Genomic DNA, 72,089 nt, shown 5'->3' with positions numbered 1-72,089 from the left:
AAATAAGAAATGCTGTTGGGTGCCTGCCAGTCCTGATGGGCATGCTCATGTGGCCAGCGCATGGGCGGAGGCCCTTCCCTTAGCTCCCCAGGACCTGTCTTTGTGGGTGTCCAGGGGAAGGTTGACTCAGGGCTCCCCTAGAGGTGGATAAAGGCTCAGCTGCAAGACTGAGGTCCGCTTGGGACTCTGGTAAGGGTAACCCCTTCAGAGACAGCCAGGTCTTCTCTCTCTGTGACCTAGGTTCTCAGTCTAGGTCTTAAGCTGTGGGGGAACAGTTTTCTTCCTCTATGTGTGGTCTGTCTCCTGATTCACTTGGTTGTGGTTCCATAGCACCAGGCAGAAATGTCTATGGTGTCCAAAATTTGGCATTTCGGGTCACAGACAGGAAGCATGGTGATCTGGTGGAAGGCACCCAGGGCATGGATCGTAACAGAGCTGAGTAACTCAACTGCTTTGGGTCTGTTCCCTCCTGTATAAAATGAGGGGGTTGAAGTAGATCATCTGAGTTTACTTCACTTGATTGTGTCTTCTGGAAGCTTTTTGCACAGTTTGATCTTCAGAAAAGGAATAATTTGTTAAGATGGTTCTTTCTATGCTGACATTAGGTCAGGAAATTTTTCTGGAATCAAGGAGATGTGATGGAGATGGAGAATCAAGAGAACTATGTCTCAGAATTGCCTTCTTTTTGGCTGAGGATCCACACTTCAACTAACCTGAGTGTCTGTTTCCCCATCCTAAAATACGGGGGGCTAAAGAGATGGACTCCTGAGGCCCACACTCTGGTTTCAGAGCCTTAAAATTTTTTTTTTTTTTCCAAATTATAACGTATATTTTATACATTAAGGTGGAAAAGGAATAGAGGATCTGGGGGACTCACTTGACAGAGTAGATATCAAAATCCATATGTCTGCAAGGGGGAGTTCTGATGAGAATTAACAGCAGCAGCAGCAAAAATTAATTATAACAATAATAAGGATCTAACCCTTATGAGCATTTACTATTGTTAGGTTCTGTTGAGTTTAGGCACTGGGGCCATGGGTACCAAGGAAGGCTGAGGTAGGGCAGGGGCTGCAAATGGGGATGTATTAAAAGTGTCCATGAGGGACTGTCAGATCCCAAAGTGTGACTATAGGGTCTTTATAGTGTGATTAAACTGCACGCTCACCTTTTCACTGGTACGGACCTTCAGATAGTGTGCAGAAGTCTCTTTTCTAGGCACCCTTCAGTGACACTGATAACATTTTTTGAATTGTACAGCCATTTACACTCTCCTTTTCTGAGTTGTTCCTCCCTCATTAACATAAACTCACTGCCCCCTAAAGTTCCTATCAAATCTTTTGAGTTGCTGTTGTCACTTGATCCCATATAGATAGTTCTTAAAAAATATATAATGCTCAAGGCAGATTTAGTAGTTAAGCAAAAGTAAAGAAGAGTGAAGGGGATATTTTTGGTTTAAGGTTTAAGGGTTATCTCAGGGCAGTAGTTTCAGGGGTTCATCCACCCCTCCATGGCTCCAGAAAGTCTGCAGTTCATGAAAATTTGAAATTCTATTCTGCATTTTCCCTCTTTTGATCAGGATCTTCTATAGAATCTTTGATCAAAATGTTCAGTAATGGTAGTAGGGCACCATCCAGTTCTTCTGGTGTCATGGCAAAGGAGGTAGTTGTTCATGGAGGCAAATAGTCTCAAATTCCATATCTTCTTCCTATTCCTGACTCTTCTTCTTCCCTTTTTGTTCAGGAGAATGGGGACCAAATGTTGTGCCTTGGATGGCCGATTGCAAGATTTTAAGACCCCAGGTGACATGTTATGAACTAGGAAGTAGAACACATACACTAAACATGTTATTAGGCCAATTAACTGGGATGTTCCATGAAACCATGACCTTAAATCTCCAAATCTCTGTTCTTGTTGAGAATATACACAGCAAAGCATACACCAATTCAACCATTTCTACATGTACAATTCAGTGACATTGATTACAGTTTGAGGAGAACATTATGATTTTAGAACACCTCTTTCAAAATAAAATCCCAGTGATTCTCTGCCTACATTATCATACTCATTGCATCACTTTTAAAAGTGAGGTGTTTGGTTGTACATAAGCAGCCTCAGCAGCTGATACTCTTTTTTTTTTTGTCATTGTTGTACATATCTATCACACAACTTTTGCCAATTAACTTTATATAGGTGTACAACTTATTGAAAACAATTGCAATAATCAGCTGTGCAACCCTACCCTTAATCAATGCAATTTTTCCATTATCATTAACCCCTCCTATCCCTTCCCTCCTGTCCCTAGTAAGCACTAATAGTAAATTTTACGTTTGCTTTTTCTTGTCTTTTTATGTAAGTGAAGTCACACAGTATTTGTCCTTTTGTGATAGACTTATTTCACTCAGCATAATGACTTCAAGCTCCATCCATATTGTAGCATGTATCAAGACTTCATTTTTTCTACTGACTGAGTAGTATTCCATTGTATGTATGTACCACATTTTGTTTATCCATTCATCTGTCGATGGGCATTTAGAATGTTTCCACTTTTTGGCTATTGTGAATAGTGCTGCAATGAACATTGGTGCACAAGTCTCTGTTTGAGTCTCTGCTTTCAAGTTTTGTGGGTATATACCTAGGAGAGGAATTGCTGGGTCATATGGTAGTTCTAAGTTTTTTGAGGAACTGCCTCCTTAATTCAATTTTTAAAATCACTTTTAACAAGTTACAGTTTATTTGCAATATATCTATCTACCAATTTGATGAGTTTTGATAAATGTATATAGTCATGCAATGACCACCATAATCAGGATAAAAAATATTTTCATTACTCCCCAAAGGTTTCCTCATGCCCCTTTGTGGTCAACTCCTTGCCCCAACCTCTGGCCCCGGCAAACACTAATCTAATTCCCATCACTGTAGTTTTTCTTTTCCTTGATTCATTTTTGATTTTATTATCAAGTATCTTCTATATTTTGAATTAAAACTAAATAAGAAGTGTACCCATTGTGAACAGGGTAGAAAAGTCTACATATAAAGTAGGTCACCAATTTGCTTCACATTTAAGGTGTGGTGTGGTTTCTTCAGAGCTAATAACAGTGGGGCCTGGTGATGGTCTTGATCCCTTTGGGGAGGACATATCTGTCTTTCTTCATGACCAAAAGCAAGCTTCACTGTCTTCTCCTTGCATTTCAAAGCCTGTTCATTCCAGCAGTGCATGTGTACAACGGTAAGAACTGGAGAACTTCCATCACAGACATGGAGCTGGCCCTTCTTGACTTCTTCAAAGCGTTTTATGAGTGGCTTGCAGCCTTTGAAGGTTCCAGGGAGATCAAGGATGTCAAGGATTTGTATCTCTACATAGCAAGTTGGTGGTGGGTTATGTTCTAGAGGTAAACAGAATAGCTGGAATCTGTCTTTCTTTAATATCTGCTATCTCTCTACGTGCCTTCTAGGTAACTTAGTGGCCTCTGAAGAAGTTTGTTTTTGTTTGTTTTCACCATTTTAAATGTTTTAAAAAATTTTTGTTGTGCTTTAAGTGAAAGTTTTCAAACCAAGCCAGTCTCTCATACAAAAATTTATATATACTTGCTATGTACTCCTAGTTACTCTCCCCCTAATGAGACAGCACACTCTTTCTCTCCACCCTGTATTCCCATGTCCATTCATCCAGCTCCTGTCCCCCTCTGTCTTCTCATCTCCCCTCCAGACAGGAGCTGCTCAGATAGTCTCATGTGTCTACTTGAGCCAAGAAGCTCACTCCTTAACAGTATCATTTTCTATCTTATAGTCCAGTCCAATCTCTGTCTGAAGAGTTGGCTTTGGGAATGGTTCCCGTCTTGGGCTAACAGAAGGCCTGGGGACCATGACCTCCAAGGTCCTTCTAGTCTCAGTGAGGCCATCAAGTCTGATCTTTTTACTAGAATTTGAAGTCTGCATCCCACTGAATTCCTGCTCCCTCAGGGATTCTCTGTAGTTTTTTTTCCAATTAATTTTGTTCTTGTTGAGAATATACACAGCAAAGCATACACCAATTCAACCATTTCTACATGTACAATTCAGTGACATTGATTACAGCCTTTGAGGAGAACATTATGATTTTAGAACACCTCTTTCAAAATAAAATCCCAATGATTCTCTGCCTACATTATCATACTCATTGCATCACTTTTAAAAGAATGGTAGTTCATTCTGTAAATTCCATCCCTAGGAGTTTAAAGGTCTTTCCGCTGCTTAATATACCAATTGGTCAGAACATTCAAAGTGATAGGAGATTAGAGGAAGGGTGCAAGTGCTGAAACAAACTGAGCGGTAGCTTGAACCCAGGGTCGATAGAGCCTCCATGAAAAGTTTTAGGACTGGCCCTCTGGCAAACTGTGAAGGAAGCGATGATGCCTCTGCGGCTTTTGTCCCCCCTTTCATCCCATTTCCCATTAACTTCTACCTATTTGATACACTGGCCTTGCAATAAACTTGTCTTCCTAGGAAGTTATTCTATGAATTCCTTCACACTAAGTTGTAAATTAATTTGACCATTTCCATCTTATGTAGTTAAAGGCATAAAAGCTTTCCAACTTCATTTTCAGTTAATTATATCCCTATTGGTTACATTTTTTCCTTCAGGGCTAGCTAGGTATTGGGTGCTACAGAAATGGGTAAGACTTCAGTATTCTGTTGTTTTGCTTTGCTCCACTGATATTGCTAAAACTGCATGATATTATTGCAGACATATGCATAACATCTCCATGATACATGTAGGGTATGGCCTGCATTTTCATGCTGCAGAGCATTCAAATAAGTCATACTTTCTGGGAGGATATTCTCAGTACATTTGATTTTCAAAGATACTACTAACTTGTCTGCAAGTTTATCATAAGTTTTGGTACATTGTGTTTTCATTTTCATTCATCTTTTAGTATTTTTTAATTTCCCTTGTGATTTCTTCTTTGACCCCCTGTTTCTGAGTGTGTTGTTAGATTTCCATGTATTTGGAATTTCTTGATTTTCTTTCTGTTATTGATTTCTCCTCATCTCCTGGTAACTTCTAATCTGCTATCTGTCTCTATGCATTTACCTATTCTGGATACAGGTAATCCCTGATTTGCAATGGAGTTCTGTTTTAACATAAGTTGGTTCTGACATAAGTCAAATATCTTTTTTTTTAAGTTTTCATTATTATTGCCTTTTATTACCAGTATCTTTATAAATACGATCTTTATTTGTTTTTGGAGGTTGGAAACATTACATATAAACTTACAGATATATTTTACTACATACATACATAAAAAATACACAAATCATAAATAATTTACTCTGATGATAAAGAAGAGTTGAATAACATTGGCACTTTGTCAGCTGCGGTAATAACCCCACTTAACGGAAGGTTCTGGGTCATCTGGATAATCCCTGGGAGTGTGGATGGAGTTTCTAGTCCGAAAATCGGTGACAGTTGTCTGTATGGTTCTTTTCTTTTTTTCTTCATATATTTTGCTGTAACATCTCACTGTTTACCAAACCTGTCTACTGACGTCAGCAAAGCAATCAGTGTTTTTAAGCAACTGAAGTCCCTGATTAAGTTTTGAAAAAACTCCAGTTAATTCTTTCCCTGTAAAGTTTTTTTGACAACTTCTCCGCTTCCTCTTCTCATTATTTCTTCTTCATCATTTTTTTCCTCTTCAAAATCCGTCAAATCCAGATCTGTCTATTTCCCTTCTTCATGATCTATGAGCTGTTCCACACTGGCGATTGCTGCTGTTGCAACTCATAGTGACCCTATTTACAACATAAAGAAACACTGCCCAGTCCTGTGCCATCTTCACAATGGCTGCTATGTTTGAACCCACTGTTGCAGCCATTGTGTCAGTCCATCTTGTTGAGGGCCTTCCTCTTTTTCACTGACACTCTACCTTACCAAGCATGATATTCATCTCCAGGGACTTGTCCCTCCTGCAAGTAAAGGTCCAAAATACGTGATATGAAGTCTCTCCATCCTCGGTTCCAAGGAGCACTCTGGCTGTACTTTTTCCAAGACAAACTTGTTCATTCTTCTGGCAGTTCATGGTATATTTATGATATCAAGTTCTACATTCAGTGTTCTTGCCATAAGGATGATTTTCCCACAGATCTCTTCCATAATATTGTCTTGATCAAATGCTTGGAACTTTCTATCCATTACAACTCCCTACACCAGCTTCATTGTAGACCACACCATAGTGTGCTATACGGCAGTGCTTTGAACAGTAAATCATAAAATTGAGCATCTGTAGGTGAACATATGAGAATGATAACACCAGTACATTATGCACTGCAACATTGTATGTAATACATGTTGCTAATGATAAGGTGTACAAAAAAAAGGACGGTCAAAATGCAGTTCATCATAACTCAGATATGTCATAAGTTGGGGACTACCATAAAAAAGGGATCATTTAATATGTGACCTTTTGTGTCTGGCTTCTTTCATTTTCATAACGTTTTCAAAGTTCATCCGAGTTGTAGCATGCACCAGTACTTCTTCGTTCTTTTGATGGGTGATTAATATTTTGTCACATGTATACATCAATTTGTTTATCCATGCATCTGTTGATGGACATTGTGTTGTTTCTACCTTTTGGCTAGTATGAGTAATGCTGCTATAAACACCTGTGTACTAGTTTCTGTGTGGACATATGTTTTTATTTCTCTTATATACCTTTTTATATACCTAGGAGTGGAATTGCTGGGTCATATGGCAGTTCTATGTTTAACTTTTTGAGAAACTGCCAAACTTATCCACAATGACTGCACCGTTTTATATTCCCATCAGCAATGTGTGAGCGTTTCTCTACATCCTTGCCAACACTTGTTCTTTTCCATTTTTTGAAGTTAAAGTCAACCTGTTTTTGTTGTTGTTGTTAGCTGCTGTAGAGTTGACCCTGACTCGTAGTGACCCCATACGTTAGAGTAGAATTGCTCCATAGGGTTTTCTTGAGTGTTCACCTGGCCTTTCTTCTGTGGAGCCACTGGATAGGTTCAAACAGCCAATGTTTAGGTTAGCATCTGATAGCAAACCACTTGAGCCATCCAGGCTCCTAAAGCCAGCCTAATGGGTATGAAATGGTATCTCATTGTGGTTTTGATTTGCATTTCCTTAATGACCAATAATATTGAGTATCTTTTCATGTGCTTGTCAGACATTTGCATATTTTCTTTGGAGAAATGTCTGTTCAAGTCTTTTGCCCATTTTTAAATTGAGTTGTTTGTCTTTTTTGTAGAATTCTTTATGTATTCTGGATACTAGACCTTTATAAGTTATGTGATTACAAATATTTTCTCCCTTTCTGAAGGTTGTCTTTTCATATTCTTCATAATGTTTGTTGATACACAAAAGGTTTTAATTTTGTTGAAGTCAAATTAATTTTTCCTTTTGTTGCTCATGCTTTTGTTGCCATAGCTCAGAATCCACGGCCAAATCCAAGGTCATGAAGATTTACCCCTATGTTTTCTTCTAAGGGTCTTACAGTTTTAGCTCTTGTATTTAGGTTGTTGATCCATTATGAGTTAATTTTTGTAAATGCAGTGAGGCGGGGTCCAACTTCATTCTTTTGCATTTGGTTTACCAGTTGTTCCAATACCATTTGTTGAAGACTATTCTTTCCCCACTGAATGGTTTTAGCATCCCTGTAGAAAATCAATTAGCCATAGATGTTTGGGTTCATTTATGGGCTCTAAATTAAATTCTATTGGTTTATATGTCTATTCTTATACTAGAACCACATTGTTCTGATTAGTGCAGCTTTGTAGTAACTTTTGAAAACGGGAAAGGTTATTTGTCCTACTTGGTTTATCATGTTCAATATTGTTTTGGTAATTCAGGGCACCTTGTGGTTCTATAAGATTTTGAGGGTTAGCTTTTGCATTTCTACAAAAACAGCTTTTGGAATTTTGATAGGGATTGCATTGAATCTGTAGATCACTTTGACAGTGTTGCCACCATAACAATATTAAGTGTTCCAATCCATGAACACAGGATGTCTTTCAATTTATTTTTGTCTTCTTTAATTTATTTAAGCAGTGTTTTGTATTTTTCAGTGTACAAGCATCATACTTCATTGGTTAAATTTTTTCCTTTTGGATACTATTATAAATGGAATTGTTTTTATCTTATTTTTGGTGAAGATATACACAGCAAAACACACATCAATTCAACAATTTCTACATGTAAAATTCAGTGACATTGGTTACATTCTTCAAGTTGTGTCACCTTTCTTTACATCCTTTCCCAAATTGTTTCACCATCATCAACACAAACTCACTTGCCCTAAAGCTTCTTTTCTAACCTTTCAATTTGCTGTTGTCAGTTTGATCTCACAAAGATGATTCTTTGAAAGATCATAAGGCTCAGGGGGATATTCTTTTCTAATTAAGATAAACTATTGTTTGGTTAAAAAACTTCAGGGGATAATTTCACTTAAAAGTTTAAGGTTTAAAGAATTCCTGAGGGCAATAGTTTTGGGGGTCACCAGCCTCAATGGCTCCAGAAAGTGTGGATTCCATAAAAATTTGAAGTTCTGCTCCATATTTCACCCATTTTTTATCAGGATTCACCTGTAGAATCTTTGATCAAATCATTCAGTAATGGTAGCTGGGCACCATCCAGTTCTTCTGGTTTCATAAAAAAGGAGGCAGTTATTCACAGAGGCTGTTGGAGACGTATTACTGTTCCTCCTCCAATTCCCGACCCTCCATCTTCCTCTGCTACTCTAGGCAAATAGAGACCAATTGTTGTATATTTGATGGCCACTCACAAGCTTTTAAGATGCCAGGCACTATACAGTGAACTAGGAGGTAGAACAGAAGCACTAAAATCAATATTGTGCCAATTGTTTGGAATGCCCCATGGAACCGTGACCTTGAACCTCTGAATCAAGAAAACAAATCCCATGAGACTTTTAGTTGTACATAAGCAGTATCGATAGCTGCCTTTTTTCTTTTTGTATAAATATATGTAACTCAACATTTGCCTATTCAACATTTTTCAGATGTGTAGCTCAGTGATATCAACTACATTAATCATGTTGTGTAGCCATTTCCCTTAATCAGTGCTAAATATGCTTTCATCATAAACAGAAACTCACTACTTTCCAAATAATGGCTCCCTCTTCCCCTTCCCTCCCACCCCTGGTAACCACTAATAAAGTTTGGTTTCTATACTTGCCTGATTCTGTCATTTTGCATACACTATGTGTCCTTTTGTCATTGACTTATTTCAATCAGCATAATGTCATTAAGGTTCATCCATGTTGTAGCATGTATCAGGACTTCATTTTTCTGTATGGCTGAGTAGTATCCTATTGTATGTATGCAAGCTCTTCTGTTTATCCATTTATCCATCTATGGGCTTTTGGGTTGTTTCTCCCTTTTGGCTATTGTGAGTAATGCTGCAGCGAACTTTGGTGTACACCTGTCTGTCCACATGGCTGTTTTTAAGTCCATTGGGTATATACCTGGAAGCAGAATTTTTGGGTCATATGGTATTTCTATTTTTTTAATTTTCTGAGTAACGGCTACACTGTTTTCCACAATGGCTGTATCATTTTGCATTCCCACCAGTAGTGGATAAGGGTACCAATTTTGCCACAATCTTGACATTTATTATTTTCAGGTTTTTTTAAACCTTAAACATCCTAGTAGGAGTTAGATGGTACCTCACTATGGTTGTGATTTGCATTTTCTGATGGCTAAAGATGTTGAGCAAATTTTCATGTGTTTGTTGGCCATTTGAATATCCTACTTGGTGAGCTGTCTACCCAAGTCCTTTGCCCATTTTTGACTGGGTTATTTGTCTTTTTTATTGTTAAGTCATAGAAGTCTTATACGCCTATTCCTCACTTATTGACATGGTTAGGTTCCAAAGACTAAGTCATTATGAGAAAATTGACGTTACGTGAAAATGGAGGATGACAATATCAGATGACAAAATGGAGGATGACTACATCACTGCATATTGCCAAATAACATCGTTATATAACTCCCAAATCACTGAGAATCATGGCCCAGCCAAGGTGACAGATAATCTTAACCATTACTGCCAGCGTTACTCTCTCCTTGCACCTTGGTGTTCATTACTGCCAGACGTAATTTTTATGAGATCCCAATTAGCTATTTTGTCTTTTGTTGTGTGTTCATCCCATTTTTGTATTTGATAATTAATTTATCATTAACAAAATTAGGTCCCATATCTTCACCCTTATATTTTCTTCCAAGAAATTTTTGGTTTCAGATTTAACATTTAGGTCCTTGTTCCACTTTGATTTTGATTTTGTATATGGTGTGAGGTATGGATCTTTTTTCATTTTTCTGCATGTGGAAATCCAATTTTACCAGCACCATTTGTTGAAGACATAGTTCCTTCCCCATTGAATGGACTTATCACACTTCTTAAATGGCAGTTGACCATAGCCATATGGATTTATTTCTGTGTTCTTAATTCAATTTCATTGGTCTATGTGTCTATCATTAAACCAGTACCAGGCTGTTTTGATTACTGTAGCTGTGTAATAATGTTTTGAAGTGTGAAGTGTAATGCCTCCAATTTTGTTCTTCTTCTTCAATATTATTTTGGCCATTAGGCGTCTCTTGTCTTTCCATATAAAGATGAGGATTAGTTTTTCCATTTTTGTAAAAAATGCTGTTGGAATTTTGATTGGAATCATGTTTATAGATCACTTTGGGTAATACTGACATCTTGACTATATTGTCTTCCTATCTATGAACATGGAATATCTTTCCATCTATTTATTTCTTCTTTAATCTCTTTCAGCAGTGTTTTATAATTTGCATTGTATAAGTCTTTAACATCCCTGTATAAATTTATTCCTAGGTGTTTTATTCTCTTAGATGCTATTGTAAATAGAATTGCTTTCTTAACCCCCTTTTCAGATTTCTTCTCACTGTTGTATAGAAGAAACCCAACTGATTTTTGTGCATTGACATTGTGTCCGGCAACTTTGCTCAATTCCTTTATTAGCTCTAGAAGTTTTTTAGTGGATTCCTTGGGATTTTCTATATACAGGATCATGTCATCTGTGAAAAGAGATAGTTTTACCTCTTTCTTTTCTATTTGGATACTATCTTTTATTTATTTTTCTTGCCTTAATTCTCTGGCTAGGACTTCCAATAAACAATGAATAGGAGTGGTGAGAGCAGGCTTCCTTATCTTTTCCTGTTTTATTTTATTTTCCTTTTTTTTTTTTATTTTGAACATCTTGCTGTGGTTTGGGTGAAAGTTTACAGAGTAAGTTAGTTTTCCATTCAACAATTTATACACATTTTGTTTTTCATCATTGGCTGTGATCTCCTCAATGTGACAGCACTCTGCCCTCTTTCTTCCCTGGTTCCCTGTTTTCATTCACCAGTCTTTATTGCCCCTTCCTGCCTTCTGAACTTTGTTTTGGGTAAATGCCGCCCTTTTGGTGTCATATGGTTGATTGTTCTGAGAAGCACCCTCCTCACAGGTGTTATTGTTCACTTTATAGGCCTGTCTATTATTTGGCTAAAAGATGATCTCCAGGAGTGGGTTCAGTTCCAGTTTTGAAGAATGTCTCAGGGGTTCCACCAGTCTCTATCAGACCGGTAATCCTGGTCTTTTTCATGAATTTGAATTTTATTCTACATTTTCTCCCACTCTGTCCAGGACCTTCTATTGTGATCCTGACCAGAGCAGTTGGAGGTGGTAGCTAGGCACCATCTAGTTCTTCTGGTTTCAGGCTAGTGGAGGCTGTGATTTATGTGGTCCATTAGTCTTTTGGACTAATTGTTTCCTTGAATCTTTATCTTCTTCACTTTTCTTTCTTCTTTGCTCTGGATGGGAAGTTATATCTTATATGGACGCCCTCAAGCTTTTAAGACCCCAGTCACTACTCACCAAAGTAGGATGTAGAACATTTCTTGTTCCTGTTTTTAAGGGAAAAGCTTTCAATCTTTCACCAATTACATAATTATATATCCTGTCTATTAGGTTAAATTTGCACTAATTTCTCATGCACTTGATGTTACAATGCTTGTAGAATTTAACTACTAAATTTATCCTTTGGAAATACTATACAACTAGCCCTTTCATTTGTCCATGCCTTTACCTTTATTGGAGATCTTTCTTTTTAATTTTTATTGTACTTTAAGTGAAAATTTACAAGTCAAGTCAGTCTCTCATACAAAAATTTACCTTTATTGGAGATCTTTCTTTTTAATTTTTATTGTACTTTAAGTGAAAATTTACAAGTCAAGTCAGTCTCTCATACAAAAATTTATATACACCTTGCTATATACTCCTAATTGCTCTCCCCCTGATGAGACAGCACACTCCTTCCCTCCACTCTCTATTTTTGTGTCTATTCGGCCAGCTTCTGACCCCCTCTTCTCACTCATCTCCCCTCCAGACAGGAGGTCCCAACATAGTCTTGTGTGTCTACTTGATCCAAGGAGCTCATTCTTCACCAATATCATTTTCTGTCCCATAGCCCAGTCCAATCCTGTCTGAAGAGTTGGCTTTTGGAACGGCTTCTGTCTTGGGCTAACAGAAGGTCTGGGGACCATGACCTCCGGGGTCCTTCTAGTCTCAGACCATTAAGTCTGGTCTCTTTATGAGAATTTGAGGTCTGCATCCCACTGCTCTCCTGCTCTCATAGGGGCTTTCTGTTGCCCTCCCTGTCAGAGCAGTCATCGGTTGTAGCCGGGCACCATCTAGCTCTGGTCTCAGGCTGATGCAGTCTCTGGTTTATGTGGTCTTTTCTGTCTCTTGGGCTTGTAATTACCTTGGGTATTTGGTGTCCTTCATTCTCCTTTGCTCCAGGTGGGTCGAGACCAATTGATGCATCTTAGATGGCTGCTTGCTAGTGTTTAAGACCCCAGACGCCACTCTTCAAAGTGGGATGCAGAATGTTTTCTTAATAGATTTTATTATGCCAATTGACTTAGATGTCCCCTGAAACCATCATCCCTAGACCCCTGCCCCTGCTACACTGGCCTTCGAAGCGTTCAGTTTATTCAGGAAACTGCTTTGAGTTTAGTCAAGTTGTGCTGACCTCACTTGTATTGTCTGTTGTCTTTCCCTTCACCTAAAATAATTCTTATCTAATATCTAATTAGTGAAAATCCCTCTCCCTCCCTTCCCACTCTCGTAACCATCAAAGAATATTTTCTTCTCCATTTAAACTATTTCTCTAGTTATTATAATAGTGGTCTTATACAATGTTTGTCCTTTTGCAACTGACTAATTTCACTCAGCATAATGCTTTCCAGATTCCTCCATGTTATGAAATGTTTCACAGATTCATCATTGTTCTACATCGATGTGTGGTATTCCATTGTGTGAATATACCATAATTTATTTATCCATTTATCCATCGATGGTCACCTTGGTTGCTTCCATCTTTTTGCTATTGTAAACAGTGCTGCAGTCAATATGGGTGTGCAAATATCTGTTTGTATAAAGGCTCTTAATTCTCTAGGATATATTCCAAGCAGTAGGATTGCTGGATCCTACGGTATTTCTAGTTTTTTAAGGAAGCGCCAAATTGATTTCCAAAGTGTTTGTACCATTTTACATTCCCACCAGCAGTGTATAAGTGTTCCAGCCTCTCCTCAACCCCCTCCAATATTTATTATTTTGTGTTTTTTGGATTAAGGCTAGCCTTGTTGGAGTGAGATGGAATCTCATTGTAGTTTTGATTTGCATTTCTCTAATGGCTAATGATTGTGAGCATTTCCTCACGTATCTGTTAGCTACCTGAATGTCTTCTTTAGTGAAATGCCTGTTCATATCCTTTGCCCATTTTTTAATTGGGTTATTTGTCTTTTTATAGTTGAGTTTTTGCAGTATCATGTAGATTTTAGAGATCTGACACTGATCAGAAATATCATAGCTAAAAACATTTTCCCATTCTGTAGGTAATCCTTTTACTCTTTTGGCGAAGTCTTCGGATGAGCATAGGTGTTTGATTTTTAGGAGCTCCCAGGTATCTAGCTTCTCTTCTGCATTGTTAGTAATGTTTTGTATACTGTTTGTGCCATGTATTAGTGCTCCTAATGTTGTCCCTATTTTTTCTTCCGTGGCCTTTATCGTTTTAGATTTTGTATTTAGGTCTTTGATCTGTTTTGAGTTAGTCATTGTGCATGGTGTGAGGCATGGGCCTTGTTTCATTTTTTTTTGCAGATGGATATCCAGTTATACCAGTACCATTTGTTAAAGAGACTGTCTTTTCCCCATTTAAGTGACTTTGGGCCTTTGTCGAATATCAGCGGCTCATATGTGGATAGATTTATGTCTGGATTCTCAATTCTTTTCCATTGGTCTATGTATCTGTTGTAAGTACCAGGCTCTTTTGACTACTGTGGTGGTATAATGGGTTCTAAAATCATGTAGAGTAAGGCCTCCTACTTTGTTCTTCTTTTTCAGTGATGCTTTACGTATCCAGGGCCTCTTTCCCTTCCATATGAAGTTGATGATTTGTTTCTCCATCTCACTAAAAAATGTCGTTGGAATTTGAATTGTAATTGCATTGTATCTCTATATGGCTGTTGGTAGAATAGACGTTTTTACAATGTTAAGCCTTCCTATCCATGAGCAAAGTATGGTTTTCCACTTATGGAGGTCTCTTTTGGTTTCTTGCAGTAGCGTCTTGTAGTTTCCTTGGTATAGGTCTTTTACATCTCTGGTAAGATTTATTCCTAAGTATTTTATCTTCTTGGGGGCTACTGTAAATAGTATTGATTTGGTGATTTCCTCCTCGATGTTCTTTTTGTTGGTGTAGAGGAATCCAACTGATTCTTGTACGTTTATCTTGTATCCTGATACTCTGCTGAAATGTTCTATTGGCTTCAGTAGTTTTCTTGAGGATTTTTTAGGGTTTTCTGTGTATAAGATCCTGTCGTCTTCAAATAGAGATACTTTTACTTCTTCCTTACCAATCTGGAGGTCCTTTATTTCTTTATGTAGAATAATTGCTCTGGCAAGGATCTCCAGAACAATGTTGAATAAGAGTGGTGATACAGAGCATCATTTTCCTGGTTCCCGTTCTCACGGGGAATGCTTTCAGGCTCTCTCCATTTATGATGATGTTGGCTCTTGGCTTTGTATAGTGTCCTTTATTAAGTTGAGGAATTTTCCTTCTATTCTTATTTTGCTGAGAGTTTTTATCATGAATGGGTGTTGAACTTTGTCAAATGCCTTTTCTGCATCAATTGATAAAATCATGTGATTCTTGTCTTTTGTTTTATTTATATGACGGATTACATCAATTGTTTTTCTAATGTTGAAGCATCCCTGCATATCTGGTATGAATCCCACTTGGTCATGGTGAATTATTTTTTTGATATGTTGTTGAATTCTATTGGCTAGAATTTTGTTGAGGATTTTTGCATCTATGTTCATGAGGGATATAGGTCTATAATATTCTTTTTTTGTGGTGTCTTTACCTGGTTTTGGCATCAGGGATATGCTGGCTTCATAGAATGAGTTTGGGAGTATTCCGTCCTTTTCTATGCTCTGAAATACCTTTAGTAGTAGTGGTGTTAACTCTTCTCTGAAAGTTTGGTAGACCTCTGCAGTGAAGCCGTCTGGGGCAGGGCTTTTTTTTGTTGGAATTTTTTGATTACCTTTTCAATCTCTTCTTTTGTTGTCGGTTTACTTAGTTGTTCTGTCTCTGTTTGTGTTAGTTTAAGTAGGTAGTGTGTCTAGGAATTCATCCATTTCTTCTAGGTTTTCACATTTGTTAGAGTACAATTTTTCATAGTAACCTGATATGATTCTTTTGATTTCTGTTGGGTCTGTTGTAATATTGCCCATCTCATTTCTTATCCAGTTTATTTGCTTCCTCTCCTGTTTTTCTTTTGTCATTCTGGCCAATGGTTTATCAATTTTCTTAATTTTATCAAAGAACCACCTTTTGTTCTTGTTAACACTTTGAATTGTTTTTCTGTTATTTCATTTAATTCTGCTCCAATTTTTATTATTTACTTTCTTTTGGTGACTGAGGGTTTCTTTTGTTGCTATCTTTCTATTTTTTTCAACTTGTAGGGATAATTCTTTGATTTTGGCCCTTTTTTCTTTTTGTATATGTGCATTTATTGATGTAAATTGACTGCTGAGCGCTGATTTCACTGTGTCCCAAAGGTTCTGATAGGAAGTGTTTTCATTCTCATTGCATTCTATGAATTTCTTTATTTCATCCTTAATGTCTTCTATAACCCAGTCTTTTTTGAGCAAGGTATTGTCCAGTTTCCAAGTGTTTGATATCCTTTCACCTGCTATTTTCTGTTATTCATTTCTGCTTTTACAGCCTTATGGTCAGAGAAGATTATTTGCAATATTTTGGATTCTGCTAAGGCTTGCTTTGTGACTTAATATGTGGTCTGTTCTAGAGAATGTTCCATGTGCACTAGAAAAGAAAGTATACTCGGCAGCTGTTGGGTGGAGTGTTCTGTATGTGTCTATATGGTCAAGTTGGTTGATTGTGGCATTTACATCTTTTGTGTCTTTAATGAGCTTCTTTCTGTATGTCCTGTCCATAACCAAAGTGGTGTGTTGAAGTCTCCTACTATAATTGTGGAGCTGTCTATCTCAGTTTTCAATGCTGTTAGAGTTTATGTATCTTGCAGCCCTGTCATTGGGTGCATGAATATTTAATATGGTTATATCCTCCTGGTATATTGTCCCTTTAATCATTATATAGTGTCCTTCCTTATCCTTTGTGGTGGATTTAACTTTAAAGTCTATTTTGTCAGAAATTAATACTGCCACTCCTGCTGTTTCTGATTGTTGTTTGCTTGATATATTTTTTCCATCCTTTGAGTTTTAGTTTGTTTGTGTCTCTAAGTCTAAGGTGTGTCTCTTGTAGGCAGCATATAGACAGATTGTGTTTTTTTTTTATCCATTCTGCCACTCTCTGTCTCTTTATTGGTACTGTTAGTCCATTTACATTCAGCATAATTAAAGGTAGGTATGAGTTTAGTGCTGTCATTTTGATGTCTTTTTTCGTGTGTTGTTGACAGTTTCTTTTTCCCACTTAATTTTTTGTGCCGAGTAGTTTAGCTTTATATATTGCCTTTTCTTCTTATATGTTGATATTGATTTTGTTTCTGCTGGATCTCTATTTTTTTCTCGTATTTTATTTCGATGTGTGGGATAGTTAGTCTCCTTTGTGGTTACCTTAATATTTACCCCTATTTATCTAAGTTTAAACATAACTTTTATTTCTTTATATTGCCTTGTCTTCCTCTCCATGTGAAAGATCTTTGACTACATTTCTTAGTCCCTCTTTATTGTTTTAATATCGTTTTCTTTTACCTAATGACATCGCTGTTTCCCTCTTTTGAGCTTTTTTTAATCTTGATTTATTTTTGTGATTTCCCTGTCTGGGTTGACCTCTGATTGCTCTGTCCATTGTTCTAGTCCTGGGTTGATACCTGATAGTATTGAGCTTCTAACCAAAGAACTCCCTTTAGTATTTCTTGTAGTTTGGTTTGGTTTTTACGAATTCCTTAAACTTCTGTTTATCTGGAAATGTCCTAATTTCACCTTCATGTTTAGAGACATTTTTGCTGGACATATGACAGTGTTTTTCCTTAAATGCTTTATATAAGTCATCCCATTGCCTTCTTGCCTTCATGGTTTCTGCCCTGTAGTCCGAGTTTATTCTTATTGACTGTCTTTTGTAGGTGACTTTTCATTTATCCCTAGCCCTAGCTCCTCTTAAGATGCTCTCTTTATCTTTGGTTTTGGTCAATTTGATTATAATATGTCTTGGTGACTTTCTTTTAGAATCTACCTTATGTGGAGTTTGGTGAGCATCTAGGATAGATATCTTCTCATCTTTCACGATATCAGGGAAGTTTTCTGCCTACAAATCTTCAAGAATTCTCTGTATTTTCTGTTGTCCCTCCCTGTTCTGATACTGCAATCACTCGTATGTTTTTTCTCTTGATATGGTCCCACATGATTCTTAAGGTTTTTTCATTTTTTTAAATTCTTTTATCTGATTTTTCTTCAAATATATCGATGCCAAGGGCTTTATCTTCAAGTTCACCAATCCTGCCTTCCGCTTGCTCAATTCTGCTTCTCTGACTTTCTTTTGAGTTATCTACTTCTGTAATTTTATTGTTAATCTTCTGAACTTCTGCTTGCTGTCTCTCTATGGATTCTTGCAGCTTATGAAATTTTTCTTTATGTTCTTGAATAACCTTTTAAATTTCTTCAACTACTTATCTGTGTGTTCCTTGGCTTGTTCTGTGTATTGCCTGATCTCCTTACTAATCTCATTCCTGGTGTCTTGAAGAGTTCTGTATAATAATCTTTTGAATTCTGCATCTGGTAATTCCAGGAAGGCACCTTCAACCAGAAGATCCATTGATTCTTTGTTTTGAGAGCTTGTTGAGGAAATCATAGTCTGTTTCTTTATGCAACTTGATATTGACTGCTGTTTCCAAGCCATCTATAAGTTATTGTATTAGTTCGTTTTATGTTTGCTTAGTGTATCCTGGCTTATTGTTTTGTTTTGTTTTGATATACCCAAATGGGTTGCTTGAGTGAGCTAGCTTGATTATTTTCACCTTCAAAGGTCTGATGTCCTGTCACTAGATGGCTAGAGCTGTTATCAGGTATATCAGTCTAGGAGTCCACTCACTTTTCTTGTATGAATTCTGGTCAGGTGTCCTGGTAGCTGATCATCAAGTGTGTGGTATGAGCTCTGTCCTACAGTCTTAGAGGGCAGGGGTGATTGGTGTAGGTACTGGTATCTGGTTGCAGCAGAGGGCCACACCCTGAACAAGCCAGGGGGCTAACAACTGTCCCTCGATTGTCTATGAGGAAAGCGTGTCCCTGTTACGTAGAGCATACAAGTGGGTGGGTTCTGCAGACAGGCCTTGGGCACCCAATGCTTTTGGTTGTAAGGACTGGAAGGCACCAGTTATCCTTGGGCCCCTGTTGTGGGTGGCTGGGTGACTTGAGTGGTGGAGCCACCAGTATTTATGCCCCTGATGTGGGTAGGTGAGGACCCTGTTTAATAGGCAAAGCATTATCAAATATCAAACACCCACCTCTTCACTGCACAACTGAAACAGATGCAGTCTGACAACAAGGGTCGATTCTGCTGTAATAGGCCCACACAGGATCATGCAGGGGGGAAACATATTCAAAGTCCACAGACTTTTTATGCCTGGACAGGAGCTGCATTTGTCCTGAGCTCCCCTGGTTAGTGGATCTAGCAAATTATCTTTTCCCCCAGTTGTGAATTTATTCCTACTCTAAGGCCGGGAGGATGGCTCAGGGGGCTTAACAGGTCCTATCTCAGGCCCAGGGAAATCCACAGCCACTGAAGCCGGCTTGCGGGCTGGGGGCGTGTTAAAATATTCGCATGTATTTCGCTTTTGCTGAAAGCACTGTTCTTCTCTGGTTCTGGAGGTGTGAGTAGTCTGTGTGGCTGGCTGCTTCTCCCTGAGGAAACTGCGGCCAAGCGCTGGTACCAACCCATCGCAGCTGCTCTTGAGAATGGTGCCTGAGGGATCATGGTGAATCAGGTCTGGCGACTCTGCTCTGCTTCTGAACCTTTTCTCCCTCCCGCTTCTGCTCAGTCTGTGTTCTAACTTTGCCTTTGTTGGTCAGGGCTCCTATCTTGTCATATATATATAATCATTTCATCTATTTTTTTGGGTCTTTGTTGTAAGAGGGATCACAGGAAGGGTCTGGCTATTCCACCATCTTGGCCGTGCCTTGGAGATCTTTCTTTTATTTTTAAATTTTCTTTCACATGTGTAGCTTTGAGTATCTGTCTAGTGTCCTCTCCTTTCCATCTCAAGGACTCCTTTTATTAATTTTTGCAAAGCAGGTCTGGTGGTAACAGATTCTCACAACTTTTTAAAAATTATTTGAGAATGTTTTGAATTCACTCTCCTTTTTGAAGGACAGCTCCTTTGGGTAAAGAATTCTTGGTTGACACATTTTTTCTTTCAGTGCTTTTTATATGTTGTTCCATTAACTCCTGGCCTCCAGGGTTTCTGAGGAGAAATAAGCACTTATTCGTATTGAGGACTTCTTATATGTTAATCTGGGAACCCTGGTAGAGATGTGGTTAAGTGCTACAGCTGCTAACCAAGAGGCTGGCAGTTTGAATCCACCAGGTGCTCCTTGGAAACTCTATCAGGCAGCTCTACTCTGTCCTACAGGGTCGCTATAAGTCAGAATCGACTTGACAGCAGTGGGTTTTATATGTTAATCTATTTTTTTTCTCTTGTTGCTTTCAGAACTCTCTCCTCGTTTTTGGTTTTCAGAAACTTCATTACTATGTGTATTGGTGGTGACTTCTTTGGATTTATTCTGCTTGGAGTTCACCTAGTATCCTAGTTTTGCAGGTTCAACTCCTTATTCAGGTTTGGAAAAATTTCTTCATTATGTCTTGGAATATTCTTTCTATCCGCATGATCTTTGTGTTGGGTTTCTTGATTGAGTCCCACAATTCCATTTGACTTTGTTTGATTTTCATTATTCCTTTCTCTTGTTTCTTTGAGACTTGATAAGTTCATTTACAATGTCCTATAGTTCTTTTTTATAGTTCGCTTAATTTATCTTCTGTCTGCTCAGATCTATTGTTGAATCCATCTCTTGCGTTTTCCCATTTCATTCCTTAGTTCCAGTGTTTCTACTTGGTTCTTTATATTTTCTATCTCCTTACTGATTTTCTCATTTTGTTTGCTGATCTCCATTAGTTTGTTGTCTCTGTGTTCTTTGAACATATTTAAGATTGTTGTTTGAAAGCCCTCTCTTTTTCCTATTATCCTGGCTTTCACAGGACTAATTTTAACTTCTTCGTCATGTCCTTTTAATTGGGCCACCTCTCCTGTGTTCTTGTATGTCCTGTAATTTTTTGTTGAACCTGAGGAATTTGGGTATTTTACTGTGGTAATTCTGGAACTCAGAATTTTCTCTTTCCCCAGTGATTACATATATTTTTCCCTTCATTTCCTCCCTCTTCCCCTAAGTTTTCTGAAATTCCACTAGAGTGCACTCTGACCCTCTAGTTCTTTCAGCACTGACTCAATGGCTCTGGGGGACTTGTACCCCTCCTTTTCTTTGGTGGGCATCAGGTACTTTCTTAGTTTATGTAAGGTTCTGATCTAGTTCCACAGGTTTTAGAAAGTTTTAAGTCTCTGGGGGCTAGCTCAGAGAATCACCCTATTGTTTATATCCATTAAGTTCCTATGGATGTCTTTTATTATGGAGCCTGGAAGCAATGCAATTTTTTTTTCCCCTCTTTTTAGTTTTCTTGGATTGGGAGGGGACTGGTTTCTCCCTGTGGATCCATTTTCCTGGCTGCCTACAGGAAGATATTAAGACTTTGAAGTAGCCAACTGGCAGCAAAAGTTCAGTTTCTTTACTGCTGTCTTAGCCTTGGGGAGCTAGTTCACTGTATTTTGCATGCAACTCCACCCATCTCTCACTGTGTTTGCAGCTCAGGGTTTATATGGGGGCTTGGCAGGAGAGGCTCTCATAAGTGATGGAGAGAAAGATTTTCTTGCTTTGTAATCTTGCTCTTCCTTCTGCCTTCAGCCAGGTGCTTTATTTCTTGGACGTGGTCACTAAAGCTCAGAGCCCATAATTTCTGCCACATTGTTTGTGTTATTTTGTTTGTTTTTTCTTAAATTGTTGTATGATAATGGAAATGCTCAACTACCTATGTTGCCATCTTGGGGTGGAGCCTATATCAATCAGAATTTTTTTGTTAATTTACTTTTTGCATTGTTCATTGCTGGTGTATAGAATACAACTGATTTTTTGCGTGTTGATCTTGTAATTTGAAAATGCACTGAATTTATTACCTCTTTTTAGTAGTTTTTTTGTGGATTCTATGGGATTTTCTATTTATAGAGTCATGTCATCTGTGAACAGAAATAATCTTACATTTTCCTTTTCAATTTGGGTGACTTTTCTCTCTCCTTTTTTCTTTTGATCTAATTACTCTGGCTGGCGCTTCCAGTACAATGCTGAATAACAGTGATTAAAGCAAGCATCCTTGTTTTGTTTCTGATCTTAGGGATAAAGATTTCAGTCTTTCACCATTTAGTATGATATTAGCTGTGGATTTTTCATAAATGCTCCTTATGTTGATATATCCCTTTTATTCCTAGTTTGCAGAGTGTTTCTTTGATGAAAGGGTGTTGAATTTTGTCAAATGCATTTCTGCATCTGTTGAGATGATCATGTAGTTCTTTTCCTTTGTTCTATTAATGTGCTGTATTACATTTATTAATTTTATTATGTTGAACCACCCTTGCCTTCCTGGGATAAATCCCACTTAGTCATGGTATATGATCCTTTTAATATGCTGTTGGATTTAATTTCCTAGCATATTGTTGAAGGTTGGTACATATATATTTATAAGGGATATTGATCTATAATTATCTTTTCTTGTGGCACCTTTATCTGGCTTTGGTATCAGGGTAATGCTCACCTTATAGAATGGGTTAGGAAGTGTTTCCTCCTTTTCTAATTTTGGAAGAGTTTGAGAAATATTGGTGTTAATTCATTTAAAATTATTTTATTTTATTTTATTTTTGTTGTTGAGAATATACACGCAAAGCATACATCAATTCCATGGTTTCTACATGTACATCTCAGTGACATTGATTACATTCTTCATGTTGTGCTACCATTCTCACCTTCCTCTTCTGAGTTGTTCCTCCCTGTTAACATAAACTCACTGCTCCCTAAGGTCCCTATCTAATCTTTTGAGTTGCTGTTGTCAGTTCGATCGCATATAGGTAGATCTTGAAAGAATACAGAGCTCAAGGTCACATTCTTTACTAATTAAGCTAAACTATTGTTTGATTTTAAGAAGACTTTGGGGGTATTTTTGGTTTAGGATTTAAAGATTATCTCAGGGCAGTGGTTTCAGCGGTTGTTAATTCTTTTCTAAACGTTTGGTAGACTTCACCAGTGAAGTCATCTGATCCTGGGCTATTCTTTGTTCTGAGGTTTTACATTTCTTGTTGTAATTCTTTAATCAATTTAGGCAGTTCGTGTGTTTCTAGTAATTTGTCCAATTCACTGATATTATCTAATCTTTTCGTGCACAATTATTCGTAGTATTTGATTATAATTCTTTTTATTTCTGTGTGATCAGTAATAGTCCTCATTTTTATTTCTATTTTTGTTATTTGCGTCTTCTCTTTTTGTTAGTCTAGCTAAAAAGGTTTTTCAATTTTATAGATCTTCTCTTTTTTTTTTTCTCAAAGAACCAACTTTTGATTTTGTTGGTTATACCTATTACTTTTCTATTCTCTATTTCATTTTACTCTACTCCAATCTTTAATATTTCCTCCCTTCCTTTAGCTTTTGGCCTAGTTTTCTCTTATTTTTTTTCCTAGTTCCTTAGGTGTAAAATTTGTTTGTTGATTTGAGGTCTTTTCTTCTTTTTTTGCTGAATTGCACAAGTTTTGGTGGTTGTGTGTGTTTTTTTTTTCATTCATCTCTTAGTACATAGTCTAATTTACCTACTGATTTCTTCTTTGACCCCCTGGTTTTCTGATTGTGTTCTGTGATTTCCATGTTTTTGTGAATTTCTTGACTTTCTTTCTATTTTGACTTCCAGCTTTTTTCCGTTGGGTTCAGAGGAGATACTTTGTATGATTTCAATCTTTTTCAAACTTGTTGAGTATTGTTTTATGGCTTAACATGTGGTCTATGCTGGAAAATATTTCTGTGCACTGGATAAAAAAGTGCATTTTGCTGACATTGAGTAGAGTGTTCTGTATATGTCTGTTCAGTCTAGTTGGTTTATACTGGTGTTTAAGTTTTCTATTTCCTTTAGGTTGTCTGTCTAGATGTCGTATCCATTATTGAGATTAGTGTACTGAAGTCTCCAATTATTATCACAGAACTGTCTATTTTTATCTTAAATTTTGTCAATATTTGCTTCATATATTTTAGATCTGTGTTGCTTGCTGCATATATATATAACATATATATTTTATGTTGTATAATATATGTTATATATAATAATATGTTCACAATTATTATATATTCTGATGAATTGATCCTTTGTCAATATAAAATGTCGTCTTTTGTCTCCCGTAAAATATTTTGACTTAGTATCTATTTTGTCTGATATTGGTATAGCTACTTCAGTCCTCTTTTCATTATTTGCATGTAATATCTTTTTCCATTCTTTTACTGTCAATCTATTTGTGTCTTTGGGTCTAAAGTGAGTTTCTTGTAGACAGCATACAGTTGGTTGGTTCACTAAAAAAATCCATTCTACTAACCTCTGTCTTTTCATTGTTGAGTTTAATCCATTTGCACGTTAGAAGTGATTACTGATAACGAAGGGCTTACTTCTGCCGTGTACTTTCTACATGTTTTATATCTTTTAAGTATCTCAGACTCTCCAACGCTGCCTTCTTTTGTGTTTGATTGAATTTTCTCTAGTTGAACAGTATTGATTCCCTCTTCATTTTCTTTTCTGAATTTTTTTTTGTTACTTTACTTGTGGTTACCATAGGGAATACGCAAACCCTGGTGGTGTAGTGGTTAAGTGCTATAGCTGCTAACCAAAAGGTTGGCAGTTTGAATCCACCAAGTGCTCTTTGGAAACTCTATGGGGGCAGTTCTACTCTGTCCTAGAGAGTTGCTATGAGTCGGAATTGACTCGACAGCAGCGGTTTTTTTTTTTTTTTTTTTTAATGGGGATTACAGTTAGCATCCTAAATTTTATAACAATCTAGTTTGGATTGATACCAAATTTGCTTCAATAGTATATATTAACTTACTTCTATCTAATTCTGCCCCCTCCCAATTTTATGTTGTCATTGTCACATATTATATCTTTATACACTGTGTCTTCATCTCACATACTTTGGACATGTTATTAGGAGGGACCAGTCCCTGGAGAAGGACATCATGCTTGCTAAAATAAAGGGTCAGCAAAAAGAGAAAGACCCTCGACAAGATGGACTGACACAGTGGCTGCAACAGTGGTCTCAAACATAACAACATTGTGAGGGTGCCACTGGACCAGGCGAAGTTTCATTCTGTTGTACACAGGTTTGCTATGAGTCTGAACCAACTCGAAGGCACCTAACAACATAAATTGTGCGCCTGTTAACAGAGGTTTATAATTATAATTATTGTTTTATAAATTTATCTTTTAGATAACATTGAAACAAAAAATACAATAATACTGCCTTTTATATTTACCCGTGTAGTTACCTTTACTAGTGATTTTTATTTCTTCATATCACTTTGAGCTACCTTCTAGTGTCTTTTTGTTTTGGCCTGAAAGACTACCTTTAGCATTTATTGTGAAAAACTCCCTTAGCTTTTGTTTATCTGGGGATGTATTAATTTCTCCTTCATTTTTGAAAGATTGTTCTGCCAAATATAGAACTCTTGGTTGACAGTTTTACTTATTTATTTATTTTTTTCTTTTCAGCACTCTCAATCCCACTGTCTTACTGGACACCATGATTTCTAATGAGAAATAGGCTGTTAATCTTATAGAGGATTGGTTGTATGTGACAAGTAGCTTCTCTCTTGCTGTATTCTATATTCTCTGCCTTTGGGTTTTAACAGTTTGATTAGAATGTGTCTCTGTGTGGATCTCTTTGAATTTATTTTGCTTGGAATTCTTTGAGCTTCTTGGATGTGTATATTCATGTCTCTCATCAAATCTGGAAAGTTTTCAGTCATCATTTCTTCAAATATATTTTCTGCTTCCTTGTTTCTCTCTTCTCCTTCTGCGATTCCCGTAATGGATGCATTGGTACACTTGATGATGTTCCAAAGACCCTTAAGCTCTTTTCATGTTTCTTCATTGTTTTATTTTTCCTGCTTCTCAGATTGGGTAATTTCAATTGCCCTATCTTCAAGTTCTCTGACTTTCTTTTGCTTTCTCAAATCCACTGTTGAACTTCTCTAGTGAAATTTTTATTTCAGCTTTTGTACTTTTCAGTTCCAGGATTTCTATTTGTTTTCTTTTTATAATTTCTATTTACTGATATTCCATACTTGTTCATATGGTGTTCTCCTGATTTGTCCATGATTTTCTTCAGTTCTCTAAGCATATCTGAGACAGTTAATTTAATGTTTCTCTCTATTAATTTCAATGTCTGGGTATGGTCCAATGTCTTGGTTTTGATCTCAGAATTCTGGGTTGAATGCAGTCACTTCCCACATGAGGAGAATAGGTGGCTAGCAAATAAATAGACCACTGGGAAGACAGACAAAAATGGCACGATGAAGCATGTTCTCTTATTACTCTAAATGCTACAAGAAGTGTGTTACCTCGATACCATCTTAATCATCTAGTCCCAGAGCTGTATTTACTGGTCTGTAAAATCTTCTCCAGTTTTTATGCTGCCAACGTGGTAGAATCTTGAGTGTCTCTAAGTATACTGAATCTGAAGAATCTGTGCTGTGACTACTGTTTTACTTTTTCTTTCTGCTGCCATAAGGACTTACCATTCCTAGACTTCTTTTCAAACATTTATTCATTATCTGTTCCTCTGTGAATCAAGTGCTCATAAGGTGACTCCTCTGTGTCTGGCAGTGCATTGAACTCTAAAGACACAAAAGTGAAGTTCACATGTGCAGTGGAGGAAAGGGGTGAAAACAGATGGTTATGCTATAGTATGGTATATCTATGTGATATGAGATGACTATCACACTAGTGTGAAGAGATGGTATTGGATGCTCGTAGGACAGCTTGATTCACAACATTGGAGTAGTGCTTATTAAATTGAGAGCCAGAATTTCCTGAGATATGATTGGAGTCTGAAGCTCAATCTCTCAGGATCTTTATGCTTCAGAGGAGCAGGCATTTCAGGACAACCCTATTCTGTGTTCTCCAATCAAATAGTAGATAACCGAAATTTTGCCAGTAGACATTCATTCTTTAAATCTCGTTCTTTTGATTCAATCTTTGGTTAAAAGAAAATTAATTTAGGTTGGACCCTCCTTAAGCTAGCAGCTCTTTAACTCCAGAGTGTTGATATCATGTTGCTCCTCAATAAAAAAGTTTTTATGAGGAATTGGTGGAGAGAAAGGAGAGAACAGTCATGTGTTGACCAGGGAAAAAGGAAAGCCTTAAAATAAAGATGCTTAAAAACCAACCTTCCTTCACACGGCAACCCTAGCAGGGCCACTTAGCAGCTCTAAATTGCTGCTTTTGAATGGGGACAAAGTCTGAATCATTTGGATTCCTTGAGCCTCTTCTGAACAGAGGTTCCTGGAATGAAGGGTGCTTCTCTCTCCCAGTGTACTAGATCTTCACACATTCCACTCGGTGGAGCACAGGACAAGGCTGGCATGATGGGGCTGAGAGTCAATCCCCACACTCTGCAATGGCTGGGCCTCTTTTTCAGACCAATGGTAGGAAGAGGCGGAGGGGCAGAGAATAGGGCTGATGTGGAATAGTGAAAAGTAATTTGGGAGTTGGATAAATCTGCTGCAGTGTAAGTTTAGGTCAAAGTCTTAGCTCTAGACTTTAGTGTTGCCAGACTCTGCTTTGTGGCAGTGACTGAGTCAAGGTAAATCAGACCGGTCAGCAGGCTGGACTGTGAGTTCACTGAGGGAGGGATGAAATCTCATTATTCCGGACATTCCCAGTGCCCGCAGAGTGCCAGGTATAAAGCAAGTGATCAAGAGCTTGTTGAATAAATAATCAATGCTGTGTGCTACGTGTTCAGCTTGGTGTCTACCGTGGTATGCTAGAGTGCAGTACAGGGCTGTATGCCTTTGAGTGGAGATGGGGCGATGCCTCTTTGATTTCTTCCTTCCTTTCTTGCTTCCTTCCTCCCTCCCTCCCTCCCTTCCTTTCTTTCTTCATTCTTCCCTCCCCCTTCCTTCTTTCCTTTCTTTTTTTTACATTTCACATTTCTTAATGTCTACATAAAAAGAAATAACAGCTTTATTGAGATGTAATTCACACACCATACAACTCATTCATTTAAAGTGTCTAATTCAAAGGTTGGAAGTCCTGGTGGTGTAGTGGTTAAGTGCTATGGCTGCTAACCAAAGGGTCGGCAGTTTGAATCCGTCAGGTGCTCATTGGAAACTCTATGGGGCGGTTCTGCTCTGTCCTATAGGGTCGCTACGAGTTGGAATCTACTCCATGGTGCTGGGTTTGGCTTGGTTTGGTTTAATTTGAAGGTTTTCAGCATATTCGTAGAGCTGGGTAACCATCACCACAATCAATTTTAGAGTATTTTCTCCACCCCAAAACAAACTCCATGCCCTTCAGAAGTCACTCCCTGTTTCCTCCCAACTTCTCCCTCTGCCCAGCCCTAGGCAACCATGAATCCATGTTCTGTTTCTATGAATTTGCCTATTATGGACATTTTATATAAGTTGTATCATACTCTATGAGAACTTTTGTGTCTGGTTTATTTTACTTGGCATGATGTTTCCAAGGTTCATCCATGTCGTAGCATATTAATACTTCATTCCTTTGGGGCCAAATAATATTCTATTGTATGGACAGACCACCTTGTTTATCCATTCATCAGTTGACGGGTTATTGGGTTGTTTCCACTTTTAGCTATTAAGAATAACGCTGCTATGGACATATGTACATACAGGTTTTTATGTGGGCATATTTTCTCATTTTTCTTGTGTATATGCCTAAAAGTGTAATTTCTGGGTCATATAGTAACTCTAAGTTTAACCTTTTGAGGAACTGCAAACCGTTTTCCAAATCAAATGCACCATTTTACATTCCCACAAGCAGTATATATTAGGGCCCCAATTTCTCCACATATGCACTAACACTTTTTATTATTTGTATTTTTTTATTATAGCCATTCTGGTACATCATTCCTTTATTTTGAAGTTATTAGTTGCCATCAAGTTGATTCTAACTCATGTAGACCCCATGTGTGTCAGAGTAGAACTGTGCTCCATAGGTTTTTCAAGACTGTGACCTTTTGGAAGCAGATCACCAGGCCTGTCTTTCAAGGCACCTTTAGGTGGGTTCAAACTGTCAACTTTTCAGCTAGTATTTCAGCACATAACCATTTATGCCACCCAGAAATTTGCTTGTATATTGCTGATTCACTTAATTTATCACTGGCCATGATATAAATAATACATTTTATTATTTATATGATATTGACTTAGTGCACATATGTGAAATTTTCCTTATCATCTCTACTTTCTGGATAAGAATTAAAACTAGGTCAGAATGGCCTTGCTGAAACTTTTCCTGTGGAAGTCTTGAAGTGGTAGAGCTGCAGTGCTTGCATTAGTTACCCGCAGCACCACAAAGTGTCAGCATTCATCTAGGCAGTCAGGCATCAGCTGGTGGGCCTCAGCAGCCTCCTGGGTGGCTCAAGGGTGAGATGTGGGCCTCTCTGCCTCCTCCAGGCCACAGCAGTGGCTGTTTGGCTGGTGGCCGCATTTGGCCCACTGAGTGGTGTAGCACAGATATACCATATCAGCAGCTCTTCATCAATCTGGCGAGACCAAAGCCAACTCTTAAAACAAACATTTCCTGAATGAACAATGTGTTTGTTATAATTTCCTTATTTGTTTATGATGGCTGTGTCAGCCACACTCATTTAGGTAAACACTGACAATCTTAGGATGTTTCACTCCTAACAAAAGTATCTAAGTACAAACAGCACTCTTCGGTTTTAATTTATATTGTCTAAACATAACAGATGTTGATAAAATGAGCCAACAAGAAAATACAACAAAGGAGACCATTTCAAGGGAGGGGATTTTGATTAAAATGCATCTTGATTGACAAAGTGATACGGTATTAATGGGATGTATCACTTAAATGTCGTATCTGGCTCCTATAAAACCATAAAACAAGCTTGACTCAAACATTTGCAGTTTCCAGACCGTAAATATTGCATTTGCAATTGAACTAATCCTATTGTTCTTGCTCTTCCGTTATTTACTGAGTTGTATAATTTTTGTACATGCTGTGTCACTATCTTGTTATAATCTCAGTCCTGGCTTCATTGGAGATGTGTAACTCAGTCTGATGTGTAACTCTGCCCTCTGCTCTTCCCATGAACCATGCTGGCTAATGTGGTGATGTTCCTAGGGCCCAAAGCAAGCAGAAAATTGTGCCCTAGTGGACCAAAGGACTGCTTTAGACCTTTCTCATCTCTCAATAATGTGATTCTGAGAATCACTGCAGTTAAGAAGACAACAGTAAGCAGTAGGGTCAAAATCTTCTACAGTAAGGGATGACATAGTTGACTTTGAAAGTTAACAGTGAGTGTTTATTACAGGTCATGGAAAGAAATAAAACATAATATTGCATCTTTTCCCTTAAACAAAAACTTGAATTCAAAGAAAGAATCTTGTAATTAGTTGTGGATGTTAATTAATTGTGGCACCTGGAGTGACTCTGGGTTGGTTCCCTGGTTGATGAAAGCACATCCCCGTGTGGTTTACAGCTTTCCTGGGTTGAGCTTGGAGATTTGGAGGGCCCTCAGCATGGTTCCAGTGTTGCCTTAGCAGCCCTAAGATTCTTTGGCCTGAGAGTGTCTTCAACTTCAGCAGAGCTTTTGATTCAGCTCAACCACAGTAAGCGAGAACTAAGTGAACCTTTAGCGGTTTAGAGGCAGGTGTGGGGAATACGCTTTTGCTCCCTGGAATTGTTTCCTTTGCTTTCTATATGGCATACATGGGGACCTACTGAAAGTACAGCTTCCACTTTGGGTCTTTATGCCCAGTTTTGAAATGGGGATATTAACACAACACATTGGGGTTTTTTTTTTTTTTTTAATAAACTTTACAAAGCTCTTGAAATATAGCTTATCACATAATAAATGTGAATGGTAAATGGTAACATTATTGCTGTTGCAGTTGGTGTTTTTACTCTTATCTATTCAGCTTCATTACTCCCTAAAGGTCCTTCATATTTGCTTTTGCTATTTGGTGACCTGCATGATCAGGATGCAGGAACTGCTCCAGCGCACATCTGAAGTCTTTCTAGTTGATGGAGGGAGTAGGGCTCAATCTGGAGGCAGAGAACATCACTTTGATATGGGGCCTTTGACTTAAGGAGAAAGGAAAGGGAAGCAATTACTCATTAAGAAGGAGGTACTGGATAAGACAGTATTTCTTTGTAGTGGTGTAATATGTTAATTCCATAGAATTTGGTAGTTGATGCATAGGCAACATTCAGGTCCATTTTTGTGGTTGGAGAGATGACAACCAAAGAAGCTTGTCCAAGGTATGTGTGACTTGTCCAAGGTCACGCAAATTTTGGAGGCTGAACTACAGCATGCATCTCCAAACTCAGGCTAGTGTTTCGCTCTTGTATACACTGCCTTTTTCAGTAATTTCTAAACCAAGGAACCCATTATACGGCTGAGAGGAAACAGCATGGTATTTAATGCCCCAGTAAGTAATTTGTTCAATAGCCTTGCAGAATGTTTATGAAATATGGACATGTTCCAGCTACAGGAGGGAGTAGATAGGAGGTAGTAAAATGAAAAACAAAAAATGCATGTTTTTTAAAATATTTCCATTAGACTTTGGAATTGTCATTAACTTTTTTAAAAACTAAGCTTTTTATTTTGAGATAATTGTAGGTTCACATGAAGTTGTAAGAAATAATACTGAAATAGCTCTTATACCCTTTACCCAGTTTCCCTCAATGGTAAATATTGCAAAATTACAGGACAATATCAGAACCAGGACACTGACACTGATATAGTCAAGATACAGAACAGTTTCATCGACTTAATGATCCTTCCTGTTGCCCTTTTGTAACCACACTTAACCACCTTCTGTCCCCACACACCCACCTGAAATGTGGCAACCACTAATCTGTTCATTTCTATAATTCTGTCTTTTCAAGAATGCTCCATACAATCATGAAATATGTAAGTTTTGGGGATTGGCTTTTTTACTCAGAATAAGTTTGTTGGGGGTCGTTGTTGTTAGGTGCCGTCAAGTCTGTTCTGACTCATAATGACTCTACGTACAACAGAGTGAAACAGCTCCCTGTCCAGTGCCATCCTCACAATCGCTGTTATGCTTGAACCCATTGTTGCAGTCACTGTGTCAATCCATCTCACTAAGAGTTTTCATTTTTTTCACTGACCCTTACTTTACCAAGCATGATGTCCTTCTCCAGGGACTGGTCCCTTCTGATAACATGTCCAAAGTATGTGAGACAAAGTTTCTCCATCCTTGCTTCTAATGAGCATTCTGGCTGTACTTCCTCAAAGACAGATTTGTTAGTTTTCCTGGCAGTCCACGGTGTATTCAATATTCTCTGCCAACACTGTAATTCAAAGGCATCAGTTCTTCTTGGATCTTCCTTGTAGATTGTCCAGCTTTCACGTGCATATGAAACTATTGAAAACACCATGGCTTGGGTTAGGTACACCTTAGTCCTTAGGCCTTGAAGTAGCATCTTTCCTTTTTAACACTTTAAAGAGATCTTTTGCAGCAGATTTGCCCAATGCAATGTGTCATTTGATTTTTTGACTGCTGCTTCCAGGGGCATTAATTGTTGGAAGTATTAGTAGTTAACTCCTTTTCATTGCTGAGTACTATTCCATCGTGTGAATGTGTCGTTAGGTGCCGTTGAATTGGTTCTGACTCATAGCGACCCTATGCACAACAGAATGAAACACTGCCTGGTCCTGCGCCATCCTTACAATCGTTATTATGCTTGAGCCCAGTGTTGCAGCCACTGTGTCAATCCACCTCTTTGAGGGTCTTTCTCTTTTCCGCTGACCCTGTACTTTGCCAAGCATGATGTCCTTCTCCAGGGACTGATCCCTCCTGACAACATGTCCAAAGTATGTAAGATGCAGTCTCGCCATCCTTGCCTCTAAGGAGCATTCTGGTTGTACTTCTTCCAAGACAGATTTGTTCATTCTTTGGCAGTTCATGGTATATTCAGTATTCTTTGCCAACACCACAATTCAAAGGCATCAACTCTTCTTCGGTCTTCCTTATTCATTGTCCAGCTTTCACATGCATATGATGTGATTGAAAATACTATGGCTTGGGTCAGGCGCACCTTAGTCTTCGGGGTGACATCTCTGCTCTTCAACACTTTAAAGAGGTCCTTTGCAGCAGATTTACCCAATGCAATGTGTCTTTTGATTTCTTGACTGCTGGTTCCATGGCTGTTGATTGTGGTTCCAAGTAAAATGAAATCCTCGACAACTTCAATCTTTTCCCCATTTATCATGATGTTGCTCATTGGTCCAGTTGTGAGGATTTTTGTTTTCTTTATGTTGAGGTGCAATCCATACTGAAGGCTGTGGTCTTGGATCTTCATTAGTAAGTGCTTCAAGTCCTCTTCACTTTCAGCAAGCAAGGTTGTGTCATTTGCATAACGCACATTTTTAATGAGTCTTCCTCCAATCCTGATGCCCCATTCTTCTTCATATAGTCCAGCTTCTCGTATTATTTGCTCAGCATGCAGATTGAATAGGTATGGTGAAAGAATACAACCCTGACGCACACCTTTCCTGACTTTAAACCAAATCAGTATTCCCCTGTTCTGTCCGAACAACTACTTCTTGATCTATGTAAAGTTTCCTCATGAGCACAATTAAGTGGTCTGGAATTCCCAAACTGACAGACACATGGGGGTGGTGTGAATGTATCACAGTTTATTTAACCAAACTCCCACTGAAGAACATCTGCACTGTTTCCAGCTTTTGGCTCTTACAAATAAAGCTGTGCATTCATGTACAGGCTTTTGTGTGAAAATAGATCTTTATTTCTCTGGATTAAATGCCTGGCGGTGCACTTACTGGATCATATGGTAGCTGCATATTTAGTTTTTAAGAATCTGTCAAACTGCTTTCCAGAATGGCGATACCATTTTACATTCCCATCAGCAATATATGAATGATCTAGTCTCTTTTCAGCCTTGCCAGCATTAGGTGCTGTCACTGTTTTATTTTATTAATTCTGATAGGTATGTAATGATATGTCATTGTGGCTTTAATTTGCATTTCCCTAATGGCAAATTAACATCTTTTCATGTGCTTATTTGTCTGCATATCCTGTTTGGTGAAACATCTCTTGATGTCTTTTATCCATTTTCTAATGGATGTGTTGGAGCTCTTGTTGCATAGTGGTTAAGTGTTTGGCTGCTAAACAAAAGGTTGGCAGTGTGAATCCACCAGCTGCTCCTTGGAAACCCTATGGGGGCAGTTGTACTCTGTCCTATAGGATTGCTATGAGTCAGAATTGACTCAACAGCAATGAATTTGGTTTGGTTTTGGTTTATATATATATATATATATAGTCAAGTTTTGAGAGTTCTTTCTATATTCTATACACTAGTCCTTTTTCAGATACGTGATTTGAAAATATTTTCTCCCAGCCTGTAGCTTGTCTTTTCATTTTCTTGACAGGGTTTTTCACAGAGTAAAAGTTTTTAATTTTGATGGAGTTCAGTTAATCAATATTTTTCCTTTATGGATTGTGTCTTTTTTCATTTCTTAAAAAAATTATTTGTTTTGTTGTTGTTGAGAATATATACAGCAAAACATGCATCGATTCAACAGTTTCTATATGTACCATTTAGTAACATCGATTACATCCTTCAAATTGTGCAACCATTCTCATCCCCGTTTCTTTTTTTTCCTCTTTTTTTTTTTATTGTGCTTTAAGTGAAAGTTTACAATTCAAGTCAGTTTCTTTTACAAAAATTTACATACACATTGTTATGTGACCCTAGTTGTTCTCCCGATAATGTGACAGCACACTCCTCCTCCGTAGCACGTATTTTCTGTGTCCATTCAACCAGCTCCTGTCCCCTTCTGCTTCTCATCTTGCCTCTGAACAGTAGCCGCCCACCTAGTCTCATGTGTCTATTTGAGCTAAGAAGCACACTCCTCACCAGTATCATTTTATGTCTTACAGTCTAGTCTAATCTTTGTCTGAAGAGTTGGCTTTGGGAATGGTTTTAATTTTGGGCTAACAGAGTCTGGAGGTGATGTCCTCTGGGGTCCCTCTAGTTTCAGTTAGACCGTTAAGTCTGGTCTTTTTACTAGAATTTGAGTTCTGCATTCCACTTTTCTCCTGCTCCATTGGGGATTCTCTGCTGTCTCACCCCTTTTTCTGAGTTGTTCCTCTCCATTAACATAAATTCACTGCCCCTACGGTTCCTACCTAATTTTTCAAGTTGCCGTTGTCCATTTGATCCCATATGGGTAGTTCTTAAAAAAGTTTAATGCTCAAGGCAGACATTTTTTATTAATTAAGCTAAATAATCTTTGGTTTTAAGAAGATTTCAGGGATATTTTTCACTTAAGGTTTAAAGATTATCTCAGGGCAATAGTTTCAGTGGTTCATCCAAACTTCATGGCTCCAGGAAGTCTGAAGTCCATGAGAATTTGAAATTCTTTTCTGCATTTCCCCCTTTTGATCAGGATTCTTCTATAGCCAGGAACCATCCAGTTCTTCTGGTCTCATGGTAAAAAAAAAAACTAACTTAGTAGTTTTAAAGGAGGCAGTTATTCATGGAGGTGATTATCCACACATTCCATGTTGTTGTTTTTGTTAGGTGCAGCCTAGTTGGTTCTGACTCATAGTGACCCTATGTACAACACAAAGAAACACTGCCTGGTCCTGTGCCATCCTCAATTGTTACATATTTGACCCCATTTTTGCAGCCACTGTGTCAATGCATCATGTTGAGGGTCTTACTCTTTTTTGCTGACCTTCTATTTCACCAAGCATGATCTCCTTCTCCAGGGACTGGTCCCTCCCGATAATATACCAAAGTAAGTGAGACGAAGTTTCACCATCTTCACTTCTAAACAGCATTCTGGCTGTACCTCTTCTGAGGCAGATTTGTTTGTTCTTCTGGCAGTCCATAGTATATTCAATATTCTTTGCCAACACCGTAATTCAAATGCATCAATTCTTCTTCTGTCTTTCTTAGACATTGTCCAGCTTTCGCATGCACATGAGGTGACTGAAAAACACTGTGGTTTGGGTCAGGCATACCTTAGTCCTTAAAGTAACAACTTTGCTTTTTTAACACTTTAAAGAGGTTTTTTTTTCTGTGGCAGATTTGCCCAAAGCAATATGTTGTTTGATTTTGTTACTGCTGCTTTCATGTCTGTTGATTGTGGATCCAAGTAATATGAAATCCTTGACAACTTCAATGTTTTCTCCTTTTATCACAGTGTTGTTTATTGGTCCAGTTTGAGGATTTATGTTTTCTTTATGTTAAGGTGTAATCCCTACTGAAGGCTGTAGCCTTTGGTTTTCATTAGTAAGTGCTTTAAGTCCTCTTTGCTTTCAGCAAGCAAGGTTGTGTCATCTGCGTATCACAGGATTGGAAGGAGACTCATCAACAACCTAAGATATGCAGAGGATGCAACACATTCCTTATCCTTTTTATCTTCCTGATACTCCTTCTTCATCGGTTGCTCTGGGCAAATAGAGACCAATTGTTGGGCCTTAGATGGCTGCTTGCAAGCTTTCAAAACCCCAGGTACTACAAATGAACTAGGAAGCAGAAGAAAAGCACTAAACATGTTATTAAGCCAATGAAGTGGGATGTCCAATGTAAACATAACCCTCAACCTCAAAACCAAGAAACCAAATCCCATGAGGTTTTTGGTTGTATGTAAGCAGGCTCAATAGCTGCTTTTTTTTTTTTTTTGCCATCGTTGTGAATATATCTACCACACAACTTTTGACAATTCAAGGTTGTACAGGCTTACAACTTATTGACAGCAGTTACAATAATTGGCTGTGCAACCCTACCCTTAATCGATGTAATATTTCCATCATTTTTAATCCCCCTTATTCTCCCCCCTCTCACCCCTAGTAACCACTAATAAACTTTGTTACCTATACATTTGCCTTTTTAAAATCTTTTTATATATGTGAAGTTATACAATATTTGTCCTTTTGTGATTGATTTATTTTACTCAGCATAATGTCTTCCAGATTCATCCATACTGTGTCAAGACTTTGTTTCTCCTATTGGCTGAGTAGCATTCCACGGTATGTATGTACCATATTTTGTTTATCCATTCATCTGTTAATGGTCATTTGGGTTGTTCTGATCTTTCCTATTGTAAATAGTGCTACAATAAACATTGGTGTACAGGTTTCTATTTGCCTCTGTGCTTTCAAGTATTTTGGGTATATACCTAAGAGTGGAATTGCTGGGTTATATGGTAGTTCTATTTTTAGTTTTTTGAGAAACTGGCACACTGTTTTCCATAGGAGCTTTACCATTTTGCATTTCCACCAGCAATAAGGGTTCCAATTTCCCCACATCCTTGTCAACATTTGTGTCTTAGTTTTCTAGTGTTGCTGTAGCAGAAATACCTCAAGTAAATGGCTTTAACAGACAGAAACTTATTCTATCACAGTCCAGGAGGCTAGAAGTCCAAATTCAGGATGCCAGTTCCCCAGGGAAGTCTTTCTCCCTCTGTTGGCTCCAGGGGAGGATCTTGGTATCAATCTTCCCTTGGGTCTCCGAGTTTCTCAGTCAGGGACCCCAGGTCCAAGGGATGCGCTCCACTTCTGGGTCTTCTTTCTTGGTGGTAGGAGGCCCCTCTCCTGTCTGTTCGCTTCTCTCTTACATCTCAGTAGATATTGACTAAGATACAACCTAAACCTGTAAATTGTGTCCTGCCTCATTAACATAATTGCCTCTAATCCTGCCTCATTAACATCATAGAGGTTAGGATTTACAACAAACATGAAATACTGGGAATTATGTCCTAGCCAATTTGAAACACATTTTGGGGGGAGGCAATTCAACCCATAACAATTTGTTTTCTTTCTTTTTTTTTTTTTTTAATCTTAGCCATCCTAGTAGGAGTGAGATGGTATCTCATGGTTTTTTTAGAATCATTTATTTATTTATTTTTGATGTGTTACTTTTTTTTTTTTTTACTGTACTTTAGACGGTTTGCAGAACTAGGTTCTCATTAAACAGTTAGTACACATATTGTTTTATGACATTGGTTGACAACCCGACTCGTGGTTTTGATTTGCATCTCTCCGATGACTAATGACTCTGAGCATCTTTTCGTGTGTTTCATGGCCATTTGAATGTCCTTTTGGTGAAATGTCTGTTCTCGTTCTTTGCCCATTTTATAATTGGGTTATTTGTCTTTTTGTTGTTAAGTTGTGGAAGTTTTGTATGTATTTTGGTTATCAGATTCTTGTCAGATATATGGTTTCCATAGGTAATCTCCCAGTTGGTAGCTTGTCTTTTCACTTTCTTGGTAAAGTCTTTTTATGAATAAAAGTTTTTAATTTTTGTGAGGTCCCATTTGTTTATTTTATCTCTTGCTGTTTGTGCTTTTGTTATCGTATTAGTAATCCATTATTAAAAGCTAAGCCTGACAGAATTGTGCCAGCCTTTTCTTCTAGGAATTTTATGGTTTTAGTTTCAACATTTAGGTCCTTAATCCATTTCGAATTTGTTTTTGTGTATGGTGTGAGATATGGATCCTGTTTCATTTTTCTGCAGGTGTAAATCCAATTTTCCCTGCACCATTTATTGAAGAGACTCTTCTTTATCCATTGAATGGACTTAGCACCCTTGTCAAAAATCAGGTGACCAAAGATGCATGTTTATTGCTGGACTCTAAATCCTATTCCATTGGTCTATGTGTCTGTTGTTACATCAGTACCAGACTATTTTGATTACTGTAACTGTATAGTACATTTTAAAATTAGAAAGTATGAGTCCTCCTACTTTGTTCTTCTCTTTCAACATTGTTTTAGCTATTCAGGGCCCCTTGCTATTCCATATAAAGTTGAGGATTGGATTTTCTGTTTCTGTAATGAAGGCTGTTAGAATTTTGATTGGAATTGCACTGAATCTATAGATATCTTTTAGTAGTATTGATATCTTAGTGATATTAAGTCTTCCAGTCCATGAGCATGACACATCTTTTCATTTATTTCAGTCTTCTTTAACCTCTTTCAGCAGTGTTTTATAACTTTCATTGTATAAGTCCTTCATGTCCCTGGTTAGATTTATTCCTAAGTATTTTATTCTCTTAGATGTTATTATAAATGGAATTGTTTCCCTAATTTCCCTTTCAGATTTCTTATTGCTGGTGTTTAATAACCCAGCTGATTTTTGTTTATGAACTCTACTAACTTCCTTTATTAGCTCTAGACATTTTTGTGTGGCCTTTATGGAATTTCCTATGTATATAGGATCATATTGTCTGTGAATTGATATAATTTCTATTCTTGGCAGATATTCTTTTCCAATCTGGATACTTTTTATTTCTTTCTCTTGTCTTATTGCTCTGGCTAGGACTTCTAATACAATATTAATTAGAAGTGATGAGAAGCAGACACCCTCTTCTTGTTCTTGATTTCAAGGGGAAAGCTCTCAGTCTTTCTCTGTTAAACATAAGTTTGCCTCTCAGTCTTTCTCCATTAAGTATATTGTTGGCTGTTGGCTTTTCATATATTGAGGGATTTCCCCTATATTCCAATCTTCTTGAAGGTGTTCTTCAGGAAAGGGTGTTGGATTTATTAAATGCTTTTTCTGCATCCATAGAGATGATTATTATTATTTTTTCATTTGCTTTGTTGATGTGGTGTATTACATTGATTGATTTTCTAACGTTGAACCATCCCTGCATTCTTGGAGTAAATCCCACTTGATCATGTTGTATGACTCTTTTAATATGCTGTTGGATTCTGTTTGCTCTTATTTTGTTGAGGATTTTTGCATCTGTATTTATAAGAAATATCGTTCTGGGTTGAATTGTGTCCCCCTAAAATGTGTGTGTCAATTTGGCTAGGCCATGATTCTCAGTATCGTGTGATTGTCCACCACTTTGTCATCTGATGTGATCTTCGTATGTGTTGTAAATTCTACCTTTATGATGTCAGTGAGGTGGGATTAGCTACAGTTATGTTAATACCGCAGGACTCAGTCTACAAGATTAGGTTCTGTCTTAAGCCAATCTCTTCTGAGATACAAAAAAGAAAAGTGAGCAGAGAGACAGGCGACCTCTTACCACCAAGAAACAAGAGCCAGAAGAACAGTGCATCCTTTGGACCTGTGGGTCTCAGTGCTGAGAAGATCCTCGACCAGTGGAAGATACATGACAAGGACTTCCACCTAGAGCCGACACAGAGAGAAAGCCATCCCTTGAAGCTGGCACCCTGAATTTGGACTTCTAGCCTCCTAAACTGTGAAAGAATAAATTTCTGTTAAAGCCACCCACTTGTGGTATTTCTGTTATAGCAGCACTAAATATCAGAGACAGATATTGGCCTGTATTTTTATATCTATGTGGTGTCTTTCTCCTGTTTTGATATCAGTGTTGTGTTTGCTTAATAGAATGAATTAGGGAGCATTCCTTCCCTGTGTTTTGGAAGAGTTTAAACAGGATTGATGTCAATTATTCTCTAAATGTTTGGTAAAATTACCCAGCGAAGTCATCTGGTCCAGGCCTTTCTTTTGTTGGGTAGTTTGTCATTACTGATTCAATCTCTTCACTTATTATGGGTCTGTTGAGGTTTTCTACTTCCTCTTGAGTCAGTTTGGATAGGTTGTGTTTCTAAGAATTTGTTCATTTCATCTAGGTTACCAATGTTTGTTGCTGTACAGCTGTACATAATATTCTGTCATAATTTTCTTTATTTCTATTAGGTTAGTTTTAAAGTCCCCTCTTTCATTTTTTATATTTATTTATTTGCATCTTTTCTGTTCTTTTATTTGCCAGTCTATCTAAAATCTTAAAATTTTTTAAATCTTTTTGAAGAATCTGCTTTTATTTTTATTGATTCTCTGGTTTCAATTTTATTTATGCTCTGATCTCTGATCTTTGTAATTTCCTTTCTTCTTGTAGATTTAGGCTTAGCTTGCTCTTCTATTTCTAGTTCTGGGAGTTGTCAAATCAGGCTGTTGATTTGAGATCTTTCTTCCTTTTTCATGTAGGCATTTATTGCTATAAGTTTCCCTCTGAGTACTGCCTTCTCTGCATCCCGTAAGTTTTTGTATGTTGTGCTTTCATTTTCATTTGACCATACCTATTTTTATACACGTTTTTGGGGCAGCTCTACTTTGTCCTGTAGGGTCGCTATGAGTCAAAATCGACTCGACGACTCTGTTTTTTTTTTTTGGTTATACATGTTTTGCTATATTGAAACCTTAGTATTTAACTTTTTTTAGCTTTTATAAATGCTATTTCATTTTAAATATAAATTTCCCCATGTTCATTGCTGGTATATAGAAATACAGTTGAATTTTCCAAGTTTATCCTGTACATAGTGACCTTGCTGACCTCACTTATTAGTTCTGAGATTTTTTTTTCAGAGTCTTTGGAATTTTCTATAAGGACTTTTTTTTTCCTTTCTAATATGTATATGTAGTGCAGAAAATCACTTAATATGGCCCTTTTAGCCATAGTCTTTGTGACTCCAACATAATGATTAGGTAGGACTATGCAGATTAGGTGCTTGTGGCCCACCAGCAGGATTGGATAGCTTGATAATAAGCCAAACAAGGTGAATGGCACTCTTGTGGGGGTGGGGACATGCAAATAGGGTGTACGGAAGCCTAACGAGAGAACTGGTCAGTTTTGCTATCCTTCTAGGCATAAAATGAGGGCAAGTGGAGCCAACATGGTGGCATAGACAGACACACCACGCTGAGCCTCTGCAGCAAAGACTCAAAAGACTAAGTAAAAGAAAAAAAAAAAGTAAAGGAGATACAAATGTCAATCCTGGAACATAAGCATCATATAAAGATAGGTCAAACACCAAATGGAAGAAGAAACTTAATGAATACTGAGAACAAGGAGAGATACAGATTGGAGGCCCCCTGCCAACTAAAACCGCACAGCCTGACCACCTTGGAACACAGCCAAGAAGGGCCCTGGACAAGGAGTATGGGAAAGCAACTTTATGGACCACCCAACAGGAGACAGAGCACCCAGCAACCAAAGAAACATGCTTTCCCATCCCTCACCCTTCTGCCCCATATGCCAATTTCACCCCTCCCTGATGGGAAAAGCCCTGCCACTTAGCTAGAGAGCCAATGGCACCACCACCCCAGGTCCACTCTACCTCCATCTGCCAGCTCCTGCTGCACCACCTCCCTCCCCTTCTTCCTTTTGTTTCTCCCTCTCGCCTAGCCCCATATACCACCTCCACCTCTTCCCAATGGGTCATGCTGTGCTACTAGGCTACAGAGACACCAGTCTGCCATTATTATGTTTGAGTAAAAATCAGAGAAAAGAATGAAGAAAAATGAAGAAATCTCCAGAACTATTTGGGACATATCAAGAGCAAAAACTTGTATGTGATCAGAGTTCAAGAACAGGGTGATAAAATGGAAAACACAAAGAAGACTGTTGAAGATTTGTTGGCAGAAAACATCCCATATATCATGAAAGATGAAGAACTGACCATCTAAGAAACTCAATGAACTCCATATAGGATAGACCCCAAAAGGAAGTCACCAAGACAAGTCATAATCACACTTCCCAAAACCAAAGAAAAAGAAAGAATTCTGAGAGCAGCTCAAGAAAAATTAAAAGTCACGTACGAAGGGCTAACAATAAGACTAAGCTCTGATTACTCAGCAGAAACTATGCAGACAAGAAGGCAATGAGAAGACATATATAAAACCTTGAAAGAAAAAAAAAAAAAACCCTGCAAACCAAGAATAATATATCCTACAAAACTCTCTCAAGTAAGATGGTGTAATTAGGACATTTCCAGATAAACAGAAATTAAGGGAATTCATAAAAACCAAACCAAATTTGCAAGTAACATTAAAGAGAGTACTTCAGCTAGAGAACCAACAACATCAGACAACAACTGGAGTCTAGGACACAGGACAGCACCAGCTGGATACCAATCTAGGTAAAGAATTCTCAATAATAAAACAAAGGTAAAAAGGCAAAAGAAGGAAATGGAGACATCAGTCTGTAAATGACAACAATGTCAAAACAACAAAAAGGGGAATAAACCATGTAGGTATAAAACTTTAAGACGTAGAAGAAGTTAAGGTGATATCAAGTTCAAAATTAGGAAGATAAGGGTAAATTTCAAGGTAACCACAAAGAAAGTTAACAAACCTACACATCCAAGTAAAAAAGAAGAAAAACATAAAGGTTCAGTAAACACAAACTCTATAGTAAGAAAAGAAAAAACAATCCTCAAAAAAAAAAAAAAAAGGAACTCAGGACAGGAAAGTAAAAGGAATAAAGAAATAACAGCACCACAAAAAAAAAAGCACAACATAACAACAATAAACTCATACTTATTGACAATCACACCAAATGTAAATGGCTTAAATGCACCTGTAAGGAGACAGTGACAGAATGAATAAGAAACACATGATTCATTAATATGCTGTCTACAAAAGACATACCTTAGACACAAAAACATAAATATATTAAAAATCAAAGGATGCAAAAAATACATCAAGCAAACAATAACCAAAGAAAGGGCAGGAGCGGCAATGTTACTCTCAGATAAAATAAACTTTAAGGCAAAATCAACCATAAAAGACAAGGAAGGACATTATATAATACTTAAAGGGACAATCCATCAAGAAGACATAACCTTAATAAATATCTACATACCCAATGAAAGGTTTCCAAAATACATAAAACAAACTCTAACAGCACTGAAAAGAGAAATAGTTCCACCATAATAGTAGGAGATTTCAGCACACCACTCTCGGTAAAGGACAGAGTGTGTAGGAAGAAACTCAACAAAGATAAAGAAGACCTAAAGGCCAAAATCAACCAATTTGCTTATAGACATATGTAGAACACTCCACTCAATAGCAGCAAACTATACATTCTTTTCCAGTGCACATGAAACATTCTCTAGGATAGACCACATTTTAGGCCACAAAGCAACCTTCAATAAATTCCAAAACATCAAAATTACACAAAACATTCTCTTTGACCACAACCTCATAAAAGTAAAAATCAATAACAGAAAGATCAAGGAAAAAACATCAATTACGTGGAAACTGAATAACATCTTGATGTAAAACAACTAGGTAATAGAAGAAATCAAAGAAGGAATGAAAAAATTCCTAGAATCAAATGAGAATGAAAACACATCCTACCAAAACCTTTGGGATGTAACAAAAGCAGTACTCAGAGGTCAATTTATAGCAATAAACACACATATCAAAAAATAACAGTTCAAAATCAAAATGTTAGCCCAGGAACTCAAACAAATAGTAAGAGATAGCAAAAGAAACCCACAACCACCAGAAGAAAGGAAATAATAAATAGAAAAGAAATAAATGAAATAGAGAACAGAAAAACAATAGAAAGAATTAAGACCAAAAGTTAGTTGTTTGAAAAAAAAAAATTGACAAATTACTGGCCAAACTGACAAAAGAAAAACAGGAAAGGAATAAATAAGGAAAATAAGAAATGAGATGGGGGACATTACAACAGACCCAACTGTAATAAAAAGGACATAACAGAATACTATGAAAAATTGTACTCCAACAAATTTGAGAACTTAGAGGAAATGGACAAATTTCTAGAAACACACTACCTACCTACTAACACAAACTTAAATATAAAATCTGAACAGACCAAGAAAGGAAAAGAGGTTGAAGGGGTAATAAAAAAAAACTTTGAATAAAAAAACCCCTGGCTGGGACAAATTCTACCAAACGTTCCAACGAGAGCTCATGACTGTACTACTCAAACTATTTCAAATTATAGAAAAGGAAAGAAAACTCCTGAATTCATTCTGTGAAGCCAGCATAACCCTAATACCAAAACCAAGCAAAGATAACCGTAAAAAAAAGAAAATTACAAACCAATGTCTTTCATGAATATAGGTGTAAAAATTCTCAACAAAATTCTAGACAGTAGAATTCAGCATCATACCAAAAAAATGATACTCCACAACCAAGTAGGATTCATACCAGATATGCAAGGGTTGCTCAATATTAGTAAATCAATAAATGTAACACAACACATAAATAAAACAATAGAAAGGAATCATATGATCACGTCAAAAAGAAAAGACATTTGATAAAGTCCGACACACATTCCTGAAAAAACTATCAATACAATAGGAATAGAAGCAACATGTCTCAACATAATAGTGGGCATCTATACAAAACCAGCAGCCAACATCATTCTCAAAGGAAAGAGACTGAAATCATTCCTCTTGAGAACGGGAATGAGACAAAGATGCCCTTTCTCATCCTCCTATTTACTAGTTAGAGCAATAAGGCAAGAAAAAGAAATAAAAGGCATCAAAATTGGAAAGGAAGAAGAAAAAGTCCCTCTTTGCAGACAATATGATCCTATACATGGAGAACCCCAAAGATTCCACAAGAAAACTGCTGGAACTAATAGTAGAGTAGCAGGATACAAGATGAACACACAAAAGTCAGTTGGTTTCCTATATACCAAAAAAGAGAACTTCAAAAAAGAAATCAGGAAAACAATACCATTATAATAGCCCCTAAAAAGACAAAACACTTAGGAATAATCTAACCAGGGACTTAAAAGACCTATAGAAAGAAAACTACGAAGCCCTTTTGGAAGAAATCAAAAGATACCCACATAAATGAAAAAATATACCATGCTCATGGATAGGAAGACTCAACATTGTGAGAATGTCAATTCTACCCAAAGTGATCTCCAGTTACAATGGAATCCTGATCCAAATACCAACAGCATTTTTTAACGAGATGGAAAAACTAATCACCAACATTATATGGGAAAAAAAGAGGCCCCAGATAAGCAAAGCATTATTGAAGAAAAAGAACAAAGTAGGAGGCCTCACACTACCTGATCTCAAAAACTGCTATACAGCCATGGTAGTCAAAACAGCCTGGTACTGGTACAATGACAGACACATAGACCAAAGGAACAGATTGAAAAACCGAGATGTAAATGCATCCATCTGTGGTCAACTGGGAAACCCTGGTGGCATAGTGGTTAAGTGCTACGGCTGCTAACCAAAATGCCAGCAGTTTGAATCCGCCAGGCTCTCCTTGGAAACCCTGTGGGGCAGTTCTACTCTGTCATGTAGGGTCGCTATGAGTTAGAATTGACTCGACGGCAATGGGTTATGGCCAAGTGATCTTTGACAAAAGCCCAAATTCCATTAAATGGGGAAAAGGCAGTCTTTTTAACAAGTGAAGCTGGCAAACAAAACTGGATGTTCATCTGTAAAAAAATGAAACAGGACCCATACCTCACACTATACACAATAACTAACTCAAAATGGATCAAAGACCTAAATATAAATCTTAAAACGTAAAGATTATTAAAAAAAAAATAGGGACAATGCTAGGTGCCCTAATACATGGCATAAATTCAATACGAACCATAGCCTACAATGCACCAACACCAGAAAATAAGCTAGATAACTGAGAGCTCCTAAAAATTAAAGTCTTATGCTCATCAAAAGATGTCCCCAAAAGATTAAAAAGAGAACCTACAGACTGGGAAAAAAAATTTGGCTATGACATGTCTGATAAGGGTACGCTCTTTAAAATTTATAGAATACTTCAACATCTCATTAACAAAAAGACAAATAATCTAATTAAAAAATGGGCAAAGAATATGAACAGACTCTTCACCAAAGAAGACATTCAGGCAGCTAACAGACACATGAGGAAATGCCATTAGCCATTAGAGAAATGTGAACCAAAACTAAAATGAGATACCATGTCACCCCAACATTACTGGCACAAATCGAAAGAAAGAAAGAGAGAGAGGAAGGAAGGAAGGAAGGAAGGAAGGAAGGAAGGAAGGAAGGAAGGAAGGAAGGAAGGAAGGAAGGAAGGAAGGAAGGAAGGAAGGAAGGAAGGAAGGAAGGAAGGAAGGAAGGGAAAGAGAGAGAGAGACAGAAACAAAGAAAGAGAGAGAGAGAGAAAGAGAGAAAGAAAGGAAGGAAGGAAGGAAGGAAGAAAGAAAGAAAAAGAAAAGAAAGAGAGAGAGAGAGAGAGAAAGAAAGAAAGAAAGAAAGAAAGAAAGAAAGAAAGAAAGAAAGAAAGAAAGAAAGAAAGAAAGAAAGAAAGAAAGAAAGAAAGAAAGAAAGAAAGAAAGAAAGAAAGAAAGAAAGAAAGAAAGAAAGAAAGAAAGAAAGAAAGAAAGAAAGAAAGAAAGAAAGAAAGAAAGAAAGAAAAAGAAAGAAAGAAAGAAAGGAACAAACAGAAAATAACAAATGCTGGAGAGATTGCAGGAGATTAGAACTGTTGTGCACTGATGGCAGGAATGTAAAATGGTACAGCCACTATGGAAAATGATATGGAACCTCCTTAAAAAGCTAGAAATAGAAATACCAGCAATCCCACTCCTAGGAACATATCCCAGAGAAATAAGAGGCATCACATAAATAGACATATGCATACCCATGTTTGTTGCAGCATTACTCACAATAGCACAAGACGGAAACAACCTAAGTGCCTATCAACAGATGAATAAATAAACAAATTATGGTACATAACACACAATGGAATACTACGCAGTGATAAAGAAAAATGATGAATTTGTGAAACATCTCACAACATAGATGAATATGGAGGGCATTATGCTGAGTGAAATATGTCAATCACAGAAGGACAAATACTGTATGAGAAAAACAGTTTTTGATGATTATGAAGGAGGGGAGGTATGGGAAGGGGAAATCACCAATTGATAACAGATGACTATTAATTTTGGTGAACAGAAAGCCAACACACAAAACAGGGGAAGTAATTACAACTTGACCAAAGCAAAGCCATAGATGCTTCCTAGACACATCCAAACACCTTGAGGAACTGAGTTACTGTGGCTGAGGGCTGGGGACCATGGTCTCAGGGGACATTTAGATCAATTGGCATAACATTGTTCGTAAAGAAAATGTTCTACATCCTGCTTTGGTGAGTAGGTTCCGGGGTCTTAAAAGCTTGTGAGTGGCCATCTAAAATACATCTATTGGTCCCATCATATTTGGAGCAAAGGAGAATGAAGAAAACCAAAGAGGCAAGAAAAATGTTAGTCCAAAGGACTAATGGATGACATGAACCACAGCCTCCACCAGCCTGACCCTGAGAGAACTAGATGGTGCTGCTCTGGCAGGGATCGCAATAGAGGATTCCAGACAGAGTGGGAGAAAAATGTAGAACAAAATTCAAATTCACACACACACACAAAAAGACCAGACTTATAGGCCTGACAGAGACCTAAGGAACCCCTGAGACTATGGCCACCAGACACCCTGCTGACTCAGAACTGAAGCCACTCCCGAAGTCCACCTTTCAGCCAAAGATTAGACAGGCCCATAAAACAAACAATAACATGCCTGAGGAATGTGCTTCTTAGTTCAATCAAGTACAGGAGACCAAATGGGCAACACCTGTCCAAAATCAAAGACGAGATGGCAAGAAGCAACAGGAAACATGGACAAATGGACAGGGGGAACCTGGGTTGTAAAGGGAAAGGGAAGAGTGCTTATACATTGCAGAGATTGGAGCCAATGTTACAAAATATTTGTGTACGAATTTTTGAATGAGAAAGAAATTTGTGTTGTAAACTTTCAACTAAAACACACACACACGCACACACACAAAAGAGTGGTCTCAGAGGTGGAAAGGGGGGATTTCACTTCCACCAACAAAGAATAGATAGGAGTGGGGCATGTCCTTTCGACATGGAGTCCTGATGCTGAGAACCTCCTAGACCCAGGAGTGAGAGAGAGGGCTTTAACACTGGAGATGGCACAAGATGTTGAGAAACAGTGGCAGAAATGGTGGTAGTAGAACCAGGATAGCAGAATGAGACCGCATGGTGGGCTTCCTGGCCCACGGCACAAGGCAGTTACAATGTTTGTGCTGAGCCACAGAACAAGAGAGCTGAATGCCTTTGGGCAAAAGACTTCCTGGAGAAGTGGGGAGCACCCTGTCACTTATTGGCAGAGATAAAGAGCTTTGTAACACTTGCCTGAGCAGGGCAGAAGCTGGGCCAAGGGAATGAGGGGCCTAGGGTCAGGCCGAGAAGAGGCTGTACTGACTGAAGAACTGTATCCTGAATTGTAACCTGTTACTTCCCTATTAAACCCCATAATCGTGAGTATTGTCTGTGAGTTCTTTGTGGCCATTGCAACGAATTACCAAACCCAGCAGAGAAGTAGAGAGTGCGGTGGGAGGGAGAGCTGATGCCCAAATTGGAAAAAAGATTGGAGAGAGGAGGTATGTCTTACCTTTGCTTCATAGGAATAAGCCTTGGGCGGAAGCTAATGGTGATACTCTTCTCCTCTGGTGAAGTTAGAGGAAGTCAGATGCCTCCACCATGCCTTTCTAACTTATTTCCTTTTTTGGCCTTATTGCGTTGGGTAGAACTTCCAGCACTATGTTGGTTAAGAATGTTAGAATGAACATCTTTGCCTTTTTCCTGATTTTAGAAGGGAAAGCATTCAGTCTTTCAGCACTAAGTATGATGTTATCAAGTGGAGGAAGTTCCCCTTGATTTCTATTTTCCTAAGAGTTTTTATCATGAATGGATGTTGTATTTTGTCAAATATTTTTTCTTCATTGATTGATATGATATATGGTTTTTCTTTGTTGCCTGTTAATATGATGCATTACATTGATTAATTTTTGAATATTGAACTGCTTTGCATCTTTGAAATAAAATCCTCTTGGTCTTTGTATATATAATTCTTTTTATGTATTGCTGAATTCTCTTTGCTAATATTTTGTTAAGAATTTTTACATTTATATTCATGAGGGATATTGATTTGTAGTTTTCCTTTTCTGTACTGTTTGTCTAGTTTTGAATTGGCAAGCGTTCCTTCCTCTTTTAGCTTCTGGGAAAGATTGTGTGGAATTAGTCTTAAATCTTCTTCAACGTTTGCTAGAATTACCCAGTGAGATCATCTAGACCTGAGGATTTCTTAGTTGGAATTTTGTTAATTATGCATTCAAATTTTCTTAATTTGAGTAGGGCTATTCAAATGGCCTGTTCCATACCGGATGAGTTGTGGCTTACTGTGCTTTTCCAGAATTGGCCCATTTCGTCTGAGTTGTCAAATATCTGGGTGTAGAATTGTTTACAGAATTTCCTTATTGTTCTTTTGTTGTCTTCAGTGTCTTAGTAATATCTCCTGTTTTATTCTTGATATTTGTGCTCTATGTCTTCTCCTTGTTTTCTTTTAAGTTTGCTAGAGGTTTGTCAATTTTATTAATTTTTCAAAGAACCAGCTGTTTCGTTATTTTCTCTATTGTTTTTATATTTTCAGTGTCACTGATTTCTGCTCTTTATTGTATCCTTCCTCTGTTTGCCTTCAGTTTATTTTGCACTTCATTTTCTTGGTTCTTAAGGTGGGAGCTTAGATGACTTATTTGAAAATTTTCTCTTTTCCAACGTATGCATTTAATACTGTAAACCCCCCTTCCAGCGCTGTGTTAGATGTGTCCCAGAAATTTGATGTTTTTATTCTCATTTTCATTGAATTTGATGTATTTTTCATTCCCTCGAAGCTTTCTCTTTGATCCATCAATTGCTTAGAAGTATGCTGTTTAGTTTTCAAGTTTTTGTATGTTTTCTTGTTATTTTTATGTTATCGACTTCTAGTTTGCTTCCATTGTGGTCAAAGAATGTATAGTGTTAATTCTTTTAAATTTGTTGAGACTTTTTTATGGTCCAGATGTAGTTTATCTGAATGTATTTTCCCTGGGTTTGGGAATAACATGTATTTTGCTATTTTGGGGTAGAATGTTCTATGAATATCAGGTAGGTCCTGTTGGTTGATGGTGTTGTTTAATTCTTCTCTTTGTTGATTTTATGTCTCCCCCCCCCCTTTTTTTTTTTTAACAATTGTTGAGTGATAGGTGTTGAAGTCTTCCACTTATAATGATGGGTTGGTTTGTTTCTCCTTTCAGTTCTATCATTTTCTGCTTTGCATATTTTGCAGCTCTACTCTTTGGTGCATACACATTTAAGATTGCCATATATTCTTGGGGGATTGACCCCTTTGTCATCATACAGGGTATCTCTATCTCATTTTATTTGCTCTGAGGCTTACTTTATCTGACATTAATTATAGCCATTCCTACTTTCTTTTTGATTAATTTTTGCACGATATATCTTTTTCTATTTTATTTTTTACTTTTGACCTGACTACGTTGTTATGTTTGAAGTGAGTTTCTTGTAGACAGCATAAAGCTGGGTCTTTTTTTTTAGCCTACCTTGCCAATTTATTTTAATTGGTGTATTTAGACCATTTGCATTTAATGTAATTGTTGATATGTTAGGGTTTAAGTATATGATTTCATTTTTTAGTCTGTTCTTTCATTTTTTGTTTGTTTCTCTGTTTTGTTTTTAGTTCATTTCTGTCAATTTCTTAAATGTTTTTAATATTCCATTTTGATCTAGCTATATGCATGAGGTTGCCATGAATCAAAGGCCACCACCACCAACAACAACATGGTGCTTTTGAGTATCCTTTTGGGTATATCTCTTTATACAGCTTTTTGGAAATCCTGGTGGCATAGTGGTTAAGAGCTATGGCTGCTAACCAAAAGGTCGGTGGTTCAAATCCACCAGGTGCTCCTTGGAAACCCTATGGGGCAGTTCTACTCTGGCCTATAGGGTCACTATGAGTTGGAATCGACTCGAGAGCAATAGGTTTGGTTTTTGGTTTCATATACATGAGGTTGCCATGAATTGAAGGCTGACTGAATGGCAGCTACCACCACCACCGCCACCAACATGGTGCTTTTGAGTATCCTTTTGAGTATATCTCTTTATATAGCTTTTTTAGTGGTTGCTCTAGGTGTTACATAATATAACTTACCAAAATTTACTGGTGTCATCATTTTACCAGTTTGAGTAATATGTAGAAACCTTACATCCATTTATATCCCTTTGTCCCCTTTTATAACACAATTGTCTTAAATATTTGCTTTGCATACGTTTAGAACCACATCAGACTGTTAAACTTTTTGCTTCAACTGTACACTGTAAGTTATGAGTCAAGAGGCAGCTCAGTTATCCTGTGCTGCTATAACAGAAATACAAGTGAATGGCTTTAATGAACAGAATTTTTTTTCTCACAGTTTAGAAGGCTAGAAGTCTGAATTCCAGATTCTGACTCTAGGGGAAGGCATTCTCTGTTGGCTCTGAAGAAATATCCTTGTCTCTTCTGAGTTTGTGCTCATGGACAATCTTCATGAGGCTTGGCATCCCTCTTCCCCATCTTTGCTTGCTTGATTGCTTGTTTAATCTCTTTTATATCTCAAAAGAGATTGACTTAAGACACACTGTACATTAATCCTGTCTCATTAACATAACAAAAACAACCCATTTCCAAATGGAATTATAACCACAGGTATAACCCAACCCAACCCAACCCACTGCTGTCAAGGTGATTCCGACTCATAGCGACCCCATAGGGTTTCCAAGGCTGTAAATCTTTAGGGAAGCAGACAGTCACATCTTTCTCCCACAGAGTGGCTGGTGGGTTCAAACCACTGACCTTTTGCTTAGCAGCTGAGTGCTTAACCACTGCTCCACCAAGGGTTCTTAACCACAAACATAGGGGTTAGGTGTTACAACTCATTTTGGGGGAAGGAGGACACGATTCAATCCATAATAAGAGGAAGTGTCTGTTGTATTAATCTGTATTTCCATCTAGTATAATCTTTTCTCCTTCCTGATATTTCAAGATTCCTTCTGTTATCATTTCTTTCCTGTTGAGAGAACTCCTTTAGTCATTCTTTCAGAGTAGGTCTGCCGGCAAAAAATTTTGCTTAGCTTTTCTTCATCTGAGAATGGCTCGATTTGCTTTCACTTCTGCAGAATATTTATACTGGCTATGAAATTCTGGCCTGACAATTAAAAACAAATTTTTTTTCAGCGCTTGAAAAATATTCAGGTATTTTTTCTAGGCTATGTGATTTCTTCTCATTTCCCAGTGCCGTCGAGTTGATTCCGACTCATAGTGACTGTAGAATGAGAAAAGACAGCTGCAAACAGCCATTAATAATCAGAACCTGGAATGTACGAAGTATGAATCTAGGAAAATTGGAAATAGTCAAAAATGAAATGGAACACATAAACATCAATATCCTAGGCATTAGTAAGCTGAAATGGACTGGTATTGGCCATTTTAAATCAGACAATCATATAGTCTCCTACGCTGGGAACGACAACATGAAGAGGAATGGTGTTGCATTCATTGTCAAGATCTACCCTTAAGTACAACACTGTCAGTGATAGGATAATATCCACACGCCTACAAGGAAGACCAGTTAATACGACTGTTATTCAAATTTACGCACCAACCACTAGGGCTAGAGATGAAGAAATAGAAGATTTTTATCAGCTTCTGCAGTCTGAAATTGATCAAACATGCAATCAAGATGCATTGATAATTACTGGTGTTTGGAATGCAAAAGTTGGAAACAAAGAAGAAGGATCAGTAGTTGGAAAATATGGCCTTGGTGATAGAAACAATGCCGGAGGTTGAATGATAGCATTTTGCAAGACCAACGACTTCTTCATTGCAGATACCTTCTTTCACCAACATAAACGGTGACTATACACATGGACCTCGCCAGATGGAACACACAGGAATCAAATTGACTACATCTGTGGAAAGAGACGATGGAAAAGCTCAATATCATCAGTCAGAACAAGGCCAGGTGCCAATTGTGGAACAGACCATCAATTGCTCCTATGCAAGTTCAAGCTGAAACTGAAGAAAATCAGAGCAAGTCCATGAGAGCCAAAATATGACCTTGAGTATATCCCACCTGAATTTAGAGACCATCTGAAGTATAGATTTGAAGCACTGAACACTAGTGACTGAAGACCAGATGAGTTGTGGAACATCAAGGACATCATCCATGAAGAAAACAAGAGGTCACTGAAGAGACAGGAAAGAAAGAAAAGACTGAGATGGATGTCAGAGGAGACTCTGAAACTTGCTCTTGAGTGTCGAGCAGCTAAAGCAAAAGGAAGAATTGATGAAGTAAAAGAACTGAACAGAAGATTTCAAAGGGCATCTTGAGAAGACAGAGTAAAGTATTATAATGAAGTGCAAAGAGCTGGAGATGGAATACCAAAAGGGAAGAACACACTCGGCGTTTCTCAAGCTGAAAGAACTGAAGAAAAAATTCAAGCCTCCAGTTGCAATAGTGAAGGATTCCATGGGGAAAATATTAAAAGACACAGAAAGCATCAAAAGAAGATGGAAAGAATACACAGAGTCATTATACCAAAAAGAATTAGTCGATATTCAACCATTTCAAGAGGTGCCATATGATCAGGAACTGATGGTGCTGAAGGAAGAAGTCCAAGCTGCTCTGAAGGCATTGGCGGAAAGCAAGGCTCCAGGAATTGATGAAATATCAATTGAGATGTTTCAACAAACAGATGCAGCACTGGAGGTGCTTACTTGTCTATGCCAAGAAATATGGAAGACAGCTTCCTGACCAACTGACTGGAAGAGATCCATATTTATGCCTATTCCCAAGAAAGGTGATCCAACTGAATGTGGAAATTATAGAACAATATCATTAATATCAAACACAAGCAAAATTTTGCTGAAGATCGTTCAAAAACGGCTGCAGCAGTATATCGACAGGGAACTGCCAGAAATTCAGGCCGGTTTCAGAAGAGGACGTGGAACCAGGGATATCATTGCTGATGTCAGATGGATCCTGGCTGAAAGCAGAGAATACCAGAAGGATGTTTACCTGTGTTTTCTTAACTATGCAAAGGCATTCGACTGTGTGGATCTTAACAAACTATGGATAACACTGCAAAGAATGGGAATTCCAGAACACTTAATTGTGCTCATGAGGAAACTTTACATAGATCAAGAGGTAGTTGTTCGGACAGAACAAGGGGATACTTATTGGTTTAAAGTCAGGAAAGGTGTGTGTCAGGGTTGTATTCTTTCACCATACCTATTTAATCTGTATGTTGAACAAATAATACGAGAAGCTGGACTATATGAAGAAGAACGGAGCATCAGGATTGGAGGAAGATTCATTAACAACCTGTGTTATGCAGATGACACAACCTTGTTTGCTGAAAGTGAAGAGGACTTGAAGCACTCACTAATGAAGATGAAAGACCACACCCTTCAGTATGAATTGCACCTCAACATAAAGAAAACAAAAATCCTCACAACTGGACCAATGAGCAACATCATGATAAACAGAGAAAAGATTGAAGTTGTCAAGGATTTCATTTTACTTGGATCCATAATCAACAGCCATGGAAGCAGCAGTCAAGAAATCAAAAGACGCATTCCATTGGGCAAATCTGCTGCAAAGGACCTCTCCAAATTGTTGAAGAGCAAAGATGTCACCCTGAAGACTAAGGTGCGCCTGACCCAAGCCATAATATTTTCAATCGCATCGTATGGATGTGAAAGCTGGACAATGAATAAGGAAGACCGAAGAAGAGTTGACGCCTTTGAATTGTGGTGTTTGCAAAGAATATTGAATATACCATGGACTGCCAAAAGAACGAACAAATCTGTCTTGGAAGAAGTGCGGCCAGAATGCTCCTTAGAGGCAAGGATGGCGAGACTGTGCCTTACATACTTTGGACATGTTCTTAGGAGGGATCAGTCCCTGAGAAGGACATCATGCTTGGCAGAGTATAAGGTCAGCGGAAAAGAGGGAGACCATAAACGAGGTGGATTGACACAGTGGCTGCAACAATGAGCTCAAGCATAACAATGATTGTAAGGATGGCGCAAGACTGGGCAGTGTTTCGTTCTGTTGTGCATAGGGTCGCTATGAGTCGGAACCAACTTGACGACACCTAACAACAACAACAACAACATGTAATTTCTGATGAGAAATTCACCGTCATTCAAGTGGCTTCTGTCCTGTAAGTGAGGTATTGCTATTCTCTGGATACTTTCAAGATTTTTTGTCTTCAGTTTTCAGAAGTTTAGGTATGTGTTATGGTGTTGATTTCTTTGGGTTTGTCAGTTTGGAATTTGCTTAACTTATTGAACCTGCAGGCTTTTGTCTTTTGCCAAATTTGGAATGTTTTCAGCTATTATTTTTTCGAGTAGTTTTCAAGCCTGTCTTCTTTTCTTCTGGGACTCAGATACCCAAAATTTTCGGTCTTTTTTTATAGCCCCACAACCCTACAAAAACCGAAAAAAACCAGTGCCGTCGAGTCGATTCTGAGGCTCTGTTAATTGTTTTTACTTGTCTATTTTCTCTCCGTTATTCAGATTTGGTAATTTCTGTTTTCCAGTTCACTGATTCTTTTATTTTTTAATTTATTGTGTTTTAGGTGAAAGTTTACAGTGCAAATTTGTTCCTCATTCAAAAATTTATACAAAATTGTTTCGTGACATTGGTCGTAATCCCCACAATGTGTCAGCACTCTCCCCTTTCCCTATCCACCCTGGGTTCTCCATGTCCATTCATCCAGTTTTCCTGTTCCTGCCTTTTTGTCTTTGCTTTGGGGCAGGTGTTGCCCATTTGGTCTCATATACTTGACTGATCTAAGAAGCACATTCCTTGTGTGTGTTATTGGTTTTTTTTTTTTATATATATATAGGGCTGTGTAAGCTTTGAATGAAAGCTGGACTTCGGGAGTAGCTTCAGTTCTGAGTTATCAGGGTGTCTGGGGGCCATAGTCTCTGGGGTTCCCCCAGTCTCTGTCAGATCAGTAAGTTTGGTCTTTTTTTGTGAATTTGAATTTTGTTCTACGTTTCTGTCCAGCTCTGTCTGGAACCCCTATTGTGATCCCTGTCAGAGCGGTTGGTGGTGGTAGCTGGGCACAATCTAGTTCTTCTGGTTTCAGGCTGGTGGAGGCTGTGGTTCAAGTGGTCCTTTAGTCCTTTGGACTAATATTTCCCTTGCATCTACTTTTTTTTAATCTCATTTGCTCCAGTTGGGGTGGGAGCAATACATGTATCTTGGCCGCTGGCAAGCTTTAAAGAACCCAGACCCGACTCAACAGAGTAGGATGCAGAACATTTTCTTTATGAACAATGTTATGTCCATTGATCTAAATGTCCTCTCAGACCATGGTACCCAGCCTGGAGCCCCAGTAATTTAAACTTAGTCCCTCAAGGTGTTTCGATGTGTCTAGGAAGCATCTATGACTTTCCTTGGTAAGTTGTGCTGAATTCCCCAATATTATCTGTTGGCCTTCCCTTCACCAAAGTTAACAGTTGTCTACTACCTAGTTAGTGATTTCCGTTCCCCACTCCTCACTTCCCTCTTAACCATCAAAGATTTTTTTTTTCCTCTGTGTAAACCTTTTCTTGAGTTCAGTTCACTGATTCTTTCCTCTTTCCTCTCCATTGTGCTGTTGAGTCCATCCACTGATTTTTCTTTTTTTGTTATTTTATTTTCAGTTCTAAAATTTCCATTTTGGTTCTTTCTTACATATTCCATCTTTTGCTGAGACTTTCTATTTCTTTGCTGAAACTCTCTATTTGTTTTCAAGCAAATTTATATGCTTGTTGAGGAGCATTTTTATCTTGGCTGCTTTAAAATCTTCATCAGATAATTCTAAACTCTCTGTCATCTCAGTGTTGGCATCTATTGATTACATTTTTTCTTTCACTTTGAGATACTCCTGATTCTTGGTATGATGAGTGATTTTAGATTGAATCCTGGACATTTGAGTATTTCTGAGACCATACTGCCTCATTATTGTCAAGCAGAGGTACAAGTTCATGTTCCCCACTCAGCTGCCATTGACACATAGGCAGGACTCTTTTTTACTCTGGGTGGGGGTATTGGGAGTTTTGGCTCTCCTCTAGTCTTCCACTGATACTTCCCCGTGTGTGAGGAGCAGGAGACTCTTGTTGCTGCTCCCCATGCCACCTCAACTCATTCTTGGGGGGTGGGGTTGTGTCCTGATTATTGCTGGGAGGCCATAAAATTCCTGACTCTTCACTAGTCCTTCTCTGACACTATCCCAGCTGGCAAAGGGAGGGGTGGTTCATTAGTGCTTTGTGGAATTATAAGTCCAGGCTCCCCATGTGGTCCTCAAAGAATATATGTATATGAAACGAAACCCGTTGCCATCAAGTCAATTCCGACTCGTAATGACCGTATAGGACAGAGTAGAACTGCCCCATATGGTTTCCAAGGAGCGGCTGGTGGATTTGAACTGCCGAACTTTTGGTTAGCAGCTGTAGCTCTTAACCACTATGATACTGGGGTTGCCATATATATATAGAGAGAGAGAGTATATATACATATATTTATAAAAAACCATTGCCATCGAGTCAAATCCAACTCATAGCGACCCTACAGGACAGAGTAGAGTATATATATATATATAGAGAGAGAGAGAGTTTATATATATATACATTATATTTCAATTGTATATAGTGGGAGAAATAGGGAAAAGCATACCTTCTCCTTCTTCCCAGAAACCTTCTCCATCTTTCCAGAAGTAGGAGACCTGCTGTTAACTTTTTTATAATTTATTTTATTTATTTTTTGTTGCTGAGAATATACATAGAACATAAACCAAATGAAATGTCAACATGTACAATTCAGTGGTATTAATTACATTTTTCAAGTTGTGTAACATTTCTCACCCTTCTTTTCTGAGTTGTTTCTCTCCTATCACATAAACTCGCTGCCCCCTAAGATTCCTATCTAATCTTTCAAGTTACTGTTGTCAATGTGATCTCATATAGCTTAATCTTAAAAGAGCACAATGCTCAAGGTAGACATTTTTACCAGTTAAGCTAAAGTATTGTTTAGTTTTAAGAAGATGTACGGCGTTATTTTTGGTTTAAGATTTAAAGATTACTCAGGACAATAGCTTCAGGGATTCATAAAGCCTTATTGGCTACAGAAAATCAAGATTCTATGAGAATTTGAAATTCTGTTCTGCATTTTTCCCCTTTTGATCAAAGATTCTCCTATAGAATCTTTGATCAAAATGTTCAGTAGTGGTAGCTGGGCACCATCGAGTCCTGGTCTCATGGCAAAGTTCATGGAGGCAATTACCCACACATTCTATTTCCTCCTCCTATTCCTGACTCTTCTTCCTCTGTTGTTCCACGTGAATACAGAGCAATCGTTGCGTCTCAGATGGCTCTTTGCAAGCTTTTAAGACCCAGGCACTATACAACAAACTAGGAGGTAGAACAGAGGCACTATTATTACACATTACACATTATTACACATTATTAGGCCAATTATCTGGGATGTCACAAGAAACCATGACCCTAAACCTTTAAACCAAGGAACCAAATCCTAGGAGGTGTTTTGTTCTACCTAAACACCCTCAGTGGCTACTTTTTTTTTTTTTTTTGTCATCGTTTAAATATATCTGTCACACAAGTGTTGCCAATTCAACTTTTTACAGGTGTACACCTTATTGACAGTGCTCACAATAATTGGCTCTGCAACCCTACCCTTAATCAATGTCATATTTATGTCACTGTAAACAGAAACTCAGTACTCTACACCCCCTCCCCCCACCTTTCTACCTCCTTCCTGCCCTGGTAACCACTAATAAACTTTAGTCTCTATATATTTGCCTTTTCCCTGGTGGTACAGAGTTTAAACCACTTGGCTGCTAACCAAAAGATTGGTGGTTCAAATTCACCAGCCACTCCATGGAGAAAGGTGTGGCAGTCTACTTCCATAAAGATTTACAGCCTTGGAAACCCCATGGGGCAGTTCTACTCTGTTCTATAGGGTCGCTACAACTCAGAATCGTGACTGGGGAACAAGGTCATACAATATTTGTTCTTTTGTGACTGACTTAATTTGAGTTAGCATAATGCAAATTCCATCCACATTGTAGTATATATCAAGACTTCATTTCTCCTACTGGCTGAATAGTATTCCATTGTATGTATGCTTCTCATTTTGTTTATCTATTCATCTGCTGATTGGCATTTAGGTTGTCTACATCTTTTGGCTATTATGAATAATGCTACAATGAACATTGGTGTACAAGTCTCTGAGTCTCTGCTTTCAAGTCTTTTGGGTATATACCTAGGAGTGGAATCGCTGGGTCATGTGGTAGTCTTATTGTTAAGTTTTTTTGGGAACCACCACATTGTTTTCCATGATAGCTGTACCATTTTGCACTTCCACCAGCAATGGATAAATGTTCTGATTTCCTCACATCCTTGCCAACAATTTTTGTTATTATTATTTTTTTATATTCACCATCCTAGTGGGAGGAAAATGGTATTGCATCGTGGTTTTGATTTGCATCTCTCTGATGGCTAATGATGCTGAACATCATTTCATGTGTTTGGCAGTCATTCAAATGTACTCTTTGGTGAATTGTGGTGGTGCAATGGTTAAAAGATAGGGCTGCTAACCATAAGGTCAGCAGTCCAAATCCACCAGCTGCACCTTGGAAACCCAATGGGCAGTTCTACTCTGTCCTATAGGGTTGCTATGAGTTGGAACCGACTTGCTGGCGATGGTCCCCCCCGCTTTGGTGAAATGTTTATTTAAGTCCTTTGCTCAAATTATGATTAGGTTATTTGTCTTTTTGTTGTTAAGTTGGCACAGTTTTATACATATTTTGGTTATTAGATACTTATCAGATATTTTGTTCCTGAAGATACTGTCAAAGTTGGCACCTTGTCTCTTCACTTTTTTTGGTGAAGTCTTTTGATGGACAAAATCATTTGCTTTTTATGAGGTCTTATTTATTTGTCTTGTCTTTTGCTGTTTGTGGAAACCCTGGTGGCGTAGCGGTTAGTGCTATGGCTGCTAACCAAGAGGTCAGCAGTTCAAATCCTCCAGGCACTCCTTGGAAACTCTATGGGGCAGTTCTACTCTGTTCTATAGGGTCGCTATGAGTCGGAATCAACTTGACGGAAGTGGGTTTTTTTGGGGGTTTTGCTGTTTGTGCTTTTGTTATTATATTAAATAATCCATGGTAAAAATCTAGGCCCAGCAGCATTGCCCCTGCATTTTCTTCTAAGAATTTTATGGCTTTAGTTTTCACATTTAGGTTCTTAATCCATTTTGATTTTTTTTTTTTTTTTTGGTATCGTGTGAGGTATGGATACTGTTTCATTTTGCTGCATGTGGAAATCTCATTTTCCAAATACCATTTATTTAAGAGACTTCTTTCTCCACTGAATGGACTTAACACCTTTGTCAAAAATCAGTTGACCATAGATGTGTGGGTTTATTTTTGGGATCTCAGTTCTATTCCAATTGTCCATGTCTCTACTGTTTTACCAGTAGCAGGCTTTTTTGATTACAGTAGCTGTATAATATGTTTTCAGTCAGGAAGTGTGAGTCTTCCTTCTTGTTCATCTCTTTCAATATTGCTTTAGCTATTCAAGGCTTCTTGCCATTGTATATAAAGTTAAGGATTGTTTTTTCCATTTCTGTAAAGAAGGCTGCTGGAATTTTGATAGAATCTATAGGTCACTTTGGATAGTATTGACATCTTGACAATATTAAGTTTTCCAATCCATGAACATGGAACATCTTTCAATTTACTTAAGTCTTTTTAAACCACTTTCACCAGTGTTTTCTAACTTGCATTGTTTAAGTCCTTCACATCCCTGGTTAAATTTATTCCTAGGTATTTTATTCTCTTAGATGCTCTTGTAAATGGAATTTTTTCCCTAAATTTCCTTTCAGATTCTTATTACTGGTGTATAGAAGCCAAACTGATTTTTGTTTGTTGACCTTGTACTCTGCAAAGTTGCTAAATTCCTCTATTACCTCTAGAAGCTTTCTTGTGGACTCTTGGGATTTTCTATATATAGGATTATATCATTTGGGAATAGAGATAATTTTATATCTATTTTTCCAAACTGGATACCTTTTATTTCTTTTTCTTGTTGTAGTGCTCTGGCTAGGACTTCTAATACAATATTGAATAGAAGTGGTGAAAGAAGGCCCCCTTATTTTGTTAATGATTAAAAAGGAAAAGCTTTTATTCTTTTGCTATTAAGTATAAAGATGGCTGTTGGCTTTTCATATATGCCCTGAGTCATATTGAGTAATTTCCCCTCTATTCTGATTTTCTTGAGGGTTTTCATCAAGAAACGGTGTTGGATTTTTTCAAAATGCTTTTTCTGCATTCATAGAGATGATCATGTTGGTTCTATTCCTTTGTTCTATTGATGCAATGTGTTACCTTTATTGATTTTCTAATGTTGAACCATTCCTACATCCCCGGAATAGATCCCACTTGGTCACGGTGTATGACTTTTTAAATATGTTGTTGGATTCTGTTAGCTAGTATTTTGAGAATTTTTAAATCAATATTCATAAGATATATTGGCCTGTGGTTTTCTTGTGGAGTCTTCATCCAGTTTTGGTATCAGGGTTATGTTTGCTTCATAGAATGAATTTGGGATTATTCATTCCTTTCCATCTTTTGGAAAGGTTTAAACAGGATTAGCATCAAATCTTCTCTAAATGTTTTGTAGAATTCTCCAGTGAAGCCATCTGGTCCAGGACTTTTTGTTTTGCTTTGTTTTGGTCGCTGATTTGACCGCTTCACTTGTTATGAGTCTGTTGACATGTTCTATTTCTTCTTGAGTTAGTTAGGGTAGATTGTGTCTTTCTAACAAATTTTCCATTTCATCTAGGTTATCCAGTTTTTTGTTGTGCAGTTGTTCATAACTTTCTGTCATAATTCTCTTTATTTCTATTGGGTCAGTTCTAATGTTTCCTCTTCCATTTCGTATTTGGTTTTTCAATCTTTTCTCTTTTTCACTGTAGCTAAAGATCTGTCAATTTTATTGATCTTTTCAAAGAACCAACTTCTGGCTTTGCTGACTCTCTGTCTGTATTGTTTATTTTATTTTATTTATTTATGGTCTGATCTTTGTTATTTCCTTTCTTTCATAGATTTAGGTTTAGTTTCTTTTTCTCTTTCTATTTCTGGAGTGTCGAGTTAGGCTGTTGATTTGAGATGTTTCTTCTTTTTTATGTAGGCATTTATTGCTGCAAATTTCTCTTTGAGTACTGCCTTCACTGCATCTCATAAGTTTTGGTATGTTGTGGTTTCATTTTTGTGTGAGAAATTTCTGATTTCTCTCTCTCTCTCTCTTTTTTTTTCCTTTAGCAATTAGTAGTTTAGTAGTATGTTGCTTTGGAGCCCTGGTGGCATGGTGGTTAAGAGCTCAGGATGATAACCAAAAGATCAGCAGTTCGAATTCACCAGCTGCTCCTAGGAAACTGTACGGGGCAGTTCTATTCTGTTCTGTAGGGTTGCGATGAGTTGGAATTGACCTGACAGCAACAGGTTTGTTTTTTGGTTTACTGTATTGTTTAATTTCCATATGTTTGTGTATTTTTTTTTTGTTGTTGTTATTGATGTCTAGCTTCACTCTGTTGTGGTCAGAGAAAATACTTTGTATGATTCCAATCTTTTTAAATTTATCGAGACTTGCTTTGTGATTTAACATGTGATCTCTTCTGCAAAATGATCCATTTACTCTGGAGTAGAACGTACATTGTGGTGTTGTTGAGTCGAGTATTCTATATATGTTAAGTCTAGTTGGTTCATAGTGACATTCAGGTCTTCTTTTTCCTTGTTCCTCTTCTTTCTAGATGTTCTGTCCAATATTGAAAGTGGTGTATTAAAGTCTCCAACTATTATCGTAGTGCTATTTGTTTCTCACTTCAATTCTATCAGTGTGTGCTTTATATATTTAGGTGCTCTGATTTTGGGTGCATATATGATTGTGAAATCTTCTTGATGAATTGACACTTTTATCAGTATATAATGTCCATCTTTAATTCTTATAACAGATTTTATCTTAAAGTCTACTTTGCCTGATATTAAGATTGCCATCCCATCTCTCTTTTAGTTATTACTTTATGGAATAATTTTTTTCATCTTTTCACTTTCACCCTATTTGTGTCCTTGGGTTTAAGGTGTGTCTCCTGTAAACAGTGTATGTTTGTGTCAAGTTTTTTATCTGTTCTGACACTCTCTGTTTTTTGATTGGAGCATTTAGTCCATGTACTTTCACTGTAATTACCCATAAGATGTGACTTACTTCTGTCATTTTGTTATTTGTGTGTGTGTGTGTGTGTCCTCAGCCTCCATTGTCTTTGCCCTTTATTACCGCTGGCTTTAGTGTTTTGCTGGTTTATTGTAACGAGTCATTTTGGTTCCCTTTTCTCTTCCTTTAGTTTATGTGTTTTAGATTTTTTTTAGTGGTTATTATGAATATTACATTTAATAGCTTGTATTTATTTTTTTATTTATAACATCCTTGAGTAAGTTGGTACCAATTTGACTTCAGTAATATTCAAGTAAGTCTATGCTTATAACATTCCTCTTCCCCATTTTGTTATTATCACTAATTACATGTTTATATTTCGTGTGCCCTGTAAAAGAATTTTATTCTTGTGTGTCTTGTAATTTTTTTGGGGGGGGAATTGGAATTTTCAAGGGTGTTAACTTTCTTATTTCTACCCTGTATTTGGTGTTTTTGCTCACATCACTTTCTACAAAAAACTCTTAGGTGGACAGAGCTTTCGTTCTTTGCTCTCCGTCTCCTCTCCCTCTCTCTGATACCTCCTTCTCCCTCCTTGGTTTAATTAGTTTTAGGTCTCAGTTTTCAACTTTAAATATGTCCCACATATACCAGAGAACACGCTTTGGTCAATCTGTCCTCCAGCAGGCACCACCACTCAGGTGAAGTATCACTCACTAATTAATTTGTCCACCAGGGGCGCATTCTTCTCTCTCTGGTTATTACTCCTTTCCGGGCTGTTTCTGCAACTATTTTTTTTAGTCAGAAAGCCCACACCCTCTGAACCCCCTTTGGTGCTGGGTGTTACCCTCCAGTTTTGCCCACACTTTCTTCCCTGCTCTGTGGTGGCTGCTTATATTTGAGCTGGCATTCAGGGCAAGCACAGGCCAACTTTCCTCCATTTAAGGAGGAGGAGGGACTGGCACAGCCCAGAAAGACCTCCAAATATCTGTTCTGTTGACTTCAGAGCCCCAGTGGGTCTGCGGTGGTTGGCGGAACAATCTCCACTGTAGAGAGCCCTCTGTAGGAGTTTGTATCAGTCTTGGCAGCTAACAATTCCAGACGGGGGAGAGGTAGTCACAGTTCAAATGGACCCCAGGCAGGTCTGCCTTGTTGCTGTTAAAGCCTGACCTGTAGTATGTTGGCTATGAGCGTAGCCTGCACTCAAGATGCCTGCTTCCTAGCGCATAGCAGACTCAGCCAACAGCCCTTAGTCTGACCACAAAGCAGACTAGACAGACCCAACTTGACCCCCAGAGAGGTCTGTCCTGTTTGTTTCAGCACCTGAGCTATGGAGTGCACAGGGAGGGAGGTAGAGTATTGACCATGAGAATGGACTCCACTGCAGGCCCATCTGTAAGAGTTTGCAACAGCCTCACAACCAACAGAAAGCAGGTGAGGGAGGAGGTGAGGGAAGAGCTCTGGTCAGATTCCCAGGGAGGTCTGCCTTCTTGCTATCAGAGTCTCTCCTGCTAGATTATTGGCTGTAAGTGAAGGTCCCACTCGAGATGCCTGCTTCCTAGCACAGAAAAGCCTCAGTCAGCAGTCCTCAGCAGTGACGGCAAGTGGGGGGAAGACTAACCCAAATTGACCCCCAGGGAGGTCTATCTTGATTTCAGAGGTCTGAGTTATGAGGTACGTGGGGAGGCAGTTAGGGCTGCCTATGGGAGAAGACTGCATTGGCGCAGGCTTCTGTAGCAATTTGCAGCAGATGTGCAGGTGACAGTGTCTGGGTGGGACAGGGGCTGTCATGCTCTGAAGGGATTCCTAGGTAGGTCTGCCTTGTTGATTTTAGAGCAGAAGCTTGGGATCCTGTCTCTTTGATAGGCATGGCATGTGGTGGTTATGGAAACAAGCTCTTTTGCTGGGGCAACTTCCCCAGTTCACAGCAGCCAGTGGCCCATATGGCTGCTGGGAGGGAGAAGGAATTTTTCTACCATAAGTGACTCATTTTTGATTTGTTGACTCTTGCCTGTCTACAGTTCCCTGCTGATTTTCTCTGCTCTTAGATTCATATTCCCCCAAAGTTGAGCACCATTTCCTTGTCCTGTTTGTGGGAGAGGGTTGGAACGATGTTTTTGTTTGCACTGCCAGCTTCCCAGAATATCCCAATACATACTTTCTGATGAATACATGATTTCTTCAGCTATATTACATCCCTTAATTGACTTATTCTTAAGTTTCTTACTTACTAACTTAAGGAAGTAGCCTTTTAAGGTGACTTTTCTTAATTCTTACTGTAATTATCCAAGAACAATGGTAACATATGTACATAATGAATTAATTACAAAAAAAGAGGATGAAGGATTTTTTTTTACACTATCCCTTCTTTTATGTATCTTTTATATCTCATGTAGCCTATCAGAGGTTATTTTAAACCAAAACATGACATGCTAGTCCCTTAATGGGGAAGATATGATTCACTAGTGTTGCACATTTAGAATAAGAGAAAATTTATTTTAAGCAAGTTCTTTACTTCTGGATGACATTAACAACTTTCCAGGTCTACGTGTATGCATTCTTGAGGGTTTGGAAAGAAAGATGCTGGAGAATATTTAGTAGTTTTGTCATTATATTTTTACTGGGTTTAATCCTACCTATATTTAAAGAAAATGGGAATAGTGTTCTGTGACCTATACACTTTTGGCAAACAAGTTCAAAATTTACCCCTGGCTTAGATTGAAAAATTCTTCCGTAATTCTCAGGCCAGACATATATAAATATTCTAAACAAAAACTCATTGGTTATCCACTCCACCGTCTATTGCACAAAGACTGGCTGGCCCCAGGCTGACACAGCTAAATGAAAAGTGTGTTTGGAATGTCGACACCCTGCAGTAGCACCTTGCATTTACAGAGGCTCTTTCATGCTGATGATTGCCAAGTGCTTGCAACACTAGACACCACTTCCCCCACCTCTTAATGCAGTGTGACCCAAACACTGCCCTCCCAAGAGTTTTGTTGAAAAAGAGAATTGAAGTCTTTTCTTCATTTCAAACAACTGGTGATTTCATTTGACCAATATGGGCCACTTTGGAATAAGGCTCATGAAAGGAGTTTGGGGGATCTTAAGTGGCATCCTAACTTCTTTTTTGTCCCTATGGAGAGTACAAAGAGCATACCTTCTATGCAGCATAGAACTTTCTGTGGTATCCCAGAGTGCAGTGAGTGAGTCCATTGAGCACTGGAAATGTGGGTTATTATTTTATTTAATATTAATCAGTTTAAACTCAAAGAGCCCCTAGTGGCTTGTGGCTGCATGTGGGGCACAACTGTATAGCACTCACCCTCAAGCCATGTCAGTGACCTCAGGAGGGGACATCACTCCTGTTTGGTCAGGAGTGGCCCATCTTCTTACCTGCCCTGAAACTCAAGGTGAAGAGAGTCTGATACTTCCAGAAGTGTTTAGTGTTGAATTCAACCATCCATTAATTCATTCATCTTTTGAACAAATATTCCTTGAGCACTTTACATATTCAACACTTTTCTAGTTGAATGGAGGTGTTGAACCTAGAACCACTGAGCAATTCAACAAAGAAATGCAGCACTGGAAGTGCTCGCTCACCTATGCCAAGAAATTTGGAACATAGCTACCTGGTCAACTGACTGGAAGAGATCCATATTTATGCCTGTTCCAAAGAAAGGTGATCCAACAGAATGCAGAAATTATTGAACAATATCATTAATATCACAAGCAAGTAAAATTTTGATGAAGATCAATCAAAAGCAGTTGCAGTACTTTGGTAGGGAAATCCCAGAAATTCTAGCTAGATTCAGAAGAGCACGCGGAACGAGGGATATCATTGCTGATGTCAGATGGATCCTGGCTGAAAAGGGGAAATACCAGAAAAATATTTAACTGTGTTTCGTTGACTAAGCAAAGTCATTTGACTGTGTAGATCATAACAAATTATGGATAACATTATGAAGAATGGGAATTCCAGAAGACTTCATTGTGCTTTGGACCTGTTAATGTAAGGGACCTACTCTGGAGAAGGACACCATGCTTGGTAAACTAGAGAGTGAGGGAAAAAGAGGAAGACCTTCAATGAGTTGGATTTACACAGTGGCTGCAACGATGGGCTCAAGCATAACAATGACTATAAAGATGGTGCAGGACCAGGCAGTATTTTGTTCTGTTTTGTTCTGTTGTACGTAGGGTCAACAGACCGGACAGCACCTAACAATGACAACAACATATATAAACCCCTTAAAACTCATCGTTGTTGAGTTGATTCTGACTCATAGCGACCCTACAGGACAGAGTAGATTTGTCCCATAGAATTTCCATGGAGCAGTGGGTGATTTCAACTGCTGATCTTTTGTTTAGCAGCTGTAGCTGTAGCTGTTAACCACTGGATTTATCTCAAGGAAATGGCTCATGTAGTTATAGAGGCTGACAAGTCCCAAGTCTGTAGGTCATGTTTCAGGCTGAGGGCTTCTCCTAACTCACATAGCTGCAGGGGCCGATGAACCCAAGATCAGTAGGTCAGATTGCAGACTGCTGGCTCATGTGGTACAGAGGCCGATGAGACCCAAAAACTGGGGGTCAGATTGCAAGCTAGAAGCAGGACCCAGAGCAAGAAAGCAATCTTTGCCAGAATGTCCATGTATATATTGGATGCAGGCCAGTCCCCTGAGGCAACTTCCCTTATGACTGGTTAGCTAAACATATGAGATCACATCATGGATGATGACTACATCATACCATAACTGCCAAATTTCATCATTCTGTAACTGCCAAATTTCACCATTCCATAACTACCAAATTTCATCATTCTGTAACTGCCAAAATATATCATTACATAACTGCCAAACCACTGAGAATCATGGCCCAGCCAAATTGACAGACAACCTTAACCATCACTTCCATTTATGATTGGGTTATTTGTCTTTTGTTGTTCAGTTGTCAAAGTTTTATACATATATTGGCTTTTAGATTCTTATTGGATATGTGGTTTCCAAAGATATTCTCCCAGTCAGTAGCTAGCTTATCCTTCCACTTTTTTTGTAAATTCTTCCAATGAACAAATTTTTTAATTTTTGTGAGGTCCCATTTATTTATTTTGTCTTTTGCTGTTTGTGTTTTGTTATTACATTAGATAATATGTTAAAAGCTAGGCCTAAGAGTGTTGCCCCTGAATTTTCTTCTAAGAATTCAGTGGTTTTAGTGCCATTTAGGTCTGTAATATTTTGAAATTATTTATGTATATGGTGTGAGGCATGGTTCTGTTTCATTTTTCTGCACGTGTAAATCCAATTTTCCTAGCACTGTTTACTGAAGAGACTCTTCTTTCCCCATTGAATGTACTTAGCACCCTTGTCAAAATCAGTTGACCATAGATGTGTGTTTGTTGCTGGACTCTCAATTCTATTCCATTGGCCTATGTGTCTATTGTTATACCAGTTCCAGGCAGTTTTGATTACCATAGCTGTCTAGTATGTGTTAAAATCAGAAAGTGTTAGTCCTCCTACTTTGTTCTTCCCTTTCAACGTTGCTATAGCTATTCACAGCCTGTTACAATTCCATATAAAGTTGAGGATTGGTATTTCCACATCTACCATCAACTTTTAAATGTTATTGCCAAACCATATAAATAGCAAGTGGAAAGCCGAAAGTCTGGGATTTTGCATGCAAATTTATCCTCATGATCCAATAATATCCACCTCCTGAGCCAACTTTGAATTCCTTTTTGTTGCCACAGTGCCTTGGGTGTTGACATTCTCTTGATGCAGGTGTTACTGAATTTCCACAGTCTTTTTTTATACTGGGTTATTTTCTGGGGTCCTTGCATTGACTCTCCTAAGGAGAGTCAAGGCAAATAAGTGTAAATATGCTTGTCGGTAATCTCTTAAAAGTGAATATAAATACATGCTTTGCAAATGCTAGGTATTTTCTGGAGAGAGAAGCTCAGATAGATGATCAAGTCTCCTGGGGGAGGGGCAGGGCTTGAGTTCTGGTCGCAGAGACTTCATGGTCTACATCATTAAGCAGGGATGGGTATAAGTGACTGTTTCTGGGCAAGACACATTAGTAGATTTCCTGTAGCACTTCATAATGAGCAGTTAGTTTTAGCCTGCTGAAAGGAAAAAGCTGTCCCCAATGACTTATGCAGCTCAGTTTTCAGGGAATCACTATAGTGATGAATACTGTTACAACGTATGAAGAGAAAGCGATTAAGAATTGCCCACTGCTGATGATGTACTGCCAGATTCCCTGTGAAGTGGAGAAGTGGTATGAAGACTAGGCTACCTATTGACGTCTTTTTAAATTAGTGATTAATATATTTTTACCCAAATTTTTCCATTTGTATGTTGTTTCTAACTAGGGGTAGAAATGGAAACTATTTTTGGATCCAAACCCTAGACACATTTAGGAGCTCAGAATTCATAAAAGGAAAACTATGAACTACTAAAGTAGCTTCAGAAATGTAGATCATTTTAGAAGTCACCAATATACCTCACCTAAAACCAAATACTTTGGTTCAATATAACTTGCTTTTAATCAGTATTTGATTCCCACTATTTCCTCCACTGTTATACTTCAGCAATCAAAAAACTTACACTTGGCAAACAAATATCTTGAACGTTACAGTCCATGCTAGCCCTAATCATTTAGGACATGGAATTGGGTTTTCTGGAACTACTGGTTACTCTGGTGTGCCAGGGCCTAGCCCAGTGTCTGGCCCACAGAAGGTGCTGAACAAATGTTCATTCAATAAATTGGTTATGGGAAACATATGATCCAGGTCCCTACACCCCCCAAAAGGTTAGAATTTATTTCAGATTCGACCTTGAAATCGCACTGGAATTCGGGTTAGTAAAGATATTTACTTAGGTTCAGGGCTCTGGGTCTGCTTTGCTAATAAGACCTGGGATTTGGAAATGGCCTTAAATTAGTATGGGACATTCTGGCTTGATCTTAGAGGAACATTATTCTCTTAACAATCTAAACACATATGCAACTTCTATATGTGTGTCATTGTTTATGGTAGTTATCAGAAAGTGTTTTAATAATATTTAAGCATCTTCTTCTACGGTAGAGTCTTCTGGTTCAAGTTGAGTTATGCGTATAGAGAAGGTATCCCTTGCCTGAGACAGTTAGACCTGTATGAAGTTCCAAACAAAAGGTTCACCCAAACCTGAGTCTGTGTTTGTGAACAGTGTCCCAGGCTATGGGCTATGAAAGTGTCTAAGGATGTTAGTGTCTTTAACTGGACGTGTTGCTGCCTCAAACAAAATTGGGATTGTGTTGATAAAAAAAAGACAGGAAAATGGGCATCAGTTGACAATCTGAATTTTCTGTCTCACTACCGATGTGTGGGAAACCCTGGTGGCATAGTGGTTAAGTGCTACAGCTACTAACCAAAAGGTCAGCAGTTCAAATCTACCAGGCACTCCTTGGAAACTCTATGGGGCAGTTCTACTTTGTCTTACAGGGTTGCTATGAGTCAGAATTGACTCGATGGCAACAGGCAAGGGGTTACTGATGTGAGTATTTATATCTACTCCTTGCCACTGGCCTGAGAAACTTGCTAGCGTGTTCAATAGACTATAAGAACCCCAGGAAAGCTAGGCTGCAGAGTTGGGTGGCAGGGCCCCTGAGATGTGAGGCATGATGAGTTGTATCCCTGAACTGAGCCTGGAGGTAGGAAAGAGTAGCTATCTCAGGGGTTTGTTCAATCTTTTAACTTAGGTAGTGCATTTATCTTGGTAGATATGGGCATTGAGAGCAGTGAGAAATTGCTGCCTCACCAAACTCTGTAATTCTTTGAGCAGCCTCTAGAGTAGAATCAAGAAATCCCTCAACAGTGTTCACAAATGGGACTCATTTGTGGGTACCCACTGGGTGCCCATTGGGACTCCCAGAAATACTGGGGAGGAGATGCTTGTGTAACCCATGTACAAGCTACAGTTCCATGTGGCTCAGTATGTGCAGAGAAGCTTGTATTCAAAGAAGCTCAGCACAGAATCCAACAGTAGCTAAAGAAATTCTTTTCTTTCTTTTTGTGAATCTCAGTGAATATATAATAAGGGGTTCAATTACTAACACGGAACAACACTTCTCTAAACCAAATATTCCCCTTTTCTCAAACTTTCTAGCTGCCCTGGAGACTTTTACTGGCAAACCCTCAAAATTCTCCCTAACCCCCAAATTGTGAGGTGTTTTCATCCCCCCCTTT

This window comes from Loxodonta africana, chromosome 14 (genome assembly GCF_030014295.1).
Source record: "Loxodonta africana isolate mLoxAfr1 chromosome 14, mLoxAfr1.hap2, whole genome shotgun sequence".
Classification (NCBI taxonomy): domain Eukaryota; kingdom Metazoa; phylum Chordata; class Mammalia; order Proboscidea; family Elephantidae; genus Loxodonta; species Loxodonta africana.
The sequence above is the reverse complement of the archived record's forward strand: the minus strand, read 5'-3'. Positions refer to the sequence as shown.